At 39.2% G+C, this 72089-nt stretch overlaps 1 pseudogene; it reads left to right on the top strand.

Moving 5' to 3' along the window:
• Positions 1–7485: 7485 nt before the first annotated feature.
• Positions 7486–33223, top strand: LOC119515967 (annotated as a pseudogene).
• Positions 33224–72089: the final 38866 nt, after the last annotated feature.

Consider the following 72089-nt stretch of genomic DNA (forward strand, 5'->3'; position numbering starts at 1 on the left):
CTAATAAAAGGGGCAATTCAACAAGAAGAAATGGCAATCATAAATGTTTATGCACCCAATCAAGGTGCCACAAGATAAATGAGAGAAACACTGGCAAATGTAAAGGAAGCAATTGATTTTTCCACTATAATTGTGGGAGATTTCAAAATATCACTCTTCTATAGATAGATCAACCAGACAGAAGACCAGTAAGGAAATTGAAAACTAAACAATCTGATAAATGAATTGGATTTATCAGACATATATAGAACATTACATCCCAAATCCCCAGGACACACATTCTTCTTTAATGCTTATGGAGATCTGTCCAGAATAGATCATATGCTGGGACATAAAACAAGCCTCAATAAATTTAAAAATATTGAAATTACTCAAATCACATTCTCTGACCAAAATGGAATGCAAGTAGAAGTCAATAACCATCAAAGACTTAGAAAATTCACAAATACCTGGAGGTTAAAAAACATGCTCTTAAACAATCTGTGGTTTAAAGCAGAAACAGCAAGAGAAATTGATAAATATATAGAGATGAATGAAAATGAGATCACAAAATACCAAGACCTAAGGGATGCAGCAAAAGCGGTACTGAGGGGGAAATTTATAGCACTAAACACATATATTAAAAATGAAGAAAGAGCCAAAATCAAAGAACTAATGGATCAGCTGAAGAAGCTAGAAAATGAACAGTAAACCAATCATAAACTTAGTAGAAGAAAAGAAATAATGAGGATTAAAGCATAAATAAATGACATAGAGAACAACAAAAAAAAAATACAGAGGATAAGTAACACCAAAAGTTGGTTCTATGAGAAGATCAACATGATTGACAAGCACCTAGCTAGACTGACAAAATCAAAAAGAGAGATCTATATTTTAAACAATAATGAATGATGACAAAGGTGACATTACTACAGATCCTGAAGAAATTTAAAAAAATATATAAAAGGATACTATGAACAACTGTATGCCAACAAACTGGATAATGAAGAGGAAATGGACAATTTCCTGGAAAAATATGAACAACCTAGACTGACCAGAGAAGAAATAGAAGACCCTAACAAACCAATCATAAGCAAAGACAGCCAATCAGTCATCAAAAATCTTCCCACAAATAAATGCCCAGGGCCAGATCTCTTCATAGTGGAATTCTACCAAACTTTCCCAAAAGAACTGACACCAACCTTACTTAAACTTTCAAAACACTGAAGAAAATGGAACACTACCTAACTCATTTTATGAAGCTAACATCAATCTAATACCAAAACCAGGCAGATGCTACAAAAATAGAAAACTAAAGGCCTATCTCCCTAATGAATATAGATGCAAAAATTCTCAACAAAATATTTGCAAATCAAATTCAAAGACACATTAAAAAAATCATACACCGGAGGGCGGGGCAAGATGGTGGAGTGGTGAGGTGCAGAATTTCCTCTCTCCCCTAGAGCAGCTGGCAATTACCCAAGAACTATATGAAACAGTGTTTTTGGGGTCTCCAGCAACCAGTCACACATTGGACCCAAGTTTGGAACTGGAGGAAAAGCTGAGATTACAGCAAACATTGCAAGTTCCCCGGACCAGGGGTCTTGCACCCCTCCCCACCCAGATCTCACAGACTGTCTTGCTGCTGGCTCCGTGAAAGGGGGAAAAAAAAAACAAAAAACAAAAAACAGCAATCTGCTGAGGGCAAGAAGGGGGGCTCAAACCAGCCTCAACTGCAGAATTAATCAACAAATTAATTAACTAATTTTGGGAGCTGGTGGTGCTAAAGAAGGTCTGGCTCAGATAAGTGGGGGCACATGAAAGAGGGCACCCATTCTCAGGCTCCTAAAAAGCCATTTCCCCCCCTACATTTTGTCCCCTCTGGCTTCTCACCAATCCCTTATCTTTTTGCATTGCAATAGCCTCCTGCAGGGTTGGAACTGAAGCTATTGGAGAGTAATTATCAGACAATAGCCCAAAGCATATCTTTAAATGCTCTATTCTGACACTGACAAAACTTCCAGGCTGGGAAAATACTTTTAAAAGGGATTCCTTTCTTTTTTCTTTTTCTTGTTTTTCTTTTCTATATTTCTTTAATCTAAAAGTAACATAAGCGGTTATTTTCTATTGGAAAGCCCAGGTTGAGGGACTAGGCTTGGCTTGCAGGGAGACAAAATACCTACAGAGTCTTTGAGTTCCATATTCACTACTGAAGGACTGTCAGCTCAACTGGCAGTCCTCCTTCAGGGAACTCAGACCCCAGGGGCTGGAATTCAGATTCTGTCTTCAGTCAGCCACACCACCAACAGGATCAGAGTCACTAGGAGAACTAAAGGCTCCATAACTCCTTACACTGGTGGGGGAGCTGCAGGCTGGCAAGCACCACCTGCTGGACAGGAGCGGAAAAGCACCAATTCTAAAGGCCTCATAGGAGGGGCTCATTCTCAGGAAAACTCCATACCCTCCCAATGAGACCTGAGCCTCACTAGACTGGGAAAATCTGACCAGGGTGGATCACATCTGAGGAGACCCACTCACAAAAAGGCTACATAGAGGCAGAGCAAGAAACAGAAAAAAACAAGAGGGGAAAAATTCTAATCAACTAAACAGAACCTAAGTTAGAGGTCTTGAATAAGTTGAACTGAATAACAGAGGCCAGAGAACAAAGCCAACTAACAAGAAAACCCCTAGGTAGAAGATAGAAAACAAGCTCCAAAATAAACTAATAAAGAAAATCAGATGCCTAGACAACTTAAGTTAACAAGTCATACCAGGAAAAAAGAAAACATGGACCACCCAAAGGAACAATCTAATAGCTCAGCTGAGATACAAGAGTTAAGGCAACTAAAGCTAAATAAATTCAATGAAATGAAGAAAGATATAGCAAAAGAGCTGAAGGATATAAAGAAGACACTGGATGACCATAAAGAAGAATTCATAAACTTAATAAAACAAATGGCAGCATTCATGGGAATGAAGGTCACAATGGGGGAGATGAAAAACACAATGGAGGGACACAACAGTAGATCTGAACAGACAGAAGAAAGGATCAGTGAACTGGAAGACAGGTCATTTGAATTCATACACACAAAAGGACAGATGGTGAAAAAAATGGAAAAATATGAGCAGGGTCTTAGGGAGCAGAGTGCCAACATGAAATGCACAAATATACGTGTTATGGGTATCCAAGAAGGATAAGAGAGGGGAAAGGGTCAGAAAGAATAATAGAAGACATATTCACAGAAAAATTCCTAAGTCTTATAAAAGACAGAAAATTAGAGATTCAAGAAGTACAACATATCCCAAATAGAATAGATCCCAATAGACCTACTCCAAGACACTTACTGGTCAGATTGTCCAATGTCAAAGACAAAGAGAGGATTCTGAAAGCAGCAAAAGAAAAGCAATCCATCACATACAAGCGAAGGTTGATAAGACTATGTACAGATTTCTCTGCAGAAACCATGGAGGCAAGAAGACAGTGGCATGATATATTTAAGATACTGAAAGAGAAAAACTGCCAACCAAGAATTCTATATCCAGCAAAACTTCCCTTCAAAAATGAGGGAGAGATTAAAACATTTTCAGACAAACAGACACTAAGAGAGTTTGTGAATAAGAGACTGGCACTATAAGAAATACTAAAGGGAGTGCTACAGGCTGACAGGAAAAGACAGGAGAGAGAGACTTGGAGAAGAGTGCAGAAATGAAGATTATCAGGAAAGGTAAAAGGAGAGGAAAAAATAAGATATGACATATAAATTCCAAAAAAAAAAAAATGGTAGTAGAAAGTACTCCCCTTACAGTAATAACACTAAACGTAAATGGATTAAACTCCCCAATAAAAAGACACAGACTGGCAGAATGGATTAAAAAACAGGACCCATCTATATGCTGTCTACAAGAAACTCACTTTAGACACAAGGACAAAAATAGATTGAAATTGAAAGGTTGGAAAAAGATATATCATGCAAACTACAACCTGAAAAAAGCAGGAGTAGCTATATTAATATCAGTCAAATTAGACTTCAAAAGTAAAACAAAAGAGACAAAGAAGGACACTATATATTAATAAAAGGTTCAATTCATCAAGAAAACATAACAATCATAAATATTTATGAACCAAGCCAGAATGCCCCAAAATTCATGAGGCAAAAACTGTGATCACTGAAAGGAGAAATAGATACCTCTACAATAATAGTTGCAGATTTCAATACACCACTCTCATCAATGGATAGAACATCTAGACAGAGGATCACTAAAGAAACAGAGATGTTGAATTGTATGATAAATGAACTAGACTTGACAGACATTTAAAGAACACTACGTCCAACAACAGCAGGATACACTTTTTTCTCAAGTGTACATTCTCTAGGATAGACCACATGTTGGGTCACAAAGCAAGTCTCAACAAATATAAAAATAGTGATATTATACAAAACACTTTCTCAGACCACAATGAAATGAAGTTGGAAATAAATAAAAGGCAGAAGGTCGTAAAATTCACAAACATATGGAGGCTAAACAACACCCACTTAGAAAACCAGTGGGTAAAGGAAGAAATTACAAGAGAAATTAGTAAATACCTTGAGGAAAATGACAATGAAAACACAGCATATCAAAACTTATGGGATGCAGCAAAGGCAGTGTTGAGAGGGAAATTTATTGCCCTAAATCCCTATATTACAAGAGAAGAGAGGGCAAAAATTGAAGAGTTAACTGTTCACCTGGAGGAATTAGAGAAAGAATGGCAAACTAACCCCAAAGCAAGCAGAAGGGAAGAAATAACAAAGATTAGAGCAGAAATAAATGCAATTGAGAACAGGAAAACAATAGAGAGAATCAACAAAACCAGAAGAGTTGGCTAGGCTAACAAAAAAAAAAAAAAAAAAAAAAAAAGAGAGCAGATGCAAATAAATGCAATCAGAAATGGAAAGGAAATATAACTACCGACCTGCAGAAATTAAGGAGATAATGAAAAGATAGTATGAGCAACTATATGCTAATAAACTAGACAACTTAGACAAAATGGACAACTTCCTAGAAAATTATAAACAACCAACATTAACTCAAGAAGAAATAGATGACCTCAACAAACAAATCACAAGTAAAGAGATTGAGGTAGTCCTCAAAAAGCTGCCAAAAAGGAAAAGCCCAAGACGAGATGGTTTCACATGTGAAATCTACCAAGCATTCAAGAATGAATTAGTACAAATCCTGCTCAAATTCTTCAAAAAAGTTAAAGAAGAGGGAAAGCTACCTAACTCTTTCTATGAAGCCAACATCACCCTAATACCAAAACCAGACAAAGATACTACAAAAAAAAGAATATTATAGACCAATTTCTTTAATGAATATAGACACAAAAATCCTCAACAAAATACTTGCAAATCGAATCCAGCAACACATTAAAAGAATTATACACCACAACCAGGTTTGATTTATTCCAGGCATGCAAGGCTGGTTCAAAACCAGAAAATCAATTAATGTAATATACCACATCAATAAATTGAAGCAGAAGAACCATATGATCATCTCGATCAATGCAGAAAAGGCATTTGACAAAATTCAACATCTTTTCCTGATGAAAACACTTCAAAGGATAGGAATAGAGGGGAACTTTTTCAGTATGATAAAGGCAATATGTGAAAAACCCACAGCTAACTTCATACTCACTGGAGAGACTGAAAGCTTTTCCTCTAAGATCAGGAACAAGACAGGGAAGCCCACTATCACCAGTGTTATTCAACATTGTGCTGGAAGTTCTAGCTAGAGCAATTAGGCAAGAAAAATAAAATAGCAGTCATCCAAATTGGAGAGGAAGAAGTAAAACTTTCACTATTTGCAGATGACATGATTCTATATGTAGGAAATCCAGAAAAATCTACAGCAAAGATACTTGAACTAGTCAATGAATACAGCAAAGCAGCAGACTACCAGATCAACATGCAAAAATCTGTAGTGTTCCTATATACAAGTAATGTGAAACAAGAGGAGGAAATCAAGAAAAAAATCCCATTTACAATAGCAACAAAAAGAATCAAATATTTAGGAAAAAACTTAACCAAGGACACAAAACACCTTTATATAGAAAACTACAAGAAACTGCTAACAGAAATTGAAAAGGCCTAAAAATATGGAAGAACATACCATGTTCATGGATTGGAAGACTAAATATAGTTAAGATGGCAATTTTACCTATACTGATTTATAGATTCAATGCAGTACCAATTCAAAACCTACAACTTACTTTACAGAAATAGAAAAACCAATCACTAAATTTATTTGGAAGGGTAAGGTGCCCCGAACAGCCAAAAATACCTTGAGAAAGAGGAACGAAGTGGGAGGTCTCACACTACCTGACTTTGAAGCATATTACAAAGCTACAGTGCTCAAAACAGCATGGTACTGGCATAAGGACAGATATGCTGACCAATGGAATTGAATTGAGTGTTCAGAAGTAGACCCTCACATCTATGGACAACTGATCTTTGATAAGGCAGTAAAGCCAAAGCAACTGGGAAAGAGCAGCCTGTTCAATAAATGGTGTTTGGAGAACTGGATATCTATTTCCAAAAGAATGAAAGAGGATGCCTATCTCACACCTTATGCAATAATTAACTCAAAATGGATCAAAGACATAAACATTAGCACCAAGACCATAAAACCCTAAGAAGAAAATGTAGGGCAATATCTTAAAGATCTTGTGATAGGAGGTAGTTTCTTAGACCTCACACCCAAGGCACAAGCAACAAAAGAACAAATAGACAAATGGGATCTCCTGAAAATTAAACACTTTTGTACATCAAAGGACTTTGTCAGAAAAGTAAAAAGGCAAACTACACAATAGGTGATATTTGGAAACCACATATCAGATAAGGGTTTAATATCCCAAATATATAAAGGAATCCTGCATCTCACTAACAGACAGACAATTCAATTAAAAAATGGGCAAAAGACATGGACAGACGTTTTTTCTGAAGAGGAAGTACAAATGGCTCAAAAACATATGCACAGATACAGGACTTTGGTAAACACTCATCATCTCCACAACTTTGGAAAATATCAATTTATTTTTCTTTGTGAAATAACATGTACTGGTCAAAAACACTTAGTTGAATGTTAAATCAAAGTATTTCCTTTCCTATAAATAACAAAGTCTAAGAAAATGTAGGCCAATATTACTCATTCTGAGACTCAGAAATAGCAATGAGAGAAGAATGTGTGAAAGTCAGGTGGAGCTGAGTCTCATTGAGAACATTTATGAAAGAGTCTGTGGATGAAGCCTATGACCCATGTTAATGTTCAGTAAACCCATCACCATCTTTAATAAGATTTTCTTGCTGCTGACAACCAAAAGCTTCACTAACATAGCCAGAATTTAAACCACATTCCTTAAAATTTAGCAGATCCATCATCTCACAACATCAGTATGAAATATGCAATGATTTTATTTGATAGAAAAAGATCAAAATGATTAACCTTCTTAGAATCACAGAGCTCAGAATGGTCAAAGTGGAGAAACCGAAAGAAGCCCAGGAACCGCATCCATTGCAGGTAAGGAGTAAGGGAAGGAGAGAACCTGCAGTATGCCAGTGTTTACCTTGAGAATCCTCCAAGCCAGATGCCCAGAACTACTATTAGTATGGTAGTGGATGGGAAGATCACGGATTCAAAGAAGCAAGGTAGAAATGTAGTTGTCTGTATCTCAGAAAGGCTACTTTGGGAGAATGACAACCATGCACCTGCATGGACTCTTTCTATAGGTATGCAAAACAAAATGACCTTTCCACAGACTCTGCTTATTTTACATCTCTTTTAAATTCTGATTCTATTACATGGGGTGTGGTAATTAGGAAACACACAACACACAAGTTGTCAACATTTACATTAGAAAAGGATAGAAGAAAAAACAACAGGCTCAAAATGTTTGTTTATTTTTCACTTTTCCAAAAAGCATCTGTGATTCTATCAACATTTGTCACTCTTTAATTTAATATCACTTGGATATACTTTAATCAATCATGCATTTGTGTATTGTTTTATCATAAAGTTATCATGTTTTCATAATAATAAAATTTCAAGCTCCACACATTTAGTTTTCCATGGAGCAGACAGGGTCATCGGGAAGAACAATGTCATCCTCCCAACCTACCTGGACAACAACAGCCTCACAGTCAATGAACAACACTGGGAGAAGTGGAAATATATCACCCATGACATATGTACTTTGGCTTCGGTAAGTTGTCCTCACAATGAAAAAATTTATCCTATGTGTAGATTTCATTATCCTGCCTCCCCTACACCCATAGCAATCCACCCATGGACTTTCTGAATGCCTTATTCACCATGTCCTAAAATTGGAACATGACTTACAATGCTCTCCCTAATCCACAAATCCTGCCACAAGAATTTGTGACTCTACTGTTTAGACCAATTTCTTTTCACCTCACATTGCCACCTCAGCAACTTAAAACAAGGTTAGAGATGAATTTACTACCATATTTATTATTTAATTTTTAACTAATTTTTTTGAAGAGACAGGGTGGAAGATGCTGCTTTCAATTCCTTTCCAGATATTATAAGGTATATAAACATATTCAGAAAAAATTGCATCAAAACCAGTCAATATTCATGTGAGGAAACTGAAGGTTACTGATGTTGACCTGCCCCAGTTGCAAAGTTGAGATGTGTCAGGGCAGGACCAGGACACCTGGGGCTTCAGCAATCATAGTGGTGATAGGTAAGGTCACACAAAGGTCCTGTCTGACTCCAGTGGAGGATTAGACTACTAAAGCAGTATTGAAAACATATCTAACAGCACTGACAACCTACTAAAATTTCACACATGAAGTTACAACTGAGGAATGTTATCAACAAAGTGAAGAAAGCAGAACAAAACAACCTTCCCTCCACTGATACTTTGTAAATCAACTGTAATCCATTATAAACCTCATGGTCAGGGAATATATACATAGTATATATTACATACAGATTTTATATTCCATATATAATCCATATATGCATTGTGACAACATTCCTAAGCTATTCTTGATCCTTGGCCCCACCATACTTTCCACTCAACACATTTCCTGCATGAAAGTAAAGGAACCAGTGACTGGGGACAGGGCACATAGGGAGAGGACTGTGTTGTCCCAGGGCTCAGCAAGCATCCTTCTGCCAGGGAGTCAAAAGACAAAGATGTCTCTCCTCTCATCCTCTTTCACTTTACATACAGCGTTACCAACCAAATGCAAATCACGTCATGGGAAAACATCTGACACTACCGCACACATTTACTTAAATTCAGGGTCCTCCTCATTCTGGAAAATATTTCCTCTACATCATGAACCTCATCCACAAGAATAACCACTTTGTGGTTCTTTCTCTTTCTCATGGCAGCTCCCAGATGTGAGTGTCTTAGGCTTCAGACTTGAAGGTAATGGGAATGATGCATCTGAGCACATGATTTACTATGGTTCTCCCTGTCCTCTGCGGTCCTGTTCCAGGTGCAGCTGAAGGAGACTGGAGCTGGTCCTCTGAAGCCCTTGCAGACCCTGTCCCTCACCTGCCCTGTCTCTGGATTTTCCATCAAGTGGTTACTGCTGGAATTGGATCAGCCAGCCCCAGGGGAAGGGGCTGCAGTTGTTGTCAAGAATATGATATGATGTTAGCATGTATTACAAACCATCCCTCAAGAGCTGACTCTTCACCACCAGAGACACATGGAAGAATCAATTCTCTGTTCAGCTGAGCCAGGTGGCTTCTGATGACACAGCCGTGTATTACTGTGTGAGTGACACAGTGAGAGGAAGTCAGGGTGAGCCCAGACACAAACTTCCCCTGCAGGGCACAGGTGGGGCTGGGCTGCAGGGGGTGCATGGGACCACCAGGGGTGGAGAGGGACCATCCCCAGGGGCAGGGGCAGAGAAGGGCTGGGAGGAATTTCCTGGCCTTGCCTGGTGTTCCCTCTTCCTGCTTCACAATGTCTAACCCCCAGGGAAATGCCGTTGCTTCATTTCTAAGCTGTGCTTGAATGTATACAAGATTCAAGAAATGTAGAGTTCAGTATGGGTTTTTTTTAATAATATTTAACTTGTGTTTCTGTAAGATGTGTGTGTGTGTGTGTGTGTGTGTGTGTGTGTGTGTGTGTGTGTCCTGCATTTTATTCTGGATTTGGGTGGAAGTATACACAAACTCATCTTTCTACTGACTTTGTGAAATTCATTCTCTGAACTCAAGTCATATGATGAGAAAGTTGCAAATTTGAAAACTGAAGCTCATACCTTTCCTTATAACTGTATCCACCATATCTAGGAACAAATGACCAACACAATTATACATTCTAACAGCACATAACTCTGTTAAGGTGTCAAAAAGTCTGTCAATCAGAGCCTTGCCTTGTATAAGCATATGATTAGTAGAACTGAAATGTGATATTTGGGTATCTCTATAGACAAGTCATTCCATGGACTGCCAGTGCCATCTTAATTATTGAACACAGAGTCATTAGTGCCTTTGAATCTAATAAGAGTAGAAAACCAATTGCAAAATTCCATTTTTAAGATTCTGTTTCTCAATTACCACTCCTCACATGAAAGCTGTATTAGTTAGTGTTCTCTATGGAAACAGAACCAACAGGATATATCTGTAAATATAAGACTTTATTAAAGTATCTCATACAACTGTGGGAATGCATGAGTCCAATTTCCTTAGGGTAAGTTGTAAGCTAGCAAAGCAGGTGAAGGTTTTTCTTGAATTCATGAGGGAAAGCTCTTTGGCTGGAGTAGAGATGGAAATTCTCTCTTCTGAGTCCTGAATTCATCCCCTCTTCTTTTTATGGCTTCAAGTGATTGGATTAAATGTCTCTCACTGTGGAAGACATGCCCCTTAGTTTATTATAGATTTAATCTTCAACAGATACAATCAACTTACTGATAACTGAAATGCACAAAATGTTCTTATAGTAAGTTAGGCTAAGCTTTGCATATGTACTGACCACTCAGTGGGCACCATGGAGCCAAGAATGCAGTGCTATGAAATGTTTGTTTCTGATTGAGAAAAAATATTGAAGCCATGAGCAATTTATACATCAAAGCTGTCCTTCAAATGTATGGGAGGGTTTAAAATTTACACAGAAAAACAAATTCTGAGAGAATGTGTTAACAAAGGACCTTCTCTGCAAGCAACATTAAAGGGAGTTCTAGATGATTAAAAATAGAAAGGAGTAAAGTCTAGAGAAGGACACATAACTGAAGATTATAAGTAAGGGTAAATAAGGAAAAAAATAGAGGAGGGGAATAGACCTGGAAAAAAAATGTAAGATGGTCATTTCAAGAAATGCCTTCAGAATAATAACATTTAATGTGAATGGATTAAATCCCCCAACTAAAAGTTACAGACTGTTAGAATGAACCAAAAAGTATGATCCATCAATATGCTGTTTAGAAGAGGCTTATCTTAGACCCAATGACATAAAGACATTGAAAGTAGAAGCATAGAAAATAATATTCCATACAAGATACAGCCACAAATGCAGGGTTTGCAGTAATAATATAGGAAAAACTATATACTTTCAATGCATTGCTTTCATAAGGGACAAAAGTACACTATATGTTAATAAAAGGGTCAATTCACCAAGAAGAAATAGTCATAAGTTTTCATGCACCCAACCAAGGTGCTCTAAAGTACAGGAAGCATTCTTTCAGAAAAGTGAAAGGAGCAATAGGCATTTCTCAAAAATGGTTGGAGACTTCTATACACCAATCTCTTCTATACATAGGACAACTATACAGGAAACCAATAAAGAAATTGAGAATGTAAACAATGTGATCAAATGAATTAGATTATCACAGACAAATACAGAGTGTTTGATCCAAAATTTCCAGGATATACGTTCATCTTTAGCACTCACAAAATGTCCTCCAGGAAAGATCACATGCTTAAGTGCAAAACAAGCCTCAACAACTTTAAAAATATTGAAATTATTCAAAGCACATCATCTCACCAAAATACAATACAACTGGAAATCAATATCCACCAGAGGACCAGAACTTTCACAAATATGTAGAGGTCAAATGACAGAATAGTAAACAATCCATGAGTTAAAAGTAGAGAATGTAAGAGAAATCACTATGCATCCAGAGTTGAAGGAAAACAGTAACAGGACATATGAAACCCTATGTGATACAATGAAGGCAGTGCTGAACAGAAAATTTATAACTCTAAAGACATACATTAAAAAGGAGGAAAGCTATAACCAAAGACCTAACTGAACAACTGAAGAAACAAGAAAATTATCAACCAACTAAATCAAAAACAAGTAGAAGATAGTAAATATCAAGGATTTAAGCAGAATACAGTGATATGGAGAAAAAATATCAATAGCAAGAAAAAATGAAACCAAAAGTTGATTATTTGAGAAGAACACAAGATTGATAAACCCTCAGCTGGACTGAAAATGTCAAAAATAAAGAAGACCCAAATAAACAAAATCAGAAATGAGAGGAGACACATAACAGTGGATCTTGAGGAAATTTACAAAAACACATTTTAAGGGCATACTATGAACAATTGGATGTCAACAAACTAGACAACTTAGAGGAAATGGATAATCCCCTGGAGACACACGAACAGCCTAGACTTACCAAAGAGGTAACAGAAGGCATCAAGAAACCGTTCACAAGATAAAGAGATCCAATCAGCTTCCTACAAGTAAAATTCCAGGACCAGAAGGCTTTACAGAGGAATTTTACAAAATTTCACAAAAATGGACTGTGCCAGTTTGGATGTACTATGTCACCTAAAACCCCATGTTCTTTGATGCAATATTTTGTGGTCAGATTTATTAATGATTAAGTTAGAAAATTTGTATTAGATTGTTTCCATGCAGATGGGAACCACTCGACCATTGATTATAATTCTGATCAGAAAAATTCCATCTATGTGTGGCCCCACAAATTTGGCCTTGATTATTTCCCTGGAGTCTTGTAAAGGGGCTTACAAAGAGGAGAAATTCAGAGCAATTGTATGTGACATTTTAGCAAGAAACTGAGTAGAATTTTGAAGAGGAGCTGTAGCAAAGAGAGGACAAAAAGCCTCAAGAGCAACATTTTGGAGAATGCCATTTTGAAATGAAAACTGGGATCAAGCAGATGCCAGGCACGTGTCTTCCCAGCTGACAAAGGTTTTCCAGATGCAAACAGCCTTTCTTCAGGGAAGGTACCTTATGGCTGATACCTTACCTTGGACATTTTATGGCCTACAGACTATAACATTGTAACCAAATAAACCCTTTTTTATAAAAGCCATTCCATTTTGGGGGTTTTGCAAAATGGCAGCATTAGCAAACTGGAACACTAAATGACAATTTCTGCTCAAAATATATTAGAAATTTGAGGAAGAAAACTTTTTTTCTCCTATTAAGAAGCTAAAACTTTCTAATACCAAAATCAGATAAAGATAGTACAAGAAAGGAAAACTACAGCTCGATCTCCCTAATGAATATAGATGCAAATATCCTCCAAAAAATTCTTGCAACTTGAAAATCAAATCCAGAGACACATTAAAAGAATCATACCCCATGACAAAGTGGGGTTGACTTCAGGCATGTTTGTGTGGTTCAACATAAGTAAATCAATGTAATAAAACACATTAATAAATTAATGGGGAAAATCAAATGATCATCTCAGTAGATGTTAAAAAATTTGACAAAAGAAAAATAAAACTAATAGAAAAGTAAATAAATAAATAAAGTAAATAAAATAAATAAAAGACAAGTAAAAATATCATTCTTCAAAAATGATATGCTCATATATTTGGAAAATCCTGATTCATCATTGACAGCTACTTGACTTAAAAAAAGCAAATTCAACAAAGTGATATGATACAAGATTAATGTGCAAATATCAGTAACATTCCTATTTACTAGAAATCACCTAACTGAGCAGACACTCAAGAAAAAAATTCCATTCAAAATAGGAACTAAAAAATTAATTACTTAGAAATAAACTTAACCATGGTCATAAAACACCACTACACAGAAAATTGCAATGCTATACTAAAAGAAACCAAAGAGAACTGTATTAATTAGGGAAACAGAATCAATGAGAGGTGTCTCTGACTATCAAATTGTAAAAGTGACTCATGCAACTGTGGGTATGCATCAGTCCAAATTCAGTAGAGCAGTCAGCAAACTGTCAACTCCAAGGAAGATGTCCAATGAACTCCTCAAGAAAGGAACCGGCAACTTCAATGAACTCCTCAGGAAATGAACTGGGACCTTCGGCGAACATGTTAGATGAACTCCTCAGGAAACAAACCAGCAACTTTGATAAACTCCTCAGGAAATGCTTCACTGGGCAGCTGAAGGAGAAGTGAAGGTCCTCTATCTGTCTTGCTTATAAGTCTTCAAATGATTAATTGGATTAAATCCAGCCAATTGCATTCTCTCACTGCAGAAGGCACGCCCTTTGGTGAGTCATCTTTCGCAGCTGCAGTCAATTGACTGATGATTTAATAAACATGCCTGTTGGTTTATTAACCAGCCTCAAAGTCCTCACACCAATTGTTAGGCCAGTGTTTGCTCAACCAGACAATTGGGTACTATCACCTAGCCAAGTTGACACATGAACCTAACCATCACAGTCCACCCCTTGTCAACTTGGCAGTTATATACACCACCTAAAACCATATATTATCTCTAAGTAGATAACAATAACAGACATATACTTTGCCTAACAATACTCTGCTGTGCAGCATACATCTGGAAATGCACTAAATCTCTCCAGAAGAGAGTGCAAGTCCTTGGGTGACATTTGCTCTTAAAATTGATTTCCTTTAGCTTAAATACAGCAAAATGAACAGTACGGGTTATGCCATATGATAAGGGGATGAGACAGAGAAGAAAACAAATGAGGAGGAAATATTCATGTCATCATAGTACTCATTTCTGTAACTGGTCATGTGGCCATAGTTCATATTTATCACTACCTTCTTCCACCACCCATTCCGTGTTCCCTTTACCCTCAGCAAGCACTTCAGCTGGCAGTGGTTCTTTGCCTGGTGGGGTGACCCAAACCTTAATTCCTGAAGTTTCTTGGCCATTGGTAGTCCTGTCTGGATTGGGTTGTTGCAGTTTTCCACTGACTTTTATCACAGGGCATGGTAATACTAAGAGACGCCCTAGGGGATCTCCTGTATTCCAAAAAAACTCTTCTTTACTTCCATTGTGTAGTTACAGTGCTATTTTCCCTTGGTAGTCAGAATCAATCACCCAAGCCAGTACAGTAATCGCCTTCCTTGCCTGTTGATTCAGAGGCATAAGAAGCCCAAAGTGGCCAGGTGGCAGTCTTAACTCCCAGTTCAATGGGATTATTGTTGTGTTGCCTGGTGGAAGCACTCCTCCTTTTGGAACCAAGACATGTACACCAGCAGAGCTTAAGCTTGAAGGGACAGGAAGCAAAAATTTCCCTAGTGGATCACTAGGAGTGATAGTGAGTGGTGCCACTCCTGTTTCCACTCCTTGATTCCTGGACCAATGAATCCTGGCTAGGGGAGAAACAGCACCATAATGTGGTTGCTGATTCAGAGCATACACAGCCTCCTGGAGAACACTGCCCCAACCCTGCAAGGTATTGCCACCTAGTTGATGCTGTAATTGAGTCTTCAACAGGCCATTCCACCATTCTATCAGCCCTGCTGCCTCTGGATGAGGGGGAACATGGTAAGAGCACAAAATTCCATGAGCATGTGCCCATTCCCTCACTTCATTTGCTGTGAAGTGGGTTCCTTGGTCTGAAGCAATGCTGTGTGGAATACCATGATGGTGGGTAAGGAAATCTGTAAGTCCATGGATGGTAGTTTTGGCAGAAGCATGTCATGCAGGGAAGGCTAACCCATATCTGGAGTATGTGGATATTCCAGTAAGAACAAACCACTGCTCCGTCCATGATGGAAGTACTCCAATGTAATCAACCTGTCACCAGGTAGCAGGCTGATCACCTCAGGGAATGGTGCCATATCGGGGACTGTGTGTGGTTCTCTGCTGCTGGCAGATTGGACAGTCAGCAGTGGCTGTGGCCAGGTCAGCCTTGGTGAGTGGAAGTCCATGTTGCTGAGCCCATGCATAACCTCCATCCCTACCACCATGGCCATTTGTTCATGAGCCCATTGGGTGATGACAGGAGTTGCTGGGGAGAGAGGCTGATTGGTATCCACCAAATGGGTTATTTTATCCACTTGGTTATTAATATATTCTTCTGCTGAAGTCACCCTCTGCTGAGAATTCACATGGGACACAAATACCTTCATGGTTTTTGCCCACTCAGAAAGGTCTATCCACAGACCCCTTCCCGTCTTCTTTGTCACCAATCTTCCAATCATGTTTCTTCCAATCCCTGACCATCCAGCCAAACCATTAGCAACAACCCAGGAATCAGTATACAAACACACCTCTGGCCAGTTCTCCTTCCAAGCAAAGTGAACAACCAGGTTCACTCCTTGAAGTTCTGCCCACTGGGAGGATTTCCCCTCACCACTGTCCTTCAGGGACATCCCAGAAAGAGGCTGCAGTGCTGCAGCTGTCCACTTTTGGGTGCTGCCTGCATATTGTGCAGAACCATCTGTAAGCCATGCCCAAGTCTTCTCTTCCAGTCAACTGATTGTAAGGAACTCCCCAAGATGCCATTGATATGGGCTGGGAACGAGAAGGTAAGATAGAAGGAGTGGGGGCCATGTGCATTTGGGCCACTTCCTCATGTAACTTACTTGTACCTTCAGCACCTGCCTGAGCTCTATCTCGTACATACCATTTCCATTTTATGATGGAGTTCTGCTGTGCATGCCCAACTTTATGGTTGGTGGTTCAGACAGCACACAGCTCATGATAGGTAACTCAGGTTTCATGGTAACTTGGTGGCCCACAGTTAAGTGTTCTGTCTCTACTAAGGCCCAGTAGCAGGCCAACAGCTGTTTCTCAAATGGAGAGTAGTTATCTGCATAGGATGGTAAAGTTTTACTCTAAAATCCTAAGGGCCTGCATTGTAATTCTCCTATAGGAGACTGCCAAAGACTCCAAACAGCGTCTCTATTTGCCACTGACACTTCCAGCACCATTGGGTCAGATGGATCTTATGGTCCAAGTGGCAGAGCAGCTTGCACAGCAGCCTGGACCTGTCAGAGAGTTTCATCTTTTTCCAGTCCCCACTCAAAACTAGAAGCTTTTTGGGTCATTCAGTAAATGGGCTGGAGTAGCACACCTAAATGAGGAATATGTTGTCTCCAAAACCCAAAGAGGTCAACTAAGCATTGTGCCTCTTTTTTGGTCATAGGAGGGGCCAGATGCAACAGCTTATCCTTCACCTTAGAAGGAATATCTCAACAGGCCCCAGACCACTGTACACCTAGAGATTTTACTGAGGTGGAAGTCCCCTGTATTTTTGTTGGATTTATCTCTCATCCTCTACCACACAAATACCTCACCAACAAATCTAGAGTAGTTGCTACTTCTTGCTCAATAGGTCCAATCAACATGATATCATCAATATAATGAACCAGTGTGACATCTTGTGGGAGGGAGAAATTATCAAGATCCCTGCAGAAAATATTATGACATAGGACAGGAGAGTTGATATAACCCTGAAGTAGCACAGTGAATGTAAACTGCTGGCATTGCCAGCTGAATGCAAACTGTTTCTAGTGGTCCTTAATGACAACAATTGAGAAAAAAGCATTTCCCAGATCAATAGCTGCATATCAGGTACCAGGGGATGTGTTGATTTGCTCAAGCAATGATACCACATCTGGAAAAGCAGCTGCAATTGGATTCACCACCTGCTTAAGCTTACGATAATTCACAGTCATCCTCCAAGACCCATCTGTTTTTTGCACAGACCACATAGGAGAGTTGAACAAGTCCTTAAGAGTGGCATTAATCTCTGCAATCCTCCAGGAATCTGGTACTGCTTCTGGTTCACTATTTTGCTAGGCAGGGGCAGTTCTAGTGGCTTCCACTTGGCCTTTCCCACCATAGTAGCCCTCACTCCAAGAGTCAGGGAACCAATGTGAGGATTCTGCCAGTTGCTGAGTATGTCTATTCCAATTATGCATTCCAGCACTGGGGAAGTAACCACAGAATGGGTCCAGGGACCCACTGGACTCACTGTGCGATGGACCTGGGCTAAAACTCCATCAATCACCTGACCTCCATAAGCCCCAACTCTGACTGGTGGACCAGAATGATGCTTTGGGTCTCCAGGAATTAATGTCACTTCTGAACGAGTGTCTAATAATCCATAAATATCTGATCATTTCCTTTTCCTCAGTTCACAGTTACCCTGGTAAAAGGCCATAGGTCCTCCTGGGGAAGGCTGGGAGGAAGATTAACAGTACAAATTTTTGGCAGTGTAGCAGGTTCCTTCCCCATAGGTACCTGGCTATCCCTTCATTCAAGGGGCTCTGGATCTGTAAACTGTCTCAAGTCTGGGAATTGATTAAGGGGGCATGACTCTCTGTTTTTGTAATTCAAGGGAGACTTTTGTTTATGTGACCTAGAATTCTTCTTCCTGTATAGTTCAAACAAGAATTTAGCCAATTGCCCATCTATTTTACTGCTTGGTATGCCATGATCCACTAGCCAACACCATAAGTCTCTGTGAGTCATATTATTTTGATTGCTGCTTTGAGCCTGTTTTCCATTATGGTAGCCCTGTCCACCTTGTCTGTGGTGATTAACTGCAGCCACTTGGCTTCTACCAACTCAGGACCCAATTATCCCCATTGTGTTTAAGGATTCCAGCTCAGTGACAGCAGTTCCTACAGTAATATCTGACCTACAGAGAAGGGCAACTGCAGAGCTCTTCAGGGATGATGGAGCTAATCTCACAAATTTATTCCTTACAGTTCTGGTAAAAAAGTGTGTCCTCTGGACATTCCAGGGGTGTGTGAGAAAGTCTTCCATGATAAATCCACTCTAACATTCCAATCTCTCTAAGCCTTTGAATCCCCTCCTCCACATTGTACCAGGGTGGTTCTGGCATTTCAACCTCTGGTAATGCCAGCCACCTTTTGATCCATGTTTCAGCCAGCCACCCAAACACACTGTTAACACCCTTTCTAACCCCTTGAGCTACAACATTGAATGCAGAATCTCTGCTTAGTGGACCCATATCAGTAAATTCAGCCTGCTCCAACCTTATATTTCTTCCACCATTATCCCACACCTTTAATATCCATTCCCACATATATTCCCCTGGTTTCTGTCTGTATAAGTTGGAAAACTCATACAGTTCCTTTGGAGTGTAGTGTACCGCTTCATGGGTCACACTTTGTATCTCACCCTTTGGGGCTTGTTGGGACTTGAGCTTAGTTATAGGTCTTGAAGCAAAAACTGGTGGTGGGGTGGGTCATGAAAAGAGTTAGAATTATCTCTCAAGCCATTCACCTCAGGACATTCTGTTGCATTTTCATCTTTTAAAACAGGATTGATCTCTCCAGACAAAGGAGTGAGGGCTGCTTCCTCAGGAGAGGTGATTACAGGATTAGCAGGCACTAAAGGGTTAATCTCCTTTGGTGGGGGCTGGATTGCAGGCTCCTTAGGGCAGACTGGAGGTGGGGAAGCTGTTTCCCCAGGACAGCTCTCTACAGGTAAATCTAACAATGACTCAGCAGAATCCAGATTTCCAATGTCCTCACTGGCATTATTATCAATCTACATGTCCCCATTCTAAGTTTCCAGCCACCATTCTTTTGCAATCAATGCTTTTACTTTAACAGCAGACACCCTGAGAGGTTGAGATTTTAGTTTATGTTGTAAATCTGCTACTCAAACAATGAGAGACTGCATCTGGTTTTCAGAAACTTCCAGTCTGCAGGCACAGGAAATAAGATTTTCTTTCAGGGCATACATAGACTCATTTACATCTGTCATATGGCATTTAAGTTTTGAATTTGAAGTCTTTAGCTCATCCTTTTCTCTTACAACTTTAACCAAAGTATCTAAGAGCAGCCACCCAACATCATTATACCTCTTAATACTGCAAAACTCTGTGGAGATGTTGAAAACACTGTCACCCAGAGCCTTGCTTCATACTACAGTATGATTAGGAGAATCAAACGGTGCTATTTGGTGTATTTCCTTTGCCAATTCATGCCATGGACTGTCAGTGACCTCTTAATTATTGGAAATAGAGTCATTAGTGGCTCTGAATCTAATCAGAGTAGAAAACAAATTGTAAAAGCCCATTTTAAGATTCTGTTTCTCAAAAACCACTCCTGGTACCAAGTTGTATTAGTTAGGGTTCTCTAGGGAAACAGAATCAATGAAAGGTGTCTCTGACTATCAAATTGTAAAAGTGACTCATGCAAGTGTGGGTATGCATGAGTCCAAATTCTGTAGAGCAGTCAGCAAACTGTCAACTCCAAGGAAGATGTCCAATGAACTCCTCAGGAAATGAACTGGCAACTTTGACAAACTCCTCAGGAAATGAACTGGGATCTTCAATGAACATGCTTGATGAACTTCTCGGGAAGCAAACCAGAAACTTCAACAAACTCCTCAGGAAATGGTTCACTCTGCAGATGAAGAAGAAGGGAAGGTCCTCTATCTGTCTTGCTTATAAGTCTTCAACTGATTAATTGGATTAAATCCAGCCAACTGCATTCTTTCATTGTGGATGACACACCCTTTGGTGAGTCATCAGTCACAGCTGCAGTCAATTGACTCATGATTTAATAAATCAGCCTGTTGGTTTATTAACCAGCCTCAAACATCCTCACAGCAATTGTTAGGCCAGTGTTTGCTTGACCAGAAAGCTGGGTACTATCACCTGGTCAAGTTGACACATGAACGTAACCACCACAAGGACTTAAATAGGTGGAAAGATATTCTGTGTTCATGGATAGGAAGACTGAACATCACTCACATGTCAATTGTACCAAAACTGATCACAATTCCAATCAAAATTCAAGACTTAAAACAATACCAATCAAAATTCCAAAAACCACTTTGCAGACTTCAAAAAGAGAGATATCAAATTTATTTGGAATGGAAAGGTGACTTGAATTGCCAAAAACATTATAGGAAGAAGAATGAAGTCATAGGATGTACATACAATTTCTCACTTTACAGCCTACATGAAGAGCCAAAGTGGTCAAAACAGCCTGTTGCTGGCACAAAATAGACATATTGTTCAATGGATTTGAATTGAGTGTTCAGATATACACCCTCCCCCCCCAGATCTAGGGATGACTGATTTTTAATAAGGTCCCAAAATCTATTGACCTGGGTTAGAATAGTCTCTTCAACATATGGGGGCTGGTATAATTTCACATCCTTATCCAAAAGAATGATAGCACCTTATCTCAATGCTATACAAAAAATAACTCCACATGGATAAAATACTTCAATGTAGGGACAGTACCATAAAATAACTGGAAGATGATGCAGGGAAACATGTTGTAGACTAGTATTAAGAGGTAGCTCCTTTGACCATATATACAAAGCAGAAAGAATGAAAGAAACTCCTCAAAATCAAAAGCATCTATCTTCTATACCTCAAATAATTTTGTCAAAAAGGTAAAGAGGCTGCCAACTAAATGGGAAAAAATATTTGGAAAAGATATATTTGATAACAGACTGTCATATAGATATAGATATAGATGATATAGATATAGATATAGATATAGATATAGATATAGATAGATATCCAACAACTTAATGACACTATTACAAAGAGCCCAATTATAAAACAGACAGAAGATATGTGTTCCAGTTTGGTAATGATGCTGGGATGCAAAGTATCAGAAATGGATTGGCTTTCATTAAAGTGGGTTTATTTCATTATACAGTTACAGTATTAAGGCCATAAAGTGTCCAAGGTAACACATCAACAAACAGTTCCACCTGGGAGCCCAGAATTTCCCAAACCTTCAGTTTCTGGTTTCTTTGAACCTAAGTGTTGAGTTCTAAGTTTAACTCTCTTCACTCACATTTTACTATAAGCTGCAAGGAGAAGCCATGCTATAACTAAAACTTTTAGTTTCAAAATCTCATCAGCCAACTATCCCAGCTCATTGCTCTAAAATTCTTCCTTCCACCTGATGCCAGGACTCAATTGTGCCAAATCTCTGCCATTTTAAGACAAGGATCACAGTTCTTTCAGCTCACAGCAACACATTCAACATTTCTGCTCAAGGCCTCATCAAAAGTATCCTTAGTGTCCATATTTCCACAGTCTCTTCAAAGCACTTTAGGCTTTTTCTCTCAAGCTCCTCACAATTCTTCCAGAATCTTCCCCTTATACATTTAAAAAGCCATTCCAACAGGTTTGGCATTTGCAAGCTCTGCAGTACCCCACTTCTCTGGTACCAAAATCTGTTTGGTTTGCTAATGCTGTCAGGATTCACAATACGGAAATGGATTGGCTTTTATTAAAGGAGGTTTATTTAATTACACAGTTACAGCACTAATGCCATAAAGTGTCCAAGGTAACACATCAACAATCAGGTACCTTCACTGGAGGATGGCCAATGGTGTCTGGAAATCCTCTGTTAGCTGGGAAGGCACATGGCTGCCATCTGCTCTGGAGTTCTGGGTTCAAAATGCCTTTCTCCCAGGATGTCCGTCTCTGGGCAGCAGCTTCTCTCCAAATTGTCACTCTCAGTTGCTTTTGGGGCATTTGTCCTCTCTTAGCTTCTCCAGAGCAAAAGTCTGCTTTCAAAGGGCATCTCCAAACTGTCTCTGTAAGCTGAAGCTCCTCTCTCAGATCCTGTGCATACTTCACGTGTACATCTTGGCTGTAGCAAGCTCCCTCCTTCTGTCTGAGCTTACATAGTAATCTAGTAAAACTACTTATGGCAAATGCTGAATGGGTGGGGTCTCACCTCCATGAAAATTATCCAATCAGAGCTACCACCTGCATTTGGGTAGGGCACATCTCCATGGAAACAACTTAATCCAAATATTCCATCTTAATCAACACTAAGATATCTGCTCCCACAGGACTGAATCAAAGGTCATGGCTTTTACTGGGGGACATAATATATACAAACTGGTACACTATGAAAAGAATTTTTTTCCAAAGAGAAAATACAACTGGCTAACAAATGCATGAAAAATGTTACTCTTCACTAGGTATTAGGGAAATGCAAATCAGAACCATTCTGAAATATCAACTCACACTAGTAGACTGGCTGCCCTTTGACAAACAGGAAACTACAAATGCTGGAGAGGATTGGAGAAATTGGAACTCTTACTCATTGCTGGCAGGAATGTATAATGGTGTCACTTCTGTGGAAGACATTTTGCTTGTTCCTCAGGAAACTAGATACTGAGCTACCTTATGGTGAAGCAAATTCATTTCTCAGTATGTATCCCTAAGATCTGAATGTAGTGAAAGTAACAGACATTTGTACACTGATGTCCATAACAGCATTGCTCACAAATGCTAAGAGGTGAAAAAAAACCTGTGTCTCTCAATATCTGAGTGGCTAAAAAATATATGGTATAGAAATAGGATGGAATACTACAGAGCAGTAAGAAGGAACGAGGTCCTGAAACATGACAGAATAGATGAAAAGTGAAGACCAAATGCTAAGTGAAATAAGAGACAAAAATGGAGAGACATTTTATATCATCACTAATATGAACATCCTGAACAATGTAAAATCAGTGTCTTATAAAGTAGGCAATCAGAAATATAGATAGTCAGAAGCCTTTGAAGGGGTAATGGATGCCTAGTATTTATAGACATGTTAATTAAGATGAATTAAAGGTATGAGAATGGAGAGGCTTTATGATAGTTCATTAATGGGATTATAAGTTTCAGTTGCACATTGAAGGAGATCATGTTTGTAAGGCCTTGTTTAAAGATATGTAATCCAGAAGAACTTGCATAATTTACATCTAAGGCATGACACTGGTACAGAAAATTAACAGGAGAATGGTATATGGAAAAAAACATATTGTACAATATTCCCTATATTTAATAGGAATTATATATCAGCACCACACTAATACTAGGGATTAAAAAAACAGACAAAATAGTCTTCAAATAAAAAATGTTATGAGAGAAATAATGATACTATATCTAAAAAGGACACTCTATATAAAAGGGGAAAATCATGAAGAAGAAATAACAATCTTAAATATATACACACCTAATTAAGGTGCCCTAAAGTACATAAGGCAAACACTGGCAATACTGAAAGGAGTAAAATACTTTACTACAATAATAGTGGGAGACTTCAAAACAAGACTCTCCAAAAGATAGATTACCTAAACTTTCTTTGGAAGTGCCCAAGGAACATGTTCCACCATGGACCATGTACTGGGGCACAAAACAGATTTTACCAAATATAAGGGCATTGAAATTATAAAAAGTACATCCTCTTTTCATAAAGGAATAAACCTGGAAATGAGTAAAAGCAAGAGAACCAGAAAATTCACAAATGTATGGAAGTGAAACAAGTTGTTAGAAAACCAATGGGTCAAAGAAGAACTAAAAAGAGAGTTAGGTGAATGAAAAGGAGAACAAACTAAATGAAAAAAATGAGATGCACTGAAGACAGTCCTGAGAGGGAAATTTATATCCTTAAATGCCTACATTAAAAAGGAAGAAAGAGCTAAAGCCAAGACCTTAAAGATCAACTGGAGAAACTACAGAAAGAACAGCAAACTGATCCCAAAGCTTGGGGAATGAAAGAAATAGCAAAGATTGCAGCAGAAATAAATGTAATGGAGAAGAAAAGAATAATAGAGAGAATCAGTAAAACCAAAACTTGCTTCTTTGAGATTTATACATCAAAAAAACATTAGCAAGACTGAGAAAGATAAAAAGAAGGGTGCGGTCGCGTCTACTGCTTCGGGGGGGGGGGGGGCGGCCGGTTGCTGAACCCTCGGCTCTCGGCGTTGCTCGGAGGGTACCGGCGGCTGGGGCTCTTTCCCGGAGGCGAGGGCGAGGCGGGGGACTTGGCCAGGTCCCCGGCGGTGGCGTGCAAGGTGTGGAGGGCGGCGAGAAGGGAAAGACAAGACACTCTTCCTCCAGTAGGGGTAGAACAAAAGGACAAAAGGACCTTTATTCAGGGGTGAGCACAGGTTATATAGGCTGGCATAGAGGGCGGGGGGTTGTTACAAGCCAATGCTGAGGGGATAAAGGCTAGGATTGGTTCTGAGAGGGTGCGGAGGTTAGGATTGGTTCTAAGAGGGCACGGAGGTTGTTTGAAAAGGGGCGGGAGTTGCTCTGGCAACGGTGTCTGGCAACAATGTATGCGCACTGGTGGTGATGGGAGTTGCACTGGCAACGGGGAGTGTCCGGGCAAGATAAGGGGGTGGGGAAAAGGCGGTTCCCTCCGGCAAGCCTCCCCTAACAGTGGTATTTTGGGTGAGGAAATGGGGCCTGCCTCCGGCCTCACTTTCCCAGGCCTGGGGGGCTGTGGAGGGCGCTGTCACCCGTGCCCACCACCCTCCCCAGGGGCGGATCCGGTCCCCTGGCCCAGGCCCGCCAAGTTGAAGCACGTAATCAGTGTCCCGCAGAAGGGTGATGCAAATAATTAAAATCAGAAATGAGAAGGGGACCATTACCACTGAGCACAAAGAAATAAAAAAGATCATAAGGGGATGTTATGCATAATTGTATATGAACAAATAAGATAACATAGGATGAAAGGACAATTTCATAGAAGCACTAGAACAACTGATTGGATACTTATTTGTGGAGATATAGAAGACTTTAACAAACCAATCACAGCTAAGAAGATTTAATCAGTCCTAAACAACCTACGAACAAATAAAAGTCTAGGACCACATGACTTGACAGGCAAATTTTACCAAACATTTCAAAAAGAATTATTATACCATTCCTGCTCAAACTCTTCCCAAAATTGAAAAAGTGGAAACACTACCTAACTCATTCTATGAAGCCAACATCACCCTGATACCAAAGTGAGATAAATATACAAGAAAAGAAAACATCAGAAAAATCAGTCCTGTGACTATACGTGCAACCATCCCCAACACAACAGATGCAAACTGAATCTAAGCAGATATTAAAAGAAATATACACCATAACCACATGGGTATTATTACAGGTATACAATGATGGTTCAACAAAAGAGAATCAATTATCATAATACACCACATCAAAAAATCAAAAGGGAAAAATGCATTATCATTATGAGTGACATGGAAAAGGCATTTGATAAAATTAATATCCTTCTTTATAAAAACATTTCAAAGACAGGAATCAAAGATAACTTCCACATAATAAATGGTGTATATGAAATACTTCTGGCTAACATTGTATTCAAATGTAAGAGATTGAAATCACTTCTTCTTATATCCAGAATAAGACAAGGATGCCCACTATCATCACTGTTATTCAACATTCTGCTAGAAATTCTAGCAACAACAATTATGCAAGCAAAATAAATAGAGGACCTCCAAATCTGAAAATGAGAAATAAACCTTGGGTTTTTGCAGAAGACATGATACTATATTTAGAAAAAACAGAAAAAAAAAAAAACATGACAGGGCTACTTGAGATAATCAATGAGTTCAGCAAAGTAGCACAATAGAAATCCAACAAGCAAAATAAATCGGGGCTCTAGACCCTGGTAACAAGCTATCCAAAAAGTTTATCAAGAAAATATTCAATTTACAATTTAAACTAAATTAATTAAATATCCAGAAATAAACTTAACAAAAGATGTAAAGGATCTGTACTGACAAAAAAAGACATTCTAAAAGTAATCAAGGAAGGTATGAATAAATGGAAGGACAACCTGTGTTCATGGATTGGAATGAATAAACATTGGAAAGATGCAAGTTGAACAAAATTGATCCATGGAATCAATGCCATACCAATTATGATGGCAACAACCTATTTTCCAAAAATGGATAAGCTAAACCTCAAATTTATCTGGAAGAGTTAAGGGCCCTGAATATACAAAAACATCTTCAAGAAGGAGAGTGAAATATGAGGGCTCATGCTTCTTGACAATAAAGCATATGGTAAAGCCCCAGTGTTCAAAAGAACATGGTATTCTCATGAGGATAGACATTTTGATCAATGGAATTGAATTCTGAGTTTCAGAAATACACCATCAGATTTACAGTCCCTGAAACCTGTGAACAGTACTGTACAATTAATATATACAGGTGATCTTAGGCTTAAATCACCCAGAAGTATGTCCAATCAGCTAACTCATGGACAAGGACCAGATTTGATTTTCAAAAGGTTTTATTAAACTCAACATCTGCTGTAATATTCATTGTTATCCTACTATCATTCATTAACATAATTCCTCCCTCACACTCTCTGTTGACTCCCATCCTTCTTTGGCCCTTGCATTATGGATCCTAACCCAACAAATCTCTTCTTCCTCACCCTTGTCTACTCTTCTTGTCATTCCCCATCCCATTTGAGATGGACATTCCATGCACATTATGCTGCTTAATATAGTCCCACAGCTATCAGATGTTTTATTTCCAACACTAATATTTTCTCTTTTTATTTCAGTGTATACAATTTCTGTTAACCTGTTTGCAAATAGTTTCTTTTGAAAACTGTGCCAGATTTGCTGATGAGCCTGTAGAAGACATTATAGAAATGTGTCATTATGTTGCTTTGTTTTTATTTTTCTCGTTTCACTTCATAATTTCCTACAGACTTGTTTATACATTGGAATTAATCTAGTTAAGAATAATGTCTACCATTTCCTCTAGAGTTTTTTATCTTATTAATCATTTATTTTAATTTCTTTTTCAATTTTATCACTCTAATACTTTGTCATATATAAATCTTATTTGCATAATTTCCAAACACTTAACTTCCTTGCTCTTTGTTATGGCTTCTATTTCTGTTGTTTTTGTTGTTGAAATTTAGAAGTGCTGTTTAGAACACTACTCATGGAAATATATTTTGTTTGTTTGTTTCTTTATTTATTTCAATTTTTGTCTTAGAGATGACTACATACTTCCTCTGCAAGGATTTTGCTATGAATCTTTGTGTGAACCTAGTCAGGATTGTATTTGAAGGTTTTTGATGTCATGGACACAAGAATTGAAGATTGATTTTATTCTAAGGAATTGAGCCTTCAGATTCCTATAGTGTTAATTGTCTCTCTGCTTATCTTTGAGTGCTAAGTTTTTGTTTTTTTCCTGATGATGGAAGTAGGGATAAGGGGGCATTCTTCCTTTAAGTTTGAGAGACTTAAACTTGGAAAGCAATTTTGACACTAGTTTGGACAAGAGGAACAAGTATCCTTTTCTCTTGTTGAGAAGAAACGCTGGGTCTATCCCTTGTTCCTGACCCCTGCCCCACAGGGTATCATTGTTTTCCCATCTGTTCCCTCCTGGGATGCAATGGTCATTCAACATTTCCCTCTGCTTCCAGTATTGGTGCCCTTCCCTTCAGATTAAAGCATTTATTCCTCATGGAAAATATGGGGTAGTAGACCAGGTTTAAGTGCTGGATTCTGGTTGCTTAATAATTTCTATCAGATTCCACCACACACGTAGACAAAGACCTGATGCCACTCACACTGTTTCCTACGGAACTAGGGAAGTTGGATTTGGGCCACTTCAGCTGTGGTCATGTTAATCTTCCCTGGCAGCAACACAGGATGTTAGGGGGATTTCTTCTCTAATCATAGGCTGCCAGATGTAAGGAACATGCTAGGAATATGCAAGCTTGGAATTTCTAACTTTATAGACATCAGCATGTTTGGCATTCAGAAAATTTTTATTTCTCACTTAATCTGATTACTTAGATTAAATATCATTTTGTGCCACCTGCCCCAGGTAAGCTGACACTAGTTTCTATTTTCCCCCTAAAATCACTTACTTTTGTCCAATTCTCAAAATTGTTGTTTGTCCTGTGTCTTCAGTTCTCTGAATTGTTGATGAAAATTTGTAAAACTGCAGTTATCACAGTTTTCTTGTTAGGGCTGTATTTGCCTTTGATGTAACAATCAGAGCAACTTTTTTGTTAAAAGTTTCTTTATATCTCCAAGTTGAGTATTAGCCTTCTATGCTATCGATAGAAACTGGAAACACCCCACAAATTATCAACAAATGTACAGGTTAACATATTCAGGTATATGCATATAGGATTGCTACTCAACATAAAAATAAATAAATGCTTCATACACACAAAATACGGATGCATTCCCAAATACTTATGCTTAGTGAAATAAAATGCAAATATATAATTCATAATTGCCTTTGTTTAAACACTGAAGATGAGAAATAATCTAAAGTAAATTGAGGAAATTCTTCAATCACTTGGGAACAGGATGGAAGATGTAATTACTGAGGAACAATAGGATACTTTTGTGATGATTGATTTCTTAACTATCTTCTTTTTGATGATCCTTGCAAGACTGTATACTTTTATCAATATTTATCAATTCTTGCACTTTAAATAATGTACAGAATATCACATATCATTTATATGCCATAAAAGCTATTGTTAAATGCACAAATGGATATATTGGTAGGAAAGGACAGATAGATAATGGAATGTGGAATCACAGAAACTCCTGAAAATTCAACCACCTTAACCTGGTCTTCCTACTTTTTTTAAGTAAGTATATATTGCAACTATATATTGCAGTGTTCCCATTGAAGGATGCACAATTCTACAAACTTCAATTAGCATGTCCATCTATGCCCTGCATTTGTTTCATTGGAGCAGTGAGGTCCAGAGTTGAGGAGCACAGGCTCAGACACTGGAGCTCACACTTACTAGATATGAGCTCTTGGACATATCACACATCCCTCTATGCTTCTGAGTGTGCATTTAGATTTGTGAAATTAGCACTGAAACTTTCTTCACATGCTTTGTGTACATATTTACAAGTGAAGTAAGAAAATGGGAGTTTTGTGTCCAGCCCAGAACATTCAAATAGTGAAAACTAATAGGTTACTGAATGCCACCCATCTTCTGCTGGAAACCCAGAGCTGCTCTGGGCACAGACATTCTCAATTGCCTCCCATCCCAGAATCTGCCATATAGGAGGAGGACATGCATGTAGGGCTCCATCACCTGTTTATGGAAACTAGCCTAGTCCAACACTGCTTATATGGAAGACAATCCTCAATCCCAGTTTTCCTAGGTATTCCCATCCTGGGATTGGGACTGAAAAGAGAAGATTCAAATGTTTAATAAGCATGCTTAAATATTATTAAATTAAAGGAATTGAAACTAAAATTGCATACTTCTTTCCCTTTTCTAGAATATTTATTATCTAATTCTAATATCCAGAATTGGTGAGCATGTAGAAAACTTGAGCCCTAATATGTATTTCAGATTCTGAATGTAGATGTAATAATGAAATAAGAGGATGGTTGCCAAATCTTTAGTACAGCATAATCACCTAAAAATATTCACATTTCTGCAACACTTGTCCCTCATGTCACTTATATCTGCTCGGGGAAATGTCATCTCTGAAGAAAACTAAACATAAAACCTATATAAAATGTTGAAATGTAACTTGGGACTCTCCCTTTGCAAGTGAAATCCATCCCAGCTCTGACCCAGCAGCTATGAGAGAGAACCCCCAGCCCAGAGATTTCAAGGTGGTCCTATCTGTTGACTTATTATGAACAGAGTCCTTTGCCAGAAGTTTGTGCTGAGTTGGGTTTTCCTGATTGCTGTTTTAAAACATCATTTTCTGGAGAAGAGACAATATGAAATATTGTGTTTATTTTACATAGGACAGATAGAAAGACTGGATATATGTAACCTGTTTTATGACCAGGATATTTTTGTGCTTCCAAGCAACCAGTGTTATGTGCAGTTGGGGAAGCAGGGAGAAATTTACTATAGCCCAGGGCAGGGGGCAGTCTCTGACACATTTATAAATACTCTCTTGATTCAACTTCATTAATTAATTAGTGGGCTAGGTCCACCAAGTTCCAGGAAGTAGGTCTGCAGGGGGCACTCAGGATCCACTGAGCACAGGGTCCTTCCCCAGGGGCAGGCACAGATTTGATGGTGAGGGCTGGTTTCTTGTAAGTTTCTGGTCTTCTTCTCAAACTAAAATCATCCCCCTTGGGATTAGTCAAGACTTATGATTCAGTGACTTCTACCGAAGACCATCAATTAGAATATTTTTGTTGTAATAAGAAGAAATGTTCTCACATTTTAACTGAAGACTCACATACAGAATTTGATCTAAGACATACCTTACTGGCAGATATATATCAATTAAGATGGTTTGAAAAAAGAGCAGAAAATGATGAATCATTATGAGATTTCTGTGCTTGAGAATCTCTCTTTGTTTAGAATTCTCCTCTCTTTGGCCTGTTCTGAGAGAAAAAGAGCATTTTTCATTTCATTTAGAGATAAAATTTCCTTTTCTTCTCAAGCAGATTTTCCTCAAGGTGTTGTCACAGAAACACTAATCCAAGAAGCCATATTTGTTATAGTAATCTCATCATTATAAACCCACTTCCAAGCAAGTTATATATTATCTTTATGGTAATAAACTATATATTATCTATATCATATATATATATATATATATATATATTACTTCAAGGGAAAACAATGCACTGTTTAATTAAGTTGGATGTCTCCATAAACTGCAACTGAATAAACTCCCTGAATTTCTCCCCAAACCTCAAGCTTAGCTCAGATAATTTTCCTGCCCAGTGGTTTCTGGGAAATCTCTGAGGAGTTACCTCAACACTGTGGGTGACCAATGGGCCACTGAACAGCTAGACAACCCTTGGGGTGCTGAGTAACATGGTACTGGAATAGAGGGATACAGGGCTGCCTCAGGGACATAGTGTCTAGGCATGTCAAACCCTTGTCTCTATTCTCAATTTTAAAGCGGTAGAAGGAATTCATATACTGAAATATGTGCCCAAACCCCATGGAGATTCCTTTTCTGGGACATTCTTGCTGACAACAAAGTTCCTGTCTCAAAGGACAGACCCATATTTCTGGAATTCTGGGTGACATCATTGTTTATATCCCTCTACATCAGGTTCTCTTATACTTGCAATTGTCATTAAGTTCCAAGCATAATTGTTAAATGATCAGTGAAAACCAGTCTCACTGGAATAGTAGGTAGTTTCAGCAGTGAGAAAACTATTCACACAAGATTCCACTGCCAATGTTCTATTCTCTTGGACTGCTTCTGAAGTAACACACCATGCCAGGTAACTTTTTTGATCCAGCATCCTGTCTCTCATATTGCTCTGTTTTTCCATTACCCCAAGCTGAAACCTTGTGCTCTTTCACCATCACAAATTTATTAGCCCTTCCTGGAAGCTGTTCCAATGATTGTAAATTTCATATACATTCACCTCAATACACAGATACATTCTGGCTCTACAGATACACAGATACTCCTTTCTGTGTTTTTGTAACAGAGGTAAGTAAGGTATCTAAGTGTGTTTCCACATTAGTGGGCCCTAAATTGTGCTAAGTATTTGACATATAATTATATCCCAGGAAGTAGAGGGACAATGAATCTATTCCAAAGCCAACATGATCCTTGATAAGATCTGGATCCCTGATCAGCTCTAACAGTATATCTGTGTGCTGGAGGAAGAGGAACCTGGGTTTATAGAATGAGGGACACTTGGAGAGGATGAGGCAATCCCAGGTTAACACTCACAGAGCAGCACAAGAAAAATGTCCTTCCTCCCCCCTTTCAGAAATATACCACCCACAATGCAAATCACCAGCTGTTTAACCAGATGAAACAACAGGGCAAATTGACTTAAATTCAGGCTTTTTCTCATTCTAGATTCATGGACCTCATCTGCAAAAACATGAAAGCCTTGTGGTTCTTCCTCTTTCTGGCAGCAACTCCCAGATGTTAGAGTCTCAGGATTCAGACATGAAGGTAATGGGGATGATGAATCTGAGCATATGATTCACTGTGCTTCTCCTTGCCCTCAGGTGTCCTGTCCCAGGTGCAGCTGAAGGAGTTAGGACCTGGCCTGGTGAAGCCCTCACAGACCCTGTCCCTCACCTGCTCTGTCTCTGGATTCTCTTTATCCAGCAGTTATATGGACTGGATCTGCCAGGCTCCAGGAAATGGGTTGGAGTGGGTTGCTGCAATAAGTAGCGGTGGAAGCACAGCCTATAACCCAACTCTTTAGTCCCGACTCAGCATCACCAAGGACAACTCAAAGAATGAAGTTTATTTAAAGATGAGCAGCCTGAAAATCGAGGACACATCCCAGTATTACTGTGCCAGAGGCACAGTGAGGGGAAGTCAGGGTTGAACCAAGACAAAAACCTCCCCTGCAGGGCTCAGGAGGGACTGGGCTGCAGGGGGTGCTCACGACCACCAGCAGGCATGCAGTGTCCATTCACGGGGGCAGGTGCAGGGAGGGGCTGGGAGGAGTTTCCTGGCCTCACATGAGGTTCCCTCTTCTTTCTTCACAACATGTAGCTCCCAGAGGACTGCCGCTGCATCTTTTCTAAGTAGTGGCATATCATATCCAAGATTCAAACAAAGTATAGTTTTCTATGTGTGTGTTTTAAATCTTATTTGCATTTCTTTGTGTGTGTGTGTTTGTGTATTATACATATATATATATATATATATATATATATATATATATATATATATATGTCTTTTTTTCTGGATTTGGATGGAAATGTAAACAAAATTTTCTTTCAACTGACTTATCAAAATTCATTCTCTGAGTTCCAGTTAATCTTCTGAGAATAGCAAAATATAACCTTTTACCATCATGTGGGGCTTTAGGTTCTCAGGTGAAAGGAGGAGATGAGGGAATCCCTGACATAGGTCCAGGAGCAGCATCCTGTGGTTTCAGTTTGTTTTCTAAGTATTTGTGGCATCCAGAACCAGGGCCCTGTGTTTATTTTGAATCACATAAATTCTGATGGTATTACCTGAGATGCTGTGAAAGACAAAACACACTCAGATTTTCCATGTATACTTTAGAATAGATTATAAGACAAAAAGTAAAATCTCATGATGTTTGTTTATTTTTTCACTTTTCCAAAGAGTATCTCTGATTCCACTTACATTTGATTTTCTTTCTATTTTAATTTTTCTTGGAGATATGAATCAATAATTTGTGTATTCTTTTACCCTGAAGTTATTATGTATTCAACCTGTAATAAAGTGTAATGCTCCTGCGGTGACAGTGTGCACATTACTGTGCTAGGAAACACCAGGCTACCCAGGGTAAGTCTGGAGGCAAAGATCTCTGCTGGGGATGCCCAGAGCATGTGGGCTAAGGGGTGACTCCTGCCCACAAAGCACAGGGCCAGACCCTGCAGAGGATGTTGAGGAAGTTGCTGCCTGAGCCTCTGTTTTCTCCCTCCAAACAGAGAAATTGACCACCCCCAAAAAAATCTGTCTGCCTCTTGCCATTCTGCTACTCTTATTTTTCCTGATGCTACATTATAGGGGTAGTCATGGCTCATTTAACTTTCAGAAGAAATCCTGACAGAAGCAGATGTGGCCCAGAATTGGACAGAGTGACTGTGCTTAGGCATATGATGCCTCCTTCTCACACTGGGTTATTTCACAACCCCTAAGGCTCCACAATCCTCCTCTGTTCCATGTTATACAGGAGAGGCAATGAGAGATGGAAACTGCAAAGTCCCTGTGGAAATTACTTGTTACTTCTCTGTATCTCAACACGGTTTCTGGTTATGTGATAAAATCTTCTCTATTTTATTCATTGACATAGTCAATTGTTTAAGACGTATTTATTTAATGCCTTCCAAGTATGACATACATTTCTGGATTTGCATGAAAAAATCCTGTTCAGAACATAATCCTCTTGAACATGGGACAACACAATATGACAACATAAATGTTTTGCCTTTTGCATCCAAGCTTTACTCTCTGACCTGCAGTCAGGGTACATAGTGCTCTGGAAAGCAACTGGAGTGTCCCAAAAGAGGAATCTCGAACTGACCCACTGCGGTGATTGGACAAAGACACCATTACCGAGGAGACATCCCCATCCAAGGGTGTTGGACCAGGAGGCCCATCACAGACACTGGCCCACAGTGATTCTGACCCCTAGCCAAGCTCACTCTTCTGGGCTTCCTGTTCCATGACCAGTACCTGCTTCTTCTGGGAGGGATGCAATACCCAGTGCTCTTCATGTTGTGCCTTTGGGACTCTGTGTCCTCCAGTCCGCTCACTGGACTATATATTCAGGGTGTTCTCCCACGAATCAGGGAGTTTGGTGTTGGCTTTACTGACTGTGTGTGATCAGCCCTGAGGGCATCTACAGGGCTCCTAGACAGTGTGGGGAAACTCAAATCATGAATGCACACACTACCCAAGTTTCACACGTCTCCTTTATGCTTTTGTTTTGTTTAGCACAAGAGGGCACATACACAACCCTAGTGCCAGCATGGCAGCAGTGCCCATGTGCTGAACTTCTGGAAGAGGAAGAAATTTTGGTTCATTGCTGCAAAGATCAGACACAGGATGCTAATATATGTGTTTATTAATGCATGTTAATGTGTGTATGTATGAGATTGTGCACATGTGTGTATATGTGTACATGTGCAAGTGTGCATGAATTCTGTATATAGTATATAGTATATATGTGTGTGCATGTGTAATGTTTACCTGTGTCTGTGTACATGTGTGCATTTGCATTTCTGTATGTGTGTGTATGTGTGGATATCATGGGTATGGGAGATGTCAGTGTGTTCATGTTTGTGTGTGTGCAGGTATGTATGAATGTGCACTCAGGTATGTGTGTAAGTAGCTGCCTCTGATATGATTGTGAGTGTGTGGGAGAAAAAGTTGGAATAAGATTGTGTGTGAGTGTAATGTGTATATGTATGTGCATGTGCAGGTCTATAAGTGTGCATATATTTGGGTGTGTGTCATAGCTATACTAGGTATGTGAATGTGTGTGTGTGTAACATGTTCATGTCCATTTATGTGTGTGTGTGTTTAATGTATGCATGTGTTATGGGAAGAAAATGTGGGAATTTTCTTTCAGCACAGTAGTTCTTTATGTGCAGTTCTTTATGTGGAGTTTGTGAATACAACCCAAGTTTATTCAAAGCAAAATTCCTGGGAGATGTTTTGGAAGCTGTGAGTTTAAAAGGGACATAAAACAATGTCTGTTATCAGTGAGATAAAAAACACAGGCCTGGATCTTGCATTGAATACTAGTCCATGAATAAAATTCTTTTTGCTGAGCACCTTGTGAGCTCTGGGCACCCAGGCAGGTACTTGGGGAAATTATCTCAGGGGTGTGCAGCATATTTACAGCTGTCCATTGATACTGCGGGACACTCAAGTGGAATGGCCAACAGTTGCTAAGTGTTAGTGGTGGAAATAATAGGATCTATTCATTAATAAAATGATGCTATATTTAGATAACCTCAAATATTCAGCATAAAAAACCTACTATTGTTAATAAGCAAATGCAGAATATGACAGGGTCTGCAGTCAAGGCAAAAATCATTTGTGTTTCTAAATTGATATGGAATGATCTGAAAAAGATTTTAAGGAATAAATTCTATCTTCAATAGCATCTAAAGGAATAAAAGATATTAATGAATTTAGCACAAAGGAGGTAAAATTCAGTACACTTAAACTAAATTCTGTGCTAAAGTAAATTGAAGAAAACTTAATGAAATGAGAAGACATCTGCATTCATTATTTTGAGGGTTAATATTTTATGTAAGTACTATCTAAAGCAATGTTCACTTTGAATGCAATCTTGATCTAATCCCATATATTTTATTCATAAATAGAAGACAAAATCCTTCAATTTATATAGAATTGCAAGAATCCCCCCCAAAAAAAGAATCTTGAAAAGCAAAAACAAAGTTAGAATTTGCATTTCCCATTTTTAAAACTTAATTCAAAACCACAGTAGTAATCAATGTGGTATTGGTAAAAGAATAGAAATATATACAAATCGAAAAGAATAGAGGGTCTGGAAATAAACCCTTGTTTCTTTGGTTCATTGATTTTTTTTAATTGTTCTTTATTAGGGAAGACTATTAGTGAAGTCAGAGATGCTATGATATGTACAGTCTAACATTTCCCCCTTTGAACACATTCAGGTATATATTTAAGAGCTCTTAATTACATTCTCGTTTTGTTCTACCATTGATTTTGACAAGTGTTCAAAGGTCATTCAATATGAAAGAGTAGTTTCTTTAACAGAAATATGATGCTGAGAATACTGGATGTCTGTGGACAAAAGAATGAAGGTGAATTCTTACCACTCACCACTCATGTTACTGAACTTGGATTTTTAAAAGGAATCCTCGTTATGACATCCAAATCAACAGCAGAAAATAAATATACTGATAGATAAACTGGACATCATGAAAACAAAAATAACTTCTGAGAATCAACATTTATTATCTAAAAAGGAGGTATCTGTACATCTGATTATTTGAATACTGAATATTATGCACAATGCTGTGTTTATATTACCACTCACATGTATTATTAAAACTCAACAACAATGAAAAACAAATAAGTAAAAATGACCAAAGATCTTCAATAGTCATTTCTATAAAGATGGTATTCAAATGGCCAAGCAAATGAGAAAGTTTCAACATCATTAGTCATTAGGGAAATGAAAATGAAAACAACAATGAGGTACAACATATCAACCAGTACAATGGCTATAATCATTTTATTTTAATAAAAATTAAGGATTGGTGACAGTAGAAAAGAGTGGAATACTCATAAATAATTGCCAGTGATGTGAAAGAATTCAACCACATTACAACTACAGTAGTTCCTAAAATATTGATAGAATTTACATACTGCTCCTGAAAAATAACAAGTGTTTTCAAACAAAATATCCCTTTGGCCACAAATCTGTAACCTGTTTGCTGTGCTGCAGTCAATGGAAACCAGCCTTGTTCTGACTCCTGAGAAATGAGTAGCAAAGTCACCACATCCACAACCTTTTAAAATGATTTTTATGATTTTGTTAAATAAACATAACCTAGAATCCATCCTATGTAATATTAAATTCCATAAAATCTCTGTTTTCTGGTTTATTTCTAAATGCTAAACTCTATTCTAACAGAGAGATAATGAAAAATTGATAACATCATGAACTGACTGATGTGCTTTTTTCAAACAGTTTGGTCAGCACCATCCTTACGTTGGTCATCTCTATGACAATAAATCTCCAAAGAAGGACATATCTGTGGGACATACACCTGGTCCTGGGGTCACACTACAGGGCCTCAGAAAACAGGGAGCAGCATGGGGACCACTGATAATGTGATATACACCTCAAGGTATGCATGAGATTTCTATGGCTATTGTGACAAGTTATGACCAACTTGAAAATCAAAACACCACTTAGTTGTTCTCCTATGGTTCTGGTATTAAGAATTCTGAAATCAGATTTACTGTACCCAAATAAAGGTATAAATGGGGATGTATTCCCTACAGTGACTCTAGGAGAGGACATGTTTATTTTCTATTTTCAGCTTCTGGAGATGCATCCTTAGAATTCCCTGACTCCTGGCACCTTTAAACATCCTCAAAACCAGCAGCATAACATCTTGCTTCAGTGGTCATAGTGCTTTGTAATTTTCCTGCAATCCAATATCCCTCTGTTCCCCACTTATGAAGATACTTGTGCTTACATACCTATATGCAAAATCCAGGACAATCTTATCACAAGATCCTCAAATTAATTACATATGCAAAGTATCTCAGGCCATACAAGGTAACATTCATAGGTTCCTTGTGTAAGGACATACAAATGTTTTGAGCTCATTATTCTGCCTATTATATTGCCCCTGAAAACCAGTTCTTAAGAAATACCTACAAGCCCAGAGATGTATTTTATTTCCTGTTGTATTGGAAGTATTTGTGTATGTGACTTTGATATTTAAATATTCTTTCATAGCACATACATGAGCCAGCTGGACCTCTCAAAATGTATGTGTGGCTGTCCCTTATAATTTTTATAACATGGATACACACACACACACACACACACACACACACACACACACCACACCTCAGGGTGGGGGGACTGTAAATATATTTTTTATTCTCTGCCAAAATTACTTTGGGGTGTGTCACTATTTCACTCTAACCTACACTAACCTACCATATCTCACTTCCTATTCAAAGACATAACTAACTTTTACCACTAAAGAATAATAATGCAAAGAAAACCATGTCTCTCTACATAATATTACAAAAGTATGCAATCTTGATTGCCTGATTTTGAAATCTTCCTTTTAATGTAAACCTTTGCATTTCCTACTAATCAATCTATTTTTAAAGAAGGAATCACTTTAAAAGAGGCAACCCACTAATGAAGACTGCTCTGGAAGAATATCCAGGAGATAGTTCATACATAGATGATATTTGTGAGCATCATGTGAATCATCTACAGGCCCATATGTATTTCTCTCTGTGATCCATTATTTGTCTCATGTTTGCAAAAGAGGAAAAATGAACCAAACTGTAAATAATAACTAACTTAGATTAATTTGTCTGCAGTGTGTTGATGGTGCTTGAGGTATTTTTATGTCCACATATACCACTCTGTTGCTATGACATCCACAGAAAAATATGTAACTGGCTATTATATAAAAATTGTAAACTTACATTTGACTCAAAAACAAAATGTGGTTTTCCTTTTGCAGAAGGTGTGAATATATTTAAATGATTTCTTGAATGCTTTTAATTATTTTGGTCAGTTTTTTTTTTGTAGTTAATGGATAAGCTATATATCCTTAGGCATAATGTTATTTTTACATGAAGATTTGAGAAACATATTGTGTAATTCCGTGCATGTGCATGTGAGCCTGCATTTGTGTGTGTGCCTGTGCATGTGGCAGGCCATAGAAATACCAGATTGCAAGGATAATGGACTTTGGGAGACACTTATCATCCCCTCAACTTTGGAAAATATCAATTTATTTTCTTTGTAAAATGACATGTATTTGTCAATAACCTTTAGTTGAATGTTAAGTCAAAGGGTTTCCTTTCCTTTAAATAACAGAGTCTAAGAAAATGTAAGCCATTATTACTCATTCTAAGACTCAGATATAGCAAATGAAAGAAGAATGTGTGAAAGTCTGTTGGATCTGAGTCTCAATGAGAACAGCTCCAAAAGAGTCCAGGGATGAAGCCCATGACCTATGTTCATGTTTAATAAACCCATCACCATCTTTAGTCATGTTTACCAGTTGCTGACAACCTAAAGCTTCAGTAACAGAGTCAGAATGTAAACCACATTCCTTAAAATTTTGCAGTTCTTTTGTCTAACAACATTACTATGAGGTATGCAATGATTTTTCTCATAGAAAAAGATCAAAATGATTAACCTGCTTAAAATTACAGAGTTCAGAATGGACAGAATGGAGAAGAATAAACAAGCTCAGGAACCACCTCCAGGGCAGGTGAGGAGAAAGTGTAGGAGAGAACCTGCAGTCAGCCAGTTGTTACCTTGAGATTCCTCCAAGCCAGATGCCCAGTACTTACACTCAGTCATGAATTGGAAGAAGAAAGGGAGAAATGCAGTTGTCTGTGTCTCAGAAAGTCTGATTTGTGACAAAAACAACTACACACATGCATGGATTCTTTCTACAGGAATGCAAAAATTTTTCAGAAACTCAGTGCAACATTGTGGGGGCTGCAAAAGGAGAACATATCCCATTTTAACAGTTCTCTCCTGCTACATCTTAATCAAAGTAAAGGAAGAATGAGTTAGGCTGGAATATCCTCCTATCTCCACACAAGAACACACCTCTCTGCCTCAGAAGATGTAAATAAACCATGCATGTCTTGTTGAATCCTCAGACTCCTTTATGACAGAAATGAAAATGATGAAGGAACTAGTGTAGTATATCCAATTAGAGGATCCTGTCTGTTGTGTTTGGAGTCTCAAAGTCTTGACATTTCCAGTTTTCAGGCCATTTATGAGAATTCAAAAATGGATGGGTTTTCCACCCTTGGAGAATATTACATGGGAACCCAGTCCTATTGTCTCCATTCACTTCCAACGGAGACTTGGTCATTACTCTGTCTTGTGACCTGAAGATCAGGGCTTTATAATAACAATGCAAATCTTCCTAAGCTCCACCTACCCCTGGGTTGAAAATCTGAGCAATTGCCCTGGATCCAGGACAACTGTGCTCCAGAATGGACAGGATTTGCTCTGTTCTCCTTCTCCTGAGTGTCCCTCCCTGTGAGAATTCTGGGAAGGGCATCCCACAGGGATGAGATGACTGCACTTCTCACTCTGAATCCACTTCACCTTCTCTTTGTGTTTTCTTTATAGGGATTTTTTTCCAGGTCACACTGAAGGAGACTGGTCCTGGTCTGGTGAAACCTCCTCAGACCCTTAAAGTGGCCTGCACTTTTCTGGGTTCTCAATCAGCACTTCTGTAATAGGTGTTTCCTGGATCTATCAGCCCCCCAGGGAAGGCAATAGAGAGGCTTGCAAAGATATGGTTAGATGATGATAGGTATTATGCAGCATCTCTGAAGAGCCAGCTCAGAATCTTCAAGGAAAATGCCAGAATTCAGGTGTCTCTAGCAAAGACCAACGTGGATCCTGTAGACACAGCCATGCACTACTGTGCAAGAAGAGCACAGAGGTACAGCCCCATGGTACTTTGTGCAAAAGCAAGTGCAGATCATCAGCTGCACCCACACATCCAGAGCAAATTATAGTTCAGTGAAGATGGCATTTCCTGTTATTCTCTGATGTTTCCTGTTCCCACACAGCAGAATCCTAGCCTAGGCTTTCTTTCTTTTAACTATTTAAAAGAATCATGCCCCTTATGTGTTCATAAAGTCAAGAGAGTATTCTCTTTCATAAAGGCTCAACTTTACAGGATCCAATTATATCAGGAAAATGGATCATGCACATGCACTCATATACAAATAAACCCTGCTACATGCACTCATATACAAAAAAACACGATATGTGTTTATCATATTGCTCATTGTCAGAATGGGGAAGCAATAGGAGATAAGAAAACATGGCTAATTATATAAATACAAATATGCTCTTCTTTTGTATTGAAGAAGGAATATGTTACATAAATAAAAATAAGTGTGACATGGAAGGAAACATTAAAATTCTCCCAATCTTGGGGTGTCTGAAATGAAGTTTCACATCTTCACATGGTAGCTAGAAGTGTTAAATTTTGGCTCTGGGAGAAGAATAGATCTACAGTGTGTCCATAAAAAACAGGATAAGAAGGATAACACCTAAGGAAGCAGACACTTAAGCTTGACACCAATAAGCAAATCTAATTTTATCAGATGAGCAATCTGGCCAAAGCAGTACAGGAAAGCATTTCTCTTCCAATCTTAACATCAAGGTTGTACATAAAAACACAACTGTCTAAAATTTTAAGAAAAGCTTTATGTGAAAAAGAATGACCACAGTATAAAATAAAGGAACAAAAAATCTTCCATTAATGTAACAGAGATCAATTAGTGAAGAAATAGCACCGTGGCAGACCAGGGATATCAAACTTTTGAGTAGTTTCCACAATATATGACACTTAAGTTAAAATAATAATCATGAAAAGAAGGTACAGTTGAGGAAACATGATTCATAGAATTATGATAATTTGTACTACACCAAAGCTAAAACATTTGTCTAGCCATGAGACATTCAAAAAAAATGAAAAGTCTAGTAACAGACAAGAAAACACATTTGCAAATTCCATATCCACCAAATGACTTGTAATCTGAATAAGTAAATAACTTACAATATCCAACAGTAAGAAATGAAACAATCCAATTATAAAACAGGTAAATATTCAAAGAGTAGAAACAGACTTAAAGATATGCAAATGGACCATAAGCACATAGAAAGATCAGCATCATTTTATATTATAGAAAGGCAAGTGTGGTGGCTTGAAGCTACACCAGAAAACAGGTTCTTAATCTCAATCCAATCCTGTGGGTTAGAACCCATTGCAAATATCAACTTTTGATTAAATTTTTGATGATATTGCTTCATCCAAATAATGGACCAATTGAATCAAGATGGATTGAGTAATAGGGTTACTATTACTCAAGTCTTTTATAAGCAGAATGTAATTCAGGCAGACAGAAATCTTAATAAAGGAGCTAGAAGCTTGAAGTCAATGGAACTCAGATAAAGGAGAGGCCAAAATAAAAGTATATCATGCTCATTGCCATGTGTTAAAAAAGCCAAGTACCAAGGATTGGCTGGCAGCCAGTCACAGAACACCACAGTCTTCTGGGAGAAGTCATTGATTTGAAGATGTCTTCATTTCAGACCTAAAAACTGTAAGCCTATAAATTCCCATTGGTTAAGCCAACCCAAAGCATGGTATTTGATTTATCAGCAAGGAAAATAAAACAGAAAGTTAAAATGGCAGTGAGATACCAATCTGGGAGACTATCCATGCAATGACGCAGTAACAGTATGCAGCAATGAAAAAGAAGAAAAATTATCTATTGGAACATGAAAAAATACATATGCTCTTGTTTGAGATGCATTTTTTTATTGTGGAATATTAACACATATACATAAAAGTGATAAATTTCAGTGTGATTTAACAAGTAGATAAAGAAAAGTTCCCAAAGAATGTAATTTTATTCATAAAGCTTCTCTAGGGATACAGAATCAACAAGAGATATCCGTAAATACAAGATTTTATAAGTGTCTCATACAACTCTGAGGATGCACGTGCCCATGTTCTGTAGGGCAGGTAGGTAGCAAACTGGCAACTCCAACGAATGTGTCCATTGAACTCCTCAGGAAATGAACTGACAACTCTGATAAAGGTGTTTGATGAACTCCCCAGGAGATGCTTTTCTGGCTAGCTGAAGAAGTGACGGTCCTCTCTCTATATTCCTTAAAAATCTTCAACTGATTGGATTAAATCCAGCCAATTGAATGCTCTCATTGTAAAAGGCATACCTTTCATTGTTATAATCAGTCACAGGTGCAGTCAACTGACTGATGATTTAACATACCAGGTTTCTGTTTTCATAACCAGCCACAAATGTCCTTGTACTAAAGGTTAGAACAGTGCTTGCTTGAGCAGACACCTGAATAACATCACCAGGACAAGTTGAAACATAAACCTAACCATCACGGTCCACCATTTGTCAACTTGGAAGTTATACAAATCACCTTAAGCCATACTTTATCTCTAAGTAGAGCACAATAAATGACACATATTTTGCCTAACAATATTCAGCTGTCCTGTGTACAACAGGAAATTCCCTAAATCTCTCCAGAATAGGGTGAAAGTCCTTGTCTGATATTCACTCTTTTTTTAATAATTATTTACTTTTTTATTTCTGATTATTCTCAAATTTTAGCATCCCCTACAACTTCATAATTCTCTTTGTAAACTTTTAATGTACAAAAGGAACTGTTATTTCAATGAGTGGTTGTAACCCGTCACTGTGAAATAATGTTAGTGGGTCATGGGTAGTGTTAAAAAAATTAGACATAAAAGAACAGATTACAGATCAGAATGCAGTACACATTTGATATTCACTCATAAAATTGATGTTCTTTAACCTAAAGACCATGAAATGAACAATACATCATATGCCATATGATAAGGGGATAAGATAGAGAAGAAAATAAAGATATTTATTTTACAGACAAATGAAAACATACTAATAACAAAGCATGGACGAAATATTCATGCCATAATAGTCCTCATTTCTGTAACTTGTCATGTGCTCATAGTTCATATTTATCACTGCTTTCTTCCACTACCCACTTCATGTTCCCTTTATCCTCAGCAGCACTTCAGCTGGCCATGGTTTTTTGACTGGTGGTGTGAAGAAAATATGCATTCCTGAAGTTTCTGGGCAATTGGTAGTTCGGCCTGGATTGAGTTGATACAGTTTTCCATTGACTTTAATCACAGGGCATTGAACTACTAAGAGGCACCCTAGGGGATCACCTGCATTCCAGGAAAACTCTTTTTTACCTCCACTGTGTAGTTGCAGTGCTAATTCCCCTTTGTATTAGTCAGGGTTCTCGAGAAAAACAGAATCAATGAGAGATATCTATGAATATGAGATTTATACATGTGTCTCATGCAACTGTCGGTAGGCAAAAGTCCAAATTCTGTAGGGCAGGCAGAAAACTGGCAACTCCAATGAAGATGTTTGATGAACTCCTCAGGAAACAAACCATCAACTTTGACAAAATCCTCAGGAAATGCTTCATTGGTGAGAAGAAGCAGAAGTGAAGGTACTCTATCTGTCTCCCTGAAGTCTTCAATTGATTGAATTAAATCCAGCTCTTTTAGTTTGTGAATGCTGCCAGAATGCAAAACACCATAAATGGATTGGCTTTTAACAAAGGGAGTTTATTTGATTAAACAGTTACGGTCTTAAGGTCATAAAGTCTCCAAGGTAATGTATCAACTATTGGGTGCATTCACTGGAGGATGGCCAATAGTGTCCAGAAACTCTTGTCAGCTGGGAAGGCACATGGCTGGCATCTAATCCAGAGTTCGGCTTTCAAAATTGCTTTCTCTCAGGATGTTCCTCTATAGGCTTCAGCTTCTCTCCAAAATGTCATACTCAGTTGCTCTTGGGGCATTTGTCCTCTCAGATTCTCTGGAGCAAAGCTCTGCTTTCAAATACCATCTACAGAATGTCTCTGTAAGCTGAATCTCCTCTCTCAGTTCCAGTGCTTTCTGCAAAGTGTCCCTCTTGGCTGTGGTTCCTCTTCAAAATGTCACTCACAGGAGAGATGGGGAAGATGGCAGCATAGAGAGGAGTGGAAGCTAAGTTGTCCCCCTGGAACAACTAAAGAAAACCAGAAACAACTAGTAAACAATCCAGAATAACTTCTGGGGGTCAAATGTGACCATCTACTCCTCATACATCAACCTGAATTGGGAGGAATGCCCAAGAACACAGCATAAAATCTGTAAGTAAAACCTGTGGATCCAAGTCATGAGGCCCCCACCCCATACCCTGAGCAGCAAAGCCTGGTGGTGCCAGAGACAAGCTCTCTCCCAGCAAGGAAATATAGCTCAGCTGAGCTCCAACTGGGGTTTTAAGTAGTGAGTGAGAATTGCTCACTACAGGTACAAATCCCCAAAAAACAGATGGAGGCTTTGGGTGATGACTGACATTGGAGAGCTGGAGGGTCACCTTGGACTAGGTCTGAAGGGGACTGTCTGTTTCTTTTTTGGCTCAGTGGAGAAAGCCCCAGCCATTACAGTTCCCAGTGCTGTGGCTCAAAGAAGGGTGGAGACAGCACAAGCAGAGAGAGAGAGACCATTGAAATGCTAATGGTCTCCGTCTAGGGTGTCTGTCTTCTCTAAGAGGAAAGGGGTGGGGCACTTTTCATTCAGAACCAGACCCCAGAGCCTGGTGGAACAGGGCCATACCTCCTCACACCAGTCAAGAATTATAGGCTAACAGGAACCACTTGCTGGGCAGAAAAGCACAGTGACCTGAGGCATCACAGGAACCAATTTTCTAAGGGACACCCTCAGGTAAACCAGATAATGAATATTTCTTCCCTCTGGGACCTGAGCCTGTTCTGGTCTAGGGAAACCTGATTTGGATAACCAAGGAAACCATGCCTAGACCACAGAAAATTACTATCTACACTAAGAAAAACAAAGTTATGGCCCAATCAAAGGAAAAAATGTACACTTCAACTGAGATACAGGAATTTAAATAACTAATGCTAAATCAATTAAAAAAGTTTAGAGAAGATATCACAAAAGAGATAGAGACTGTAAAGAGAACACTGGGCATACATAAGGCAGAAGTCAAAAGTTCAAAAACAGCTAGTAGAATCTATGGAAATGAAAGGCACAACACAAGAGATGGAAGACACAATGGAAACATACAACAGCAGATCTCAAGAGGCAGAAGAAAACACTCAGGAGTTGGAGAACAAAACACCTGAAAGCCTACATGCAAAGGAGCAGATGGAGAAAAGAATGAAAAATTATGAGGAATATCTCTGGGAACTTAAAGATGAAACATAGTACAAGAATGTACGTATCATTGGTGTCCCAGAAGGAGAAGAGAAGGGAATAGGGGCAGAGGCAATAATACATGAAATAACTAATGAAAATTTCCCATCTCTTATGAAAGACATAAAATTACAGATCCAAGAAGCGCAGCGTACTCCAAACAGAATAGATCTGAATAGGCCTATGCCAAGACACTTAATAATCAGATTATCAAATTTCAAAGACAAAGAGAGAATCCTGAAAGCAGCAAGAGAAAAGCAATCCATTACATACAAAGGAAGCTTAATAAGACAATGTGAGGATCTCTCAGCAGAAACCATGGAGGCAAGAAGGAAGTGGTGTGATATATTTAACATACTGGAAGAGGAAAACTGCCAACCAAGAATCCTATATCCAGCAAGGCTGTCTTTCAAACATGAGGGAGAGCTAAAAATATTTTCTGACAAACAATGAGAGACTTTGTGAACAAAACACCTGCCCTGCAGGAAATACTAAAGAGAGCACTACAGAATACTATGAATATGGTTGAGAGAGGAAGGTTAGGAGCATATGAAACACCAGAAGAAAGGAGGAAAGATAAAGACAGGGACTGTGTAACTTGATGAACTCTAGATTGTTCAACAATTGTGATAAAATGTACAAATATGTTCTTTTATGAGGGAGAACAAGAAAATGTCAACCTTGCAAGGTGTTACAAGTGGGGAGGCACTGGGGGAGGGATGCAATCAACATAAACTAGAGACTATAACTAACAGAATAATTGTATTATGCTTCCTTTAATGTAACAAAGGCAATATAAAAAGGTAAATGTAGATAAGATGGGGGGATAGGGGAGGCATGTTAGACAATTGACTTTGGTGGTGTTGTCTGACTCTTTACTCTACTTTGATTTAAGGTTATTTTTCCTTTTGCTGCTTCCTAGGTGTCATTTTTCTTCCTCTTTCTTTTGCCTCTCTACCTTCTTTGACTCTCCCTCCTGCCTTGTGGAAGAAATGTAGATGCCCTTATATAAATAGTGGTGAAGGAGGTGAATACATAAATATATGAGCATACAGAGAACCATCAATTATTTACTTAGGATGGAATGTAGGATGTGTGAACAAAACCATATTTAAAAAAAATGGGTTGATGACAAAACCTTGAGGGCAATATACTGAGTGAAATAAGCCAGACACATAAGGACAAATATTGCAAGGTCTCACTGATAGGGACTAATTATAATATGTAAACTCATAGACATGAAATATAAGGTACCAAGATATAGGACGAGGCTTAAGAATGGGGAGTGGTTGCTTAGTATGAGCAGAATGTTCAACTAGGATGAACTTAAATATTTGGAAATGAACAGTGGTGTTGGTAGCAAGATAAAAGAATAACTAACAGTGCCAAATGGTGCATGAATGAGGTGGAAAGGGGAAGCTCAGAGTCATATATGTCACCAAAAGGAAAGTTGGAGATCAAAAGATGGGAATGTATAAAACTGAATCCTATGGTGGGCAATGTCCATGATTAACTGTACAAATATTAGAAATCTCTCCCATGAACAAGAAAAAATGTATGACAATACAATTAGAAGTTAATAAGAGAGGAGCATATAGGGAAGAAATATATACCTATTGCAAACTATATACTACAGTAAGTAGTATTTCAACATTTTTTCATAAACAGTAACAAATGTACTATACCAACACTACAGGTAAACAATTAAGGGGGGTTGGTTAGGGATATGGGAGGATTCGAGTTTCCTTCTCTTTTTTTCTCTTTTCATCTTTGACTTTATTTCTTGTCTGGAGTAATGCAAAGCTTCTAAAAATTGAACAAAAATTAAGTGTGGCTATGGATGCCCAGCTGTATGAGGGTACCAGGGGCAATTGATAGTACACTTTGGATTTTGGATAATTGTATGGTATCCGAATAATCCCAAAAAAATTTTAAAAAAATTTAAAAAGTGTCACACACAGCTCTTCTGAGTCTCTTCTGTTCACCACCTCATTTATATGGCTCCAGTGATTAAATTTAGACCCACCCTGAATGGTTGTGGTAACACCTCCATAGAAGTTATCCAATCAGAGTCATCACCCACAGTTAGGTGTGGTGCATCTCCATGCAAACACTCAAAGATTCACAATCTAATCAACAAAGATACATCTGCCCACAAAAGATTAGATCAAAGATAATGGTGTTCTTGGGGGCAAAATACATTCAAACTGGCACACCAGCCAACTGCATTCTCTCATTATGGGAGACACACCCTTCATTGACTCATCAGTCAGAGCTGCAGCCAATTGACTGATGATTTAATAAACCAGCCTGTTGGTTTCGTATTCCGCCACAAACATCCTCACAGCAATGTTTAGACCAGTGCCTGTTTGACCAGAGAGCTGGGTACCTGGCCAAGTTGACACATGAACCTAACCATCACAGTCCACCCCTTGTCAACTTGGTAGTTAAACACAGAACTTAAAACCATACTTTATCACTAAGTAGAGAACAATAACAGACATATATTTGGCCTAACAATACTCCACTGTGCTGTGTACAGCCGGAAATGGACTAAATCTCTCCAGAATAGGGTGCAAGTCCTTGGGTGACATTAACTCTTAAAATTGACTTTCTTTAGCTTAATTAAATACAGCAGAATGAACAATACAGCCTATGCCACATGATACTGCATAAGACAGAGAAGAAAGCAAAGATAGTTGCTTTACAGACAAATACAAATATAATCATAATAAAACAAGGAGGCAATATTCATGCCATCGGTGCCAGTTTGAATATATTGTGTCCCCCAAATGTCATTATCTTTGATGTAATCTTGTGTGGGCAGATGTTATCAGTGTTGATTAGATTGTAATTCTTTGAGTGTTTCTTTGGAATGTGCCCCACTCAGCTGTGGGTGATGGCTCTGGATAATTTCCATGGAGGTGTTGCTCACCCATTTGTGGTGGGTCTAAGTTGATCAGTGGAGCCATATAAATGAGCTGACATAACAGAGGGAATTCAGCACAGCTGTGAGTGATGTTTTGAAGAGGAGCTACAGCCAAGAGGGACACTTTGAAGAAAGCACAGGAGCTGCAGATGAGAGACAGTTTGAAAACGCCTGTTGAAAGCAGTCTCTTACTCTGGAGAAGCTGCGAGAGGACAAATATCCCAACTGCTACCAAGACTGACATTTTTGAGGAACTGCAGCCTAGAGAGGAACATCCTGGGAGAAAGCCATTTGGAAACCGGAACTTTGGAGCAGATGCCAGCCATGTGCCTTCCCAGCTAACAGGTATTCCGGACATCATTGGCCATTCTCCAGTGAAGGTACCTGATTGCTGATGTGTTACCTTGGACACTTTATGGCCTTAAGACTGTAACTGTGTAACCAAATAACCCCCCCTTTTATAAAAGCCAGTCCTTCTCTGGTGTTTTGCATTCTAGCAGCATTAGCAAACTAGAACGCCATCATAGTCCTCATTTATGTAACTGATCATGTGGCCATAGTTCATATTTATCACTACCTTCTTCCTCTACCCATTTCATGTTCCCTTTACCCTCAGCAAGCAACTGAGCTTGCCATGGTTCTTTGCCTGTTGGGGTGACCCAAACCTTCATTCTTGAGGTTTCTTGGCCATTGGTGGCCCTGCCTGGATTGGGTTGTTGCAGTATTCCATTGACTTTAATCATATGGCATGGTAGTACTAAGATATGCCCTAGGGGATCTCCTGTATTCCAGGAAAGCTCTTCTTTACTTCCATTGTGTAGTTGCAGTGCTATTTTCTCTTGATAATCAAGATTAATCACCCCAGATAGTAGAATAATCCTCTTCCTTGCCTGTTGATTCATAGGATAAGAAGCCCAAAGTGGCCAGGTGGCCATCTTACCTTCCAGTTTAATGGGATTATTGTTGTTGCTCCTGATGGAAGCACTCCTTCTTTTGGAACAAGGACTTGTAGGCCAGCAGAACTTAAGCTTGCAGGGATGGGAAGAAAAAAATTTACCTAGTGGATCACTAGAAGTGATAGTGAGTTGTTCCAAGTCCTGTTTCCACCCCTTGATTTCTGGACCCATGAATCCAGGCTATGGGAGAAACCATAGAGTGGATGCTGATTGAGAGCATACAGAGCCCCCTAGAAAACATTGCCCCAGACCTGCAAGCTATTGCCCCCTAAGTGGTGCCGTAATTGAGTCTTCAATGAGCCATTCCACTGCTCTGTCAACCCAGCTGACTCTGGAAGATGGCAAACATGGCAAGACCAGAGAATTCCATGAGCCATTTCCCTCACTTCATTTACTGTGATGTGGGTTCCTTGGTCAGAAGCAATGCTGTGTGGAATACCATGATGATAGATAAGGCATTCTGTAAGTCCATGGATGGTAGTTTTTGCAGAAACATTTTGTGCAGGGAAGGCAAGCCCATATCCAGAGTAACTTTCTATTCCAGTAAGAAAAATTTGGTGTCCCTTCCATAATGGAAGTGGTCAAATGTAATAGAACTGCCACCCAGTAGCAGGCTGATCACCTCAGGGAATGGTGCCATATTGGGGACTGAGTGAGAGTCCCTGCTGCTGGCAGATTGGGCACTCAGCAGTAGCTGTGGCCAGGTCAGCCTTGGTGAGTGGAAGTCCATGTTGCTGATCCCATGAATAACCTACATTCCTACCACCATGAACACTTTGTTCATGAGCCCATTGTGCAATGACAGGAGTTGCTGCATAAAGAGGCTGATTTGTACCCAACAAATAGGTCATTTTATCCACTTTGTTATTAAAATATTCTGCTGAGGTCACCCTCTGGTGAGCATTCACTTGGGACACAAATATCTTCATGTTTTTTACCCACTCAGAAAGGTCTAGTCACATACCCAGACCTCTTTGTCATCAATCTTTCAATTGTGTCCCTTCCAAATCCCTGACCATCCAGTCAAGCCATTAGCAACAGCCCATGAATCAGTATGCAAATAAAATTCTGGCTAGTTCTCCTTCAACACAAAGTGAATAACCAGGTGCACTGTTAGAAATTCTGCCCCTTGGGAGGATTTCCCCTCACCACTCTCTTTCAGGGATATCCCAGAAAGGGGCTACAGTGCTTCAGCTGCCCACTTTCAGGTGGTGCCTGCATATCATGCAGGACCATCTGTAAACCAGCCAGAGTTTTCTCTTCCTTGGTCAAATGTTTGTAAGGAACTCCCCAAGATGCCATAGGTATGGCCTGGGAAAGAGAAGGTAAGGTGGAAGAAGTGGGGCCATGGGCATTTGGGCCACTACTTCATGTAACTTACTTGTACCTTCAGGACCCACTTGAACACTATCTCATATATACCATTTCCATTTATCAATGGAGTGCTGCTGTATATGCCCAAATTTATGGCTTGGTGGGTTGGGCAACACCTAGATCATGATAGGTAACTCAGTTCTCATGGTAACTTGGTGGCCTGTGGTTAAGTATTCTGTCTCTACTAAGGACCAGTAGCAGGCCAACAGCTGTTTCTCAAATGGATACTCAGGATGGTAAATCTTTACTCCAAAATCCTAAGGGTCTGCATTGTGATTCTCCTATAGGAGCCTGTCAAAGGCTCCAAACAGCATCTCTGTTTGCCACTGACACTTGCAGCACCATTGGGTCAGCTGCATCATATGATCCAAGTGGCAGAGCAGCTTGCACAGCCAACTGGACCTGTCAAAGAGCCTCATATTTTTCTGGTCCCGACTCAAAGCTGGAATATCTTTTGGTCACTTGGTAAATGGGCTGGAGTAGCACACCCAAATCAGGAATATGCTGTCTACAAAATGCAAAGAGGCCAACTAAGCATTGTGTCTAGTTTTGGGTCATAGGAGGGGCTAGAGGCAAAAGCTTACACTTCACCTTACAAGGGATATCTCAACAGGCACCACACCACTTGAAAACCTAGAAATTTTATGGAGGAGGAAGGCCCCTGTACTTTCATTGGATTTACCTCCCATCCTCTGCCATGCAAATACTTCACCAACAAATCTAGAGTAGTTGCTACTTCTTGCTCACTAGGTCCAACCATCATGATATCATCAATATAGTGGACCAATGTGATGTCTTTTGGGAGGGAGAAACAATCAGGATCTCTGTGGACAATATAATGACATAGGGCTGGAGAATTGATATAACCCTGAGGTAGCACAGTGAATGTAAATTACTGACCTTGACAGCTGAAAACAAACTGTTTCTGGTGGTCATTACTAACACCTATTGAGAAAAAAGCATTTGCCAGATCGTAAGCTGGATGCCAGTTACCAGGGGATGTGTAGATTTGCTCAAGCAATGATACCACATCTGGAACAGCAGCTGCAATTGGAGTCCCCACCTGGTTAAGCTTATGATAATTCACTGTCATCCTCCAGGATCCATGTTTTCTTCACAGGCCAAATAGTGGAGTTGAATGGGGATGTGGTGGGAATCACCACCCCTGCATCCTTCAAGTCCTTAAGAGTGGCATTAATCTCTGCAATCTCTCTAAGAATCTGGTATTGCTTCTGGTTTACTATTTTGCTAAGCAGGGGCAGCTCTAGTGGCTTCCACTTGGCCTTTCCCACCATAATAGCCCTCACTCCAGGAGTCAGGGAACCAATGTGAGGATTCTGCCAGTTGCTGAGTATATCTATTCCAATTATGCATTCCAGAATTAGGGAAATAACAACAGAATGGGCAAGAGGAACCACTGAACCCACGGTGAGATGGTCCTGAGCTAAGACTCCAATGATCACCTGACCTCCATAAGCCCCAACTCTGACTGGTGGACCAGAGTGATGTTTTGAGTCTCTTGGAATTAATGTCACTTCTGAATCAGTGTCTAATAATCCATGAAATATCTGATCATTTCCTTCTCCCCAATGCACAGTTACCTTGGTAAAAGGCCGTACGTCCCCCTGGAGGAGGCTGGGAGGAAGATTACCACTATAAATTTTTGGAAGTGGAACAGGATTCTTCCAGGAGGGTACCCAGCCTTCCTCTCATTTGAGGGGCTTTGGATCTGTAAACTGTCTCAAGTCTGGTAATTGATTAAAGGGGTGTGACTTTTTGTTTTGGTAATTCAAGAGAGACTTTTGTTAACTTGATCTGTAATTCTGCTTATGTAGTTTAAACACAAATTTAGTTGATTGCCCATCTATTTAATTACTTTGTACTCCATAATCTACTAGCCAACACCATAAGTCTCTCTGAGTTAGCTTATTTTGCTTGTGACTTTGTGCATGTTTTCATTATGGTAGCTATGCCACCTTGTCTGTGGTGATTAACTGCAACCACCTGGCTTCTGCTGATTTGGGATCTAATTATTCCCATTGTACTTAAGGATTCCAGCTCAGTGACAGCAGTTCCTACAGTAATATCTGACCTACAGAGATGGGTGAGTCCATCATCTTCAGGGACTATGGAATTAGTATCACAAATTTATTCCTCAGTTCTGGTAAATGTGTGTCCTCTGGACATTCCAGGGGTATGTGAGAAAGTCTTCCATGATAAATCCACTCTAACATTCCAATCCCTCTAAGCCTTTGAATCCCCTCTTCTACATTATACCAGGGCAATTCTGGCATTTCAACCTTCAGTAATGCTGGCCACCTTGCAATCCATGTTTCAGCCACCCACCAAAACAAACTGTTAACACCCTTTGTTACCTCTTGAGCTACAACATTGAATGCACAATCTCTGCTCAGTGGGCCCATATCAGCAAATTCAGCCTGATATAACCTTATGTTCCTTCCACCATTATCCTACACCCTTAATATCCATTCCCACATGTATTCCCCTGCTTTCTGATTGTATAAGTTGGAAATCTCATACAGTTCTTGTGGAGTATAGCATACTTCCTCATGGGTCACACTTTGTACCTCATGCTTTGGGCCTATTGAGACTTTAGTCTATTTAAAGATTTTGAAGCAAAGACTGGTGTGGGGGTTGTTCATGAAAAGAATTAGAATTAACCTTCAAGCCATTTACCTCAGGATGTTCTGTTGCATTTTCATCTCATAAAAAGGATTAATCTCTCCAGACAGAGGAATGAGGGCTGCTTCTGCAGGGGGGGTGATTACAGGATTAGCAGGCACAAAAATGTCAGTTTCCTTAGGTGAAATTTTTATGGAAGGCTCCTTAGGGCAGACTAGAGGTGGGAGGCTATTTCCTCAGGACAGCCCCCTAAACGTAAATCTAACACTGACTCAGCAGAATCCAGGGTTCCAATGTCCTCACTGCCATTATTGTCATCTATATGTCCCCATCCCAAGTCTTGGGATCCCATTCTTTTCCAATCAATGCCTTTACCTTAAAAGTAGACTTCCTAACAGCTTGAGATTTTAGTTTATATTGTAAAACTGCTACTCACACAATGAGAGTCTGCATCTGGTTTTCAGAAATCTGAAGTCTGCAGCTACAGGAAATAAGATTTTCTTTCCAGGCAACATGGACCACTGTACAATTCTCATATGGATTTAAGTTTTAAATTTGAAGACTTTAGCTCATCCCTTTCTCTTCTAACTTTATCCAATGTATCTAAGAGCAGCCAGACAATATCATTGTACCTCTTAATTCTGCAAACTCTGTGAAGGCATCAAAAACTCTGCCACCCTGAGCCTTCCTTTGTACAAAAGTATGTTGCCAGTTTGTTTCCTGAGGAGTCAAATGGTGCTATCTTGCATATCTTGTTTGCCAACTCATGCCATGGATTGTCAGTGTCCTCTTGATTATGGGAAATGGAGTCATCATTGTCTTTGAATCTAATCAGAGTAGAAAACAAGTTGTAAATGCCCATTTTAAGATTCTGTTTCTCAAGAACCTCTCCTGGTACCAAGTTATATTAGGGTTCTCTAGGGAAACAGAACCAGTGAGAGATACCTATGAAGATAAGATTTATAAAAGTGTCTCATGCAACTGTGGGTGTGTATGAGTCCAAATTCTGTATGGTAGGCAGCAAACTGGCAACTCCAATGAAGATGTTTGATGAAATCCTCAGGCAGAAAACTAGCAACTTTGATGAACTTATTTGATGAACTCCTCAGGAAACAAACTGGCAACATCAATGATCTCCTCAGGAAACACTTCATTGGTCAGCTGAAGAAGAAGTTAAGGTCCTCTATCTGTCTTGCTTAAAAGCCTTCAAGTATTTGCTTGGATTAAATCCTGCCATCTGCATTCTCTCATTGTGGGAGACACACCCTCCATTGACTCATCAGTCACAGCTGCAGCCAATTGACTGATGATATAATAAACCAGCCTGGTGGTTTATTAACCAGCCACAAAAATCCTCACAGCATTTGTTAGGCCAGCGCCTGATTGACTAGAGAGCTGGGTACTATCACCTGGCCAAGTTGACACATGAACCTACCATCACATCCCTGATAGGATCAATCTCCCCAGCCAATACAGTAATCCCCTTACTTGTCTGTTGATTTGGAGGAATGAGAAGCCCAGTGTGGCCAAGTGTCAATCATAAATTCCAATTCAATGGAATTATTGTGTGTCTCCTGGTGGAAGCACTCCTTCTTTTGGAAATAAGACTTGTAGACCAGCAAGCTTACAGTTGCAGGGACAGGAAGCAAAACTTTTCCTAGTGGACACTAGGAATGACTGTGAGTGGTGCCACTTATGTTTCCACCCCCTTGATTCCTGGACCCATGTGTCCTGGCTATGGGAGAAACAGCCCTATAGTGTGGATGCTGATTCAGAGCATACACAGCCTTCTGGAGAACACTGCCCCAGCCCTGCAAGATATTGCCACCTAGCTGGCACTGTATTTGAGACTTCAACAGGCCATTCCACTGCTCCATCAACCCAGCTGCCTCTGGGTGATGGGAAACATGGTAAGACCAGAGAATTCCATGAGTATGTGCCTATTCCATCACCTCATTTGCTGTGAAGTGGGTTCCTTGGCCAGAGCCAATGCTGTGTGGAATACCATCAAGATGGATAAGGTATTCCTTAGCTGCACATATGGTAGTTTTTGCAGAAGCATTGCCTGCAGGGAAGGAAAATCCATATCTGGTGTATGTATTTATTCCAGAGATAGCAAATTTCTGTCCCTTCCATGATGGAGGTGGTCCAATGTAATCGACCAGTTACCACCTAGAAGGCTGACCATGTTGGGGAATGTTGCTATATCAGGGAGTAAGTGTGGGTCTGTGCAGCTGGCAGATTGGGCACTCAGCAGTGTGTGTGGCCAGGTCTGCCTTTAATAGTGGAAGTCCATGTTGCTAAGACCATACATAACCTCCATCCCTACCACCATGACCACTTTGTTCATGGGCCCATTGTGCAATGACAGGAGCAACTGGGGAAAGATGCAGACTGGTATCCACTGAACATGTCATTCTATCCTCTTTATTATTAAAATCTTCCTCTTCTGTAGTCACCCTCAGGTAAGCATTCACAGGGGACCCAAATATCTTCATATTTTTTGCCCACTCAGAAATGTTTACCCACATAAGTCTTCCTCAGACTTTTTTGTCCCCCATTTTCCAATATTGTTTCTTCAAAGTCCCTTACCATCCAGCTAAATCATTAGCAATGGCCCATGCATCAGTAAACAAATACACCTCTGAACTGTTCTCATTCCAAGCAAAATGAACAACCAGGTGCATTACTCAAATTTTCACCCACTCAGAGTATTTTCCCTCAACACTGTCTTTCAGGGACATCCTAGAATGGGCCTGCAATGCTACAGCTGTCCAATTTTGGGTGGTCCCTGCATATCAAGGAGAACCATCTTTAAACTAGGCCTGAGTTTAGTCTTTCTCAACTGACTGTGAGGAACTCCCCAAGATGCCATGGCTGTGGCCTGGAAAAGAGAAGAAAAGGTGGAAGCGATGGATGTCATGAGTATTTGGGCTACTTCCTAATGTAAATTACTTGTGCCTTCAGAACCCACTGAAGCTCTATCTCATTCACCATTTCCATTTTATGATGAAGTGCTGCTGTGCACACCCAAATTATGGCTTTGTGGGCCAGAAAACTCCCAGCTCATGACAGGTACCTCAGGTCTCATGGTAACTTGATTTTCCACGGTTAAGTGTTCTGTCTCTACCAGGGCCCAATAGCATACAAAAAGCTGTTTCTCAAATGGAGAGTAGTTATCTGCAGAGGATGGTGGGGCTTTACTCCAAAATCCTAAGGGCCTGAATTGTGATTCTCCCTAGGCTTCAAACAGCATCTCTATTTACCACTGACACTTTCAACACCATTGATTCTGCTAAATCACTTGGTAAATGGGCAGGAGTAGTACACTGAAATGAGGAATATGTTGTGTCCAAAATCCAAAGTGTCCAACTACACTTTGTGCCTCCTTTATGGCCACATGAGGGGCAAAAGGCAACAGCTTATCCTTCACCTTAGAAGGGATATCTTGACAAGCCCATCACCACTGGCCACCTAGAAATTTTAGTGGCATTGAAATACTCTGCGTTTTTGTTGGATTTATCTCCTATCCTCTGACATGCAACTGCCTTACCAACAAAACTAGGGTACTTGCTACTTCTTGCTCACTAGGTCAAATAAACATGATATTATCAATCTAGTGGACCAATGTGATGTCTTTTGGGAGAGAGAAATGATCAAGATCCCTGCATACAATTTTATGGCAAAAGGCTAGAGAGTTGATATACCCCTTGCAAAGTGAATATATTCTTCTCACATTGGAAGCTGAATGCAAATGGTTTCTGGTGGTCTTAACAGCTATTGAGGAAAATGTATTTCCCAGATCAATAACTGCATACCAGGTACCAGGGGAGGTTTTGATTTACTTAAGCAATTTTACCACATATGGAACAGTAACTACAATTGGAGTCACCACCTCATTAAGCTTATGATAACCCACTGTCATACTGCAAGAATTATCTGTTTCCTTTACAGGCCAAATAAAAGAGTTGAATGGGGATGTGGTGGGAATCACAACCCCTTCATCCTTCATGTCCTTAAGAGTGACAATTAATCTCTACAATCCCTCTAGGAATCTGGTATTTCTTATGGTTTACTATTTTGCTTGGCAGGGGCAGTTCTAGCAGCATCCACTTGGCCATTTGTACCATACTAGCCCTCACTCCATGGTACAGGGAAACAATGTGAGGATTCTGCCAGTTGCTGTGTATGTCTATTCCAATTATGCATTCCAGAACTGGGGAAATAACCACAGAATGGGTCCACTGTGAGATGAAGCTGAGCTGAAACTCGATCAGTTACCTGACCGACATAAGCCCCAACTCTGACTGTGGACCAGTGTAACATTTTGGGTCTCCTGCAATTAATGTCACTTCTGAACCAGGGTCAAATAATCCCCAAAATATCTGATCATTTCATTTTCCCCAATGCACAGTTACCATTGTAAAAGGCCATATGTCCCTCTGGGGAGGCTGGGAGGGAGATTAACAGAATACATTTTTGGCAGTGTAACAGGACCCTTCCCCAAGGGTACTCAGAATTCCCCTCATTCAAGGGGTTCTGGATCTGTAAACTGTCTCATGTCTGGGAATTGATTAAGGGGCAACAACCCTCTGCTTTTGTAATTCAAGGTAGACTGTTTTCCTTCAGCTAGAATTAATATACTTATACAGATCAAAAAAGAACCTAGTAGACTGCCCATCTATTTTACTTCTAGGTACTCCATGATCTACTAGCCAATTCCATAGGTCTCTATAAGTCAGTTTATTTTGACTGCTGCTTTGAGCCTCTTTCCTTATATGGTAACCACACACATAAATTTGGCAATAACTGCTGTCATGTGGCTTCTGCTGACTCAGGCTCCAATTATCCCCATTGTGTTTAAGGATTCCAGCTCAGTGACAGAAGTTCCCACAGTAATATCTGAGCTACAGAGAAGGGTGATTACAGGGCACCTCAGGGATGATGGAGCTAGTCTCACAAATTGATACCTCACAGTTATGGAAAGATGTGTGTCCTGTGGACATTCCAGGGTTATGTGAGCAGGTTTTCCATGATAAATCCACTCTAACCTTCAAATATCTCTAGGCCTTTGAGTCCCCTCCTCTACATTAAACTAGGGCAATTCTGGCATTTGAACCTCAGGAAATGTTGGCCACCTTTTGATCCATGTTTCAAACAACTAACAAAGCAACTGTTGATGCCCTTTTTAACCCTTTGAGCTACAATACTGAATGGAGAATCACTGCAGATTTGGCCCCATCAATAAATTCAGGCTGCTCCAACTTTATATTCCTTCCACCGTCTTCCCACACACTTCATAACCATTAAAACACATATTCCCTTGTTTCCTATCTATATAAATTGGAAAATGCATACAGTTCTTTTGGAGTATTGCACACTTCCTCATGGTCCACACTTTGTACCTCACCCTTCAGTGACTGTTGGGACTTCAGTCTACTTATAGGTCTTGAAGAAGACAATGGTGTTTGGGGTGACTCATGAAATGAATTAGAAGTATCATTCAAGTCATTTGCCTGAGGACATCCCATTGCAGCATCATCTCATGAAACAGGTTTAATTTCTCCAGAGTAGTGAGGGCTGCTTCCTCATGGGAGGTAATTGTTGGTTTAGTGGCACTGAAGGGTTAAACTCTTTGGGTGGACATTGGGTGGCAGGCTCCTCAAGGCAGACTGGAGATCTGAAATCTGTTTCATCAAAGCATGCTGGTGGTTGGGTAGCTGTCCTTAGGGAAGTCTTTTTTTTTTATCTTCATTTTATTGAGATATATTCACATACCACACAGTCATACAAAACAAATCATACTTTCGATTGTTCACAGTACCATTACATAGTTGTACATTCATCACCTAAATCCATCCCTGACACCTTCATTAGCACACACACACACACAAATAACAAGAATAATAATTAGAGTGAAAAAGAGCAATTGAAGTAAAAAAGAACACTGGGTACCTTTGTCTGTTTGTTTCCTTCCCCTATTTTTCTACTCATCCCTTAGGGAAGTCTTGAGATGGGAGTTTGTTTCCTCAGGAAAGACCATTACAGGTATATCTAACAAAGACTCAGCAAAATCCAGGGTTCCAATGTCCTCATTGCCATTACTATCAATCCATATGTCCCCATCCCAAGTTTGAGGATCCCATTCTTTTCAAATCAATGCCTTTACTTTAACAACTGAGACACTGTGAGGTTGTGATATTAGATTATGTTGTAAATCTGCTAATCCACAATGAGATGCCAGAAATCTCAAGTCTGTGTCCACAAGATATAAGATTTTCTTTCAAGGCACACATAGAAACATTTACATCTGTCATATGGCCCTTAAGTTTTAAATTTGAAGGTTTTATCTCACCCCTTTCTTTTAAAATTTTATCCAGTATATCTAAGAGCAACCATCCAATGCCATTATACCCCTTAACTCTGTAAAAGTCTGTTAAGGTGTGAAAAAAACTGTCACCCATAGCCTTGCTTCATACAAGAGTATGATTAGGAGAAGCAAATGGTGATATTTTGTGTATCTCCATTTCTACCTCCCACCATGGATGGTCATTGCCATTTTGATTATTGAAAATGGAGTCATCAGTTTTGAATCTAAGCAGAATAGAAAACTAATTGCAAAAGCCCATTTTCAGGTTCAGTTTCTCATGAACCACCCCAGTTCTGGTACCAAGCTGTATTAGTTAGGTTTCTCTAGGGAAACAGAATCAACAAGGGATATCTGTAAATATATGATTTTGTAAAAGTGTCTCACACAACTGTGGGGATGCATGATTCCATATTCCATAGGATATGCAGCAAACTTGCAACTCCAATGAAGGTGTTTGATGAACTTCTCAAGCAGTGAACTTTCAAATCTGATGAACACATTGGATGAAGTCCTCAGGAAATGCTTCAATGGCTAGCCAAAGAACTGAAGGTCCTCTCTCTCTCTTCCTTAAAAATCTTCAACTGATTGGATTAAATCAAGCTGACTGAATTTTCACACTGTGGAAGACACACTCTTTGTAGATGTAATCAGTCACAGAGGCAGTCAGTTGACTGATGATTTAATATACCAATCTTCCTGTTTATTAACCAGCCACACTAACCATTACTATCCTTTCAGTAATGGTTATGACAGTGCTCCCCTGGTCATTGATCTGGATACCATCACCTGGCCAAGTTGACACATAAATCTAACCATAACTGTTCTTATGTGTTATAATTTTGTAGTTTCAGTTATTTCCATATTGTGAAACATAACAGATAGTTATGAAGGTGATAACTTCAATACACAAATTAAGGAGGAGCTATACACAGCACATTTCAAAGATTTTTACGGGTTACAATTCCACAGTTTCACTTATTTTCTTGTTTTGAAATTTAACATATACCAAATGGTGAAAAATTTCAAAATGTGATTTAACAAGTGGTTATATTGGAAATTTTAAAGAACGTTTAAAGAACAAACGTCATAGTTTGTTATTTCCTTATTGTGAAATATAACACAGAGGTAGAAAAATGATAACACTCAGAGTTAAATTTAACAAGTAAGTATGGAGCAAATTTCAAAGAACATTATGGGATGCAATGCCACCATTTCAGTTTTTTTTCCTTCTGGCAATTCTAATACCATAGCAAGTAAGGAAATAATATGATATAAGGAGTCATTATTAGTAATCATCTGTTAAATTTTCTCTTGTCTTTCACTAAAACTTCCTCTAGTTTAATCAATTTCCCACTGTGATTGTTAGGTTCAAGTATGAACTTGGCCAGCTGATGGTACCCAGCTGTCTGGTAAAGCAAGAACTGCACTAATCATTGCTGCAGGGACACTGTGGCTGCTTGATAAACCAGAAGTCTGGCTTATTAATTGTCAGTCAATTGGCTGCAGCCATGACTGATGACAACAATTAAGGGCATGTATTCCCCAATGAGAGAAGGCAGTCAGCTGGATTTAATCCAATCAGTTGAAAACTTTCAAGCAAGACAGATAGAGGACATTTCACTTCTTTGTCTTACCAGTGAAGCATTTCCTGAGGAGATCGTCGAAGTTGCTAGTTCATCTCCTGAGGAGTTCTTCAAATACATTCATCAAAGTTGCTAGTTTTTTGCCTGAGTAGTTTATCAAACATCTTCATTGGAGTTACCAGTTTTCTGCCTACCCTACAGAATTTGGACTCATATATACCCACTGTTGTGTGAGACACTTTTATAAATCTTATATTTATACATGTCCCTCATGGATTCTGTTTTCCTAGAGAACCTTTATACACCCACTTCAGAGATATCTAGTGAATGAACATCCTAACTTATTGATTTCAAAAAGAATTATCAAAACAGTGGGAAAGTGGGACATGTCTGGTTGATGTTTCAATTAGGCTTTTGCCTCTGGGTTTGGGGAATTATCTGACATAGGAATGCTCTGGAGGATTTAAGTTTCTGAAAAATATACTTAATAAGCGAAACTTTTATAGGATCTCAGATAGGAACCAGGGAATCATTTCAGGATTTCTAGACTACTGTTGATTTGGGTTTGACATACTCTGGCCATTGGGCATATCTAGCTGAAGCTGGCATAGAAGTAACCTCAGTGACAGCCTCTAGACTCTATTTGAAATCTCTTCGCCACTGAAACCTTATTTTGTTGCCTTTCTTTTCCTCATTTTGATCAAAAAGACATTCTCCATCCCTATGTGTCAGGGTCTGACTCATTCTTGGGATCTGTGTCCACATTGACAGGGTAACTCACTCACCTGAGTGTCCTGTCTGACATCCAGGTGAGGGTGATTGTGATGGTTAGGTTCATGTGTCAACTTGGACAGATGATGATACCCAGGAGTCTGGTCAAGCAAGCACTGGACTAGCCGTTACTGCAAGGACAGTTGTGGCTGGTTAATAAATCAGGAGGCTGGTTTATTAAATCATGAGTCAATTGGCTGAAACTGTGAATGATTACATAAATGAAAGGTGCATCTTCCACCATGAGAGAATGCTGTCAGCTTGATTTAATCCAAACAGTTGAAGACTTTTAAGCAAAGCATGAAGAGGATCATCACTTCTTCCTTGACCAACCAGTAAAGCATTTCCTAAGGAGTTCTTCAAAGTTGCCAGTTCATTTCCTAAGTAGTTCATCAAATACTCATTGAAGTTGCCACTTCACTGCCTGAGGAGTTCATTGAACATCTTCAGTGGAGTTGCCAGTTTGCTGCCTGCCCTACAGAATTTGGAATTGTTTGTACCCACAGTTGTGTGATACAGTTTTATAAAATCTTATATTTATAGATATCTCTTGTTGATTTTGCTTCCCTAGAGAACCCTCACTAATAAAGTGATGGATTTATTTGCAGAGTTGTGCTTATAGAGAAAATGGCCATATCTGAGGAACAAAAGATATTCCTTGGAGTGATTCCTAGGCATAATATAGGAGGGGTTAGTCTCCCCTTTACAGCATAAATTTCACAACAGGAAGCCACAAGATTGAGAGCTTGACTTATTAAGTAGGAGGTTCTAAATTTCATATAACATATATTCTTTATAAAATAAACAATCACTGTTTAAATATCTTCACTTAGTTGTGCAATCATCATCACTCTCCATTTTAAAGAATTCTTATAACCAAAAACACCCTGAAGCTCTTATCTGCCCTTAATTAATTATCCCTAGTAGTTGTGTGGTACTAGTAAGGCATGCTTATTAAGCATATCTCCTTTTACGAAATAGGCAATTTTTCCATATGCCTCTCTGTTGTTAACTTTTTGTACCAGTGTTACACCCTAGATGTTTATCACGCAGTCACTTATAATTGTAGTGCTAATCTGTGGGATACATACCTTAAAAAAAAAAAACCTTTCAATCATGCTTGTCTTCAATACAGCTCTGATATTTACAACCCAATTAGTGAACAATCATCACCCCTATGCCTTCTCATACCTTTATATTCACTCTCATTAACATATAAGATTATATTAGGCTATCATTCCTCCTTCTCCAGCTTCTGTCTTTATCGAGGTCACCTATAATCTACATAATAATGTACAGATTTTACATGGTTCCAGGTGGGGTTTGGGTCCCTGGCCATGAGAACTTACAGATTTTCCTGATATCAGCTGCTCCACACCCTTGTGAGTGTTTTATGAATGTGTTCAAACAGAGATTCCTCTGTGGTGTCTTCCCACAGTTACTGGCTATCTACCAGCTGCCCCAGAAGAGTATCTAAAACCCACACTTCATCACTCTGCCATCTTGCCCCACCTCCTGGTATGCCATATATCTTTGTTGGTGAAAGTGACAGGTGCTGTATAGAAGAGTATTTATGGAAATATAGTCTTGTTTGTTTATTTTAATTATTTTTCTTATATATCAACACATACTTCCTCTGCAAGGTAATTTTTGGTGGATGTTTGTGTGAATCTAGTCAGGTCTGCATTTGAAATATTTTTATGCCATGGATGCCAGAATTGAAGATTAATTTTTGAATAGACACCACTCTTCAGATTCCTCTAGCTATATGCTGTTACTGTTCTCCTCCTTAGCTTTGGGCCTTATGCTTCCTTTTTGTTTTCTGGATGGTGGGGTAGGGTTAAGAATATATTCTTGCTTTGCTAAGAGACTTAAACTTGGGGAGGGATTTTGATAATAATCTGGGCAGAGTAGCACGTGTTCGTCTCCTGTCAAGAGGCAATGCTGGGCCTCTCCATTTTTTCCTAAATCCTGCCCTGCAGGGAGCCAGTGTATTGATTTCCTATCTGTTCTCTCCTAGGATGCAATGGTTCCCTTCACTTCCAGTTTTGGTGCCCTTCACTTCAGATAAAGGCTTTTATTCAGCATCTTTTTTCATTATGAAAAGACAAATGTAGTAGCTTGCATCTATGTACATCAGAATAAATGGTCTTAATCTCAGTCCAAATCTCTGGGTGGGAGCCCATGGCAATTGCCAAATTTAGATGAAGTTACTTTAGTTAAGATGTGGGCCAGTTGGGTCAAGATGGTCTTAATCCCATTATTGTAGTCCTTTATAAGCAGAAAAAAAATCAGACATACTGAAAGCCACAAGGAGCAGCCAGAAGCTGGAAGTCAATCAAACTCAGAAAAAGGAGAGACCAGGAAAGGTTATCACATCCATTGTCATGTGTTAGAAAAGCCAAGGGCTAAGGATTGGCTGGCAACCAGCCACAGAACACCACAATCTTCTGGGGAAAAGCATTGACTTGATGATACCTAGATTTTGGACTTCAGAATTGTGAGCTTATAAATTTCCATTGGTTAAGCTCCCCCATTGCAGGGTATTCAATTTATTAGCCAGGAAACTAAAACAAAAAATTAAAATCACAGTGAGATATCATTATAACCTATTAAAATCGCTAAAATATTAAAAGGCATGCCGATGATAGAATGTGCTGAGATGGTTGGTGAGAAGCTAGAACTACATACGTTGCTGGTGAGAACACAAAATATAGCAGCTACACTGTAAAATGATTTGGTAATTTCTTATAAGGTGAAACATACACTTACCACAGGACCTAGCAATCCCACACATTAGTATTTATCCTAGAGAAATGAAATCTTGTATTTAAAGCAAAATTTTACAAAACTCTTTATAGGAATTATTTTTGTTGGTAGAAGCTTTTTATGACTGACTGTGTAGGGAACAACTTATGGGATGCCTCACTGTACTCTGAGCTATGTCTGATGGTGTCATGGTCTTTGTGAGCTACCTCATTGGGTCTCCAGATGGTGACAACAACCTCTATGATATAAATAACAATTGCATTAAATGTGAGCTCCATATGGAGATAGAAGAAGAAGGCAGCATAGAGAGGAGATGAAACTAGCTTGTTCCCCTGGAACAACTAATAAACAACTGGGAACAACAAGTAAATAATCTGGAATAACTGTGGGGTGACAAACATGACTATCCTCTCATCACACACAAAATTGAATTGGGAAAAATGCCTGAGAGAAGCATAAAATCTGTCAGTAAAAAATGCAGATTCAAGCCAGAAGCCCCCTCCCTCCATGGCCTGAACTGAAAAGCCTCACAGTGCTAGAGAGCAGCTCTCTCCCAGCAAGTGAATATAGCTCAGCTGAGCTCCAACTGCAGTTTAAAATAACAAGTGTGGACTACCCAATATAAGCTATGAATCCCCAAAAAGCACAGAGGCTTTTGGTTATGACTGACATTGGAGCTGGAGGGTGGCCACAGTCTGGCCCTGAAGGGGGTTTCTGTCCCTTTTTTGGATGAGTACAGAAAGCCTCAGCCATTTTCTGTTCCCAGCACTCTGAACCAGACATGGATGGAGATAGCACAGGCAAAGAGACTATTCAAATGCAAATTATATCTCCCCAGTGGGTTTATCTTCCCTAAGAGCAAAAGAGGTGGGGCCCAGCTGTATACCCACCTTCCATTCAGAACCAGACACTAGAGTCTGGGGGGAAAGCAACCACGGGCCACACCCCCTTAAGCCAGACAGGAGCTATAGGCTGACAGGCACCACCTGCTGGGCAGAAAAGCACAGAGACTTGAGGCCTCACTGGTGTGCCAAACTTCTGAAACACATGCTCAGGGGAGTCATATTCTATACCCTCCTTCTAAGACATGAGCCCGTTTTGGTCTGGGAAAACCTGATTGGGGTAACCAAGGAAATCAGATGACTAGACAGCAGATAACTGCAATGTGAACCAAGAAAAAGGAATTTATGGCCCAGTTGAAAGAACATATTTACACTTCAACTGAGATACAGGAATTTAAACAACTAATACTAAAGCAGTAAAAAAGTTTAGGGAAGCTATGGCAAAAGACAAGAAGTACATAAAGAAAACACTGTTCATACATAAGGTAGAAATCAAAAGTTCAATATTAACTAGAAGAATCTATGGAAATGAGAGGCACAATACAAGAGATGAAAGACATAATGGAAACAAACAATAGCAGAACTCAAGAGGCAGAAGAAAACACTCAGGAACTTGAGAACAAGGCACCTGAAAGGCTACACACAGAAGAACTGGTGGGGAAAACAGTGGAAAATTGTTAGCAACATCTCCAGGAACTTAAGGACACAATGAGGTAAAGGGTTGTATGTGTCATTGATGTCCCAGAAGGAGAAGAGAAGGGAAAAGGGGAAGAAGCAATAATAGAGGAAATAAGCAATGACAATTTCCCATTGCTGATGAAATTACAGATCTAAGGAGAGCAGCCTAACTCAAACAGAATAGATCTGAATAGGCTTATGACTAGAAACTTAATAATCAGATTATCAAATGTCAAAGATAAAGAGAGAATCCTGACAGCAGCAAGGAAAAGTAATATGTCACCTACAAAGGAAGCTTGATGAGACTGTGTGTTGATTTCTCAATAGAAACCATGAAGGCAAGAAGGAAGTGGGGTGATATATTTAAGATACTGAAAGAGAATAAGCAACAACCAAGACTACTATATCTAGAAAAACTGCCCTTCAAATATGAGAGAGAGCTTAAAATATTCTCTGACAAACAGACAGTGACAGAGTTTGTGAACAAAATACCTGTTCTACAGGAAACACTAAAGGAAGCACTGCAGAAAGGAAAAGACAGGAATGAGAGGTTTGAAAAACAATTTTGGGAGATAGTAGCACAGCAATGTAAGTACACTGAACAAAGATGACTGTTGGCATGGTTGAAAGAGTAAGGTTAGGCCATTTTGGTCTCCAGAATGAAAGACACAAGTAAAAGACTGTATAACTTAGTGAAACCTAGGGTGCTCAATGATTGTAATAAAAAGTACAAATATTTTTGTACATGAGGTAGAACAAATGAATGTGAACTTGCAAGGTGTTAAAAATAGGGTGGGAATGGGGGTAGATACAATCCGTGCAAATAGAGACTATAATTAACAGAAATATTGTATTATGCTTTCTTAAATATAACAAAGGCAATATACCAAAGTTAAATGCATATGGGGGATTGTAGGGGAAGGGTGTGAAACTCCTGTCATTGGTGATGTTGTCTGACTCCTTATTCTACTTTAGTTTATTGCTATCTTTCCTTTTGTTGCTTTCTAGCTGCCATGTTTTTTCTCTTTCTTTTCTCTTTTTCTTTTGTGCCTCTAACTTCTTTAACTCTTCCTCCTTCTTTGTGGAAGAAATGGAGATGTGCTGAATATATAAATATGTGACTGTACAGGGAAACAATGATTGTTTACTTAGGACAGAATGTATGTTGTGTGAGCAAAACCATCTTAAAAAATGAGTTGATTGAGGGGGCGGAAGATGGCAGCATAGACAGGAGTGGAAGCTAAGTAGTCCCCCTGGAACAACTAAAAAAAAAACCAGAAACAACTAGTAAATAATCCAGAATAACTGTGGGGGGACAAATGAGACCGTCCACACATGATACACCAACCTGAATTGGGAGGAATGCCTGAGATCACAGCATAAAATCTATTAGTAAAACCTGCAGATCCAAGTCAGAAGACACCCTCCCCCATAGCCTGAGCTGCAAAGCCTCATGGTACCAGAGAGAAGCTTTCTCCTAGCGAGCAAAAATAGCTCAGTTGAGCTCTAACTGGGGTTTTAAGTAGTGAGTGTGAACTGCTCACTACAGGTACGAATCCCCAGAAATCAGACAGAGGCTTTGGGTGACAACTGACCTTGGAGAGCCGGGGGGTTGCCTTGGACTAGATCTCAAGGGGACTATCTGTTTCTTTTTCAGCTCAGTGGTGAAAGCCCCTGCCATTTTCAGTTCCCAGGACCGTGACTCAGAGAAGTGTGGAGATAGCACAAGCAGAGAGAAAGAGAGGCCATTGAAATGCTAATGGACTCCCCCTAGGGGGTCTATTTTCTCTAAGAGGAAAGGGGTGGGGCCCTTTCCATTCAGAACCAGACCCCAGAGCCTGGGGGAACACGGCCATACCTCCTCACACAGTCAAGAATTATAGGCTAACAGGTGCCACTTGCTGGGCAGAAAAGCACAGTGACTGGAGGCATCACAGGGTGGAGCAATTTTCTAAGACACACCTTCAGGGAAACAAGATACTGAATATTTCTTCCCTCTGGGACCTGAGTCTGTACTGGTCTGGGAAAACCTGATTTGGATAACCAAGGAAACCATGCCTAGACAAAAGAAAATAGCAACCTACACTAAGAAAAACAAAGTTATGGCCCAGTCAAAGGAACAAACATACACTTCAACTGAGATACAGGAATTTAAACAACTAATGCTAAATCAATACAAAACGTTTAGAGAAGATATTACAAAAGAGATAGAGGCTGTAAAGAAAACACTGGGCATACATAAGGCAGAAATTGAAAGTTCAAAAAAACAACTAGTAGAATCTATGGAAATGAAAGGCACAACACAAGAGATGAAAGACATAATGGAAACATACAACAGCAGATCTCAAGAGGCAGAAGGAAACACTCAAGAACTGGAGAACAAAACACCTGAAAGCCTACACGCAAAGGAGCAGATGGAGAAAAGAATGAAAAAATATGAGCAATGTCTCTGGGAACTTAAGGATGAAACAAAGTTCAATAATGTACATATCATTGGTGTCCCAGAAGGAGAAGAGAAGGGAAAGGGGGCAGAAGCAATAATAGGGGAAATAATTAATGAAAATTTTCCATCTCTTATGAAGGACATAAAATTACAGATCCAACAAGTGCAGCATACTCCAAACAGAATAGATCTGAATAGGCCTACACCAAGACACTTAATAATCAGATTATCAAATTTCAAAGACAAAGAGAGAATCCTGAAAGCAGCAAGAGAAAAGCAATCCATCACATACAAAGCAAGCTTAATAAGACTATGTGCGGATCTCTCAGCAGAAACCATGGAGGCAAGAAGGAAGAGGTGTGATATATTTAAGATACTGAAAGAGAAAAACCACCAACCAAGAATCCTGTATCCAGCAAAGCTGTCCTTCAAATATGAGGGAGAGCTCAAAATATTTTCTGACAAACAGACAATGAGAGACTTTGTGAACAAGACACCCACCCTACAGGAAATACTAAAGGGAGCACTACAGAGTGATAGAAGACAGGAGTGTGTGCTTTGGAACACAATTTTGGGAGATGGTAGCGCAACAATGTAAGTACACCGAACAAAGATAACCATAAATACGGTTGAGAGAGGAAGGTTGGGAGCATGTGAGACACCAGAAGAAAGGAGGAAAGATAAAGACTGGGACTGTGTAACTTGGTGAACTCTAGAGTGTTCAACAATTGTGATAAAATGTACAAATATGTTCTTTTACAAGGGAGAACAAGCAAATGTTAACCTTGCAAGTTGTTAAAAATGGGGAAGCATTGGGGGAGGGATGCGATCAACATAAACTGGAGACTGTAACTAATAGAGTCATTGTATTATGCTTGCTTTAATCTAATGAAGGTGATATACCAAGGTGAATGCAGATAAGAGGGGGGATAGGGGAGGTATGTTAGACACTTGATGTTGTTATTGTATGATTCTTTACTCTACTTTGATTTAAAGTTATTTTTCCTTTCGTTGCTTCTTAGCTGTCATTTTTTTCCTCTATCTTTTGCCTCTCTACCTTCTCTGACTCTCCCACTGCCTTGTGGAAGAAATGAACACATAAATATGTGACCATACAGAGAACCATCGATTATTTACTTAGGATGGCATGTATGATGAGTGAACAAAACCATATTAAAAAAAAATGGGTTGATTTCAAAACCTCAAGGGCAGTATACTGGGTGAAATAAGCCAGACACATAAGGACAATTATTGCAGGGTCTCACTGATAGGAACAAATTATAATATGTAAATTCATAGACATGAAATATAATGCACCAAGATATAGGGCAAGGCTTAAGAAGGGAGCAGTTGCTTAGTATGAGCAGAATGTTCAACTAGGATGAACTTAAATGTTTGGAAATGAACAGACATGTCAGTAGCAAGATGTGAGAATAACTAACAGTGGTGAATGGCATGTGAATGAGGTGGAAAAGGGAAGCTCAGAGTCATATATGTTACCAGAAGGAAAGTTGGAGATCAAAAGATGGGAATGTATAAAACTCAATCCTATGGTGGGCAATGTGCATGATCAACTGTGCAAATACTAGAAATCGCTCCCATGAACCAGAACAAATGTATGACAATACAATTAGAAGTTAATAATAGAGGGATATATAGGAAAGAAATATATACCTATTGCAAACTATATACTACGGTTAGTAGTATTTCAACATTTTTTCATAAACAGTGACAAACATACTATACCAACACTATGAGTCAACAATTGAGGGGGGTTGGTTAGGGATGGGGGGGGATTCAAGTTTC

This window comes from Choloepus didactylus, chromosome 19 (assembly GCF_015220235.1).
Source record: "Choloepus didactylus isolate mChoDid1 chromosome 19, mChoDid1.pri, whole genome shotgun sequence".
Lineage (NCBI taxonomy): Eukaryota > Metazoa > Chordata > Mammalia > Pilosa > Megalonychidae > Choloepus > Choloepus didactylus.